A 72,089-nucleotide genomic window follows, 5' to 3' on the forward strand; every position below is an offset into this window, starting at 1 on the left:
ACTCTCTGTTGGTTTCTGCGGGTACCGTACCGGTGAATGCCTGGGTCAGCTATCCTGCTGATGGAACACCAAACAAACTGAGAACAGTGTGGCGGTACCTGTTATGCAAGACATGCTAATGAATATGTAAATGCAATGACATGTTTATCAATTCCAAAGGTATTCTACCCCTTGATTCCAGTCTCTCAATAGATAAACGATGTAAAAAAAAAGACTAAGCCGTTGATGAGAACCAAGAAAATTCCGACTAGAATCAAGTAGAAGATATACACCCCACAGAAATGGATAAACATGTGTGAATGATTATGAATGCAAAATGATGTGATGCAAAATGATGTGAATGCAGTGCAGTGGCATGGGAATCAGGATCGCTGTATTTGCTTGAACATCTGTCAGGTTGCACTGTCTGGAGAGAAATTAAGAGCACACCAAACAAAGGTCATGGGATGGATCATGTTATCCTTAATATCAACCACCCATTTTGGTGGATTATGGTTTACACCTTATCAACACCCAAGTTTCATTGATATTAAGGATACCTGATCGGATCAACCATGAATCAAGGGTTTGTTGCAAGTCACGAGCATGGAGTTTAGGTTAAGAACCACCCAAAAGGAGTGTACTAAGGTTTAAACCTGCCAAACATGTTCTACAAAAGGTTCCCATAGTCATAATCCCATCTTTCGGATATTATCGGAGGAACGACTACTCGTATTCCAAAAATATTCTCAAGAGAGACTCTTATGAGTGTAGTATCGCGTAACAATCGTATCAAATCTTACACTTGAACGACCTTCGCACTACGTCCTACGAATAGGCCAAGATGGGTTTGGTAAACTAAGGTCCTCGGCTTCTAAGGTCTATATTGGAAAAAGTAATGTCTAACCACAACTTACTTGTGTGACATTATTGATCTCAACATGACCTCCACCAAGTGAATGGGCTTACAAGTCAACTTGCTAAGGAATAACTCCACACAAGTCGACAAGACTATGCCATTCTCCTATCCTAAGTGCACTCGAGTTCGGGTATAGAACTCATCTCACAAAGATCACCAAGCAGCCATAGCCAGCCAACAGATACAGCAATGATATGTACATAATGCAATAAGGTAAAGCAGGTAAATAAATAACTGTACAAAAGCATGAACACCCAATAAACAAACAAACTACAAAAGCTAGGAGGGACTCGCTTAGGGAAACCGGGTCCCCAGCAGAGTCGCCAGCTGTCGCAACCTGAAAAATACAGTGTGCGAAAAAAACAACCGGCAAAAGAAAATGACAGAAGAGTCGCCACCGTGCGTTATTTATCCCAAAGGAGGGAAAGGAAATGCTCGAAGTAAACCTGAAAAGAGGAAAGGAAAAGACAAGGTCTCGCAACCAAATCTTGGGTTCGGGAGTCGGTTATGCGAAGGGAAGGTATTAGCACCCCTACGCATCTGTAGTACTCTACGGGATCCACTTTTGTAGTTCTTGTCTAAAGGGTGTGAGTTTATCTTGTGCTGTTTACTAAAAAAGAGGTTAAATGAAAATGACTCGCGCGGATGTCGCATCCATTGCATACGTATCTCATCTGAATATGAGAATCAGAGTCTTCGTAGCTCGGCTGACCTATGGGTTAGGGGGATTTGTGCTCGCTAAGACATCACGTCTTATGCCTACGTATCTCATCTGGAATGAGAATCAGAGCAAGCCGTAGTTCGGCTAACTACGGGGTTATGGATTGGGTTTTGGACGAACGACGTTACTACGCAATCTACCGGATGCTCAACCTTTGGAGACTTACTCGCCTGTAGTAGAATGAGTAAACGTGTGTTTAGGAGAAGAAAAATCAATGAAGGGTTAGGGTTTGGGATGCTCATGCAAAAAGGCAGTCCTTGACGAAGGAACCGCGCTACCTGCGGGGATACGAACACATACAAAACAAACATGTAGAAAGTAAATGTGCCAACAAGGCAATCAGAATAAATCTCCCAAATGGTATCCCACAAGCGAAGTGGAATATCCAACGAGCTATCCCTGCAAAAGTCACGTGAGCCTTCACAAAAACTCAACAAAAGGGTTAGTGAAACACGATAAGCATTTTTTTTCATGGATAACAGTATGGTTTCAGAAACCTCAAAACCTGTGGCATACACTTCAGAAATTAAACGATTAAGCATTCAAGGCATAGATTTCACCCATTCATGCATGTGTGAAACCTAACGATATCCACACTTCCAAATTCAAACATAATACATCACACATTCAGAACATTCAAATTGAAGGCGTAAAATAATGGGAATAGGGCAAACCTGATTGGAGAGCTTGATTGGAATTGAGTTGCACCCGTGAGGTTTACAAAACAATCTTTAGGGTTTATGTGAGGTAGAGGTGATTCTGTGCAGTTGAGTTCCCTTCAGGGTTTGGAGGCTGCTTTGAACTCTGTTAGCTCTTCTCTCACTATCTTTTTCCCAGAGTTCTTCTCTCACTATCTTTTTCCCAGACAGGGTAATAGGAATAAAATGCCTTTTGTTTCACTGAAACTCTGAATTTATAACCTGATTTTTGTGGACTTGTGGGCTCAAATGAGAGAGGTCCAAGTCCAAGATTTTTTCTTTTATTTATTTATTTATTATTTTATTTTATTTTTCGTTTTCCTTTTTCCGTTTTTTTTTCGTTTTTTTTTTCGTGTTGTTTTTTTTTTCAAAACACGTGGGCTTCATCTAGCGAGCATGACAGCTCATGAACAACCTTCGCTCCTTCAAGATTAACGTTTTGACTGACGAATAGACCCCTGTTGGAAGTAACTCAAGTCTTTCCCTTGTGTTGACTTATCATCTAAATAGGACTCACAAAGTGTCTTGGATGATGTTCAAGCTTCTTGGATCCGATTCCGATTGCCATGATGAAATGCAAATGCTAAATGACCTAAAAATGAATGCATGCATGAGGTGTAAAGCGTATGCTTCCAGGAAAAATGAAGGGTAAATTTTGGGGTATTACAGATGTCAGGTATTCCGGCCATTGCTAGGAATCGTCACTTGAGATTTGTATTCTCCTCAGCAGAGTCGGGTATTCTAGTCGTTGCTAAGAATCATCACTGAACTATTTGATCTTTCCGGCGGATTTCAGGTATTCTAGTCGTCGCTAAGGATCATCATTGTACTGTCATGAAGTTGTATCTCTAGTCGAGTCGAGTATTCTAGCCGTTGCTAAGAATCACCATTGAATAACCCATTTTCCCTCAAGAGTCGGGTATTCCAATTGTCGCTAGGAATCGTCACCGTACATTGTCTTTTCTCCCCAACCGGTTTAAATGGTACAACCGTCGTCAGGCATCATCATTTGAAATCATTTATCATCCCCACTAAGTCGAGTATCCTAGCCATTGCTAAGAATCATCACTGAATTCGTTTGTTTGACCCCCAATACATGTTATGTGTTCCAGTTGTTGCTAAGAAACACCATGTTGTTTTTCCCCGACCATTGTTAGGAACGGTCACCAATGTTCTCATTCCCTAGTGAAGTTTTATTCCCTTAATTTTTTTCTTGGGATTTTCACATCAAAGTTCTCTCATTAAGAAGATACTTAGGATGCATACATCACATTGCATGCATAATCATCACAACCACACACAATCCCCAACAAATTCTAACATTCTCCGACAGGCAAATTTCTGGTTACTCCCATTAGTATTTAATTTTCTTACCTTAAACATACTGGAAGTCGTCGCTATCCGTATATTCAGGTCTGAGAAAATTAAATAGGGGCAACTGTCATACCCCAAAATTCACCCTACCCCGAAACAACTTTCATCAGATCTATGATCCTATTACACATACATTTATTCATTGCTCTGTCACCATAATTATATTAACATTCATAACCAAAGGCATATTGCATGGGCTCAAGGCATGAATTTAAAAAAATAAATTAAAAAATAGGGAAATCGATTTACCCAATTAGGTAAATCGATTTCCCTTGCGCAGACACCAAAAAGAAGCCTTTTTTTTGCACAAAGGGTATTTGGTTCCCCCCACTTTCCCACTTGCTTTTCCCTATAAATAAATGCACTATTCTCCCTCATTTTTCATGCTTTCTAGCCCCCAAAAATTATGAAAAAATATCATTCAACCCCTCTTCTCCAAACCTAAATAAAAAAAAACTTTCTCTCCCAAAAGTCACCACCACCAACTTTTTTCCATTTTCATATTTTTTCCCTTAAAATTTCTCACTCTCTAACACTCATAACTCAACCCCTTTACTAATCTTTCACCACAAATATTTTCATCCCAAACTCGTTGCTTCACATTCAAGCTCAACACCATTTCTACCTAGCTTTTTTCACATTTTGTGGATAATGATTTTAACTTAAACTTTTTAATTTTTTGGTTCTTTTTTTGATTAAAAATGGTTGCTTGTTCTTGGTTGGTCTTTTGAGATGATTTAGATTCAAGCTTGCAAAAAATGATTGACTTTGGTTTACTCACTTTTTTTTGAGATTTTTTTACTCTTACTATCTTTTTGTTCACCTTTTTGTGGTTGCTTTGTGTGTGTTATTATTTTCTTTTATTATGGACTTGTTGTTGTATTTGTTTGGTTGACGAGGTCTATTAGATCATGATCATGGTTGTTTAGAGTTGATTAAATCTTCAATATTTCAAACATATTAATGGTTTATCAATAAATCATTCATGATACTTTGAGGCATTGATAGATTGCCTCTATTTTAACCATATTTGGGTCATTTGATGCATAGATGAAACCATGCCTTTACATTAATTTGCTAATCCATTTGCTTATTGTTACTAACTACTAATTACTAACTCCTAACATTTATATTATGGCACTTTAATTCCTTACAATTTATTTTATTTTTCATTTTATTTCATTTACTTTATGTTTATGTTCACTAACTACTAACTTCTAACATTTATATTATTGCACTTTATTATTTTGCAATTTATTTTATTGTTCACTTTATTTCAAGTATTTTATATTTATGTTTATTGCTATCTAACTATATCATTTACATTATGCTAATTTATTTACTACCTTATTATCTTGTTAAATAAAAGAGGAATAAAAACAAAAGAAAGAGAACAAATCACTTTTTTTTAAATATTGTTTGTTGATAATTTTCTTTATTATAAATCTATTGTTAGTTGATTTTTTAATCATCTTCAATACTTTGCATAAATGATAAGCTATCCCTTAATGTGTCATATTTTAAGTCTTTTTGGCCTAAGAAAATAGTCTTAAAAAATATTCATTTTTGTACATGTTACTAACCACTAATTATACTTTATTAATTTTGTTTATCATTAACCTTTATTATTGTGATTTTGGTATTATTGATTTATATTTGTTTTATATCATTTATATTCACTAACAATTATTATTGTGATATTGTTTCTTTATCTTGTAATTTACTTTTATGTCATTACCTTGTAATTTACATTAAAGTACTCATCATCATCAACATTGTACAAATTCATCATGCATGTTTATGTACTTGTTATTTATTTTATTGTCATCAAACATTAAAAACAACAAAAACATGATAAAATGATAAGACAAAAATATTTATTCCACTCTTAATCAACTCGGACTTAGAGGATTTCATTTTAGGACCCTTGCTTGGAGGCATTTCCCTTATCTTTGTGATACTTTGTAAATGTTGGATTTTATTTGTAACTTACATTCATGTCGTAAGAATGGCATCATAGCACCATATTAGGGGGACATGTTTGTAAGACCATTATCCTTTGTTTAGCTTAGGTCACTTTTGCACACAAAAGGCTTTCTCTTGGGCTACCTTACAATGAGACTCTTTAATTTCTTGTTGGTTACTTTGCATTCATGTCGCATAAGCCAAATTTCATAATCAAAATAAAATAAACCCTTGATTCATTGTCAAGTGGCATTTTCTTATCCAAATTCAAAAATACTTAATAATTACGATTATTAGTGTGCGCCACGAGCCTTAAGTGGTGGAGAATGAGTGAGAATGGAACATTCCTACCCTTACTCTGATTATTTTGGACGCAAGACGCTTGGCTTTTTGTCTAGAATAATCACCTCCGCCCATAGACTTTAGTACAATATAATCACAAACACTCATTTCATAAAACCCTTATTCAAGGTAAAACTAATACAACTCATCAAACTCATTTTTGTGCCTTAGGGCATCATCCCGAAAACCCTTTTTTCAAAGGTAAAATCAACTAACACACAAACATTTTCTACTCCGAACTACGGAGCTCTGATTCCTCATCCCCGAATGAGTGATACGTAGGCACAAGGGCCCCAATCCTCGGCGAGCACTATAATAACAAAAACATCCCCTTTTTTCACACATTCTTTTGAAAATAAAACAATGATAGATAAATCCCATGTATGTAAAACAACCCAAATGGTTCCCATGGAGTACCATGGACGTAAGGGGTGTTAATACCTTCCCCTTACGTAACCGACTTCCGAACCCAAATCTCGGTTGCGAGACCGATTCCTTATTCTCTTTTAGCGCTTCTCGTGCGCGTCTCTTTTCTGAGGGTTTTCTCGACTATTTCCTCTCTCCTCTCCGAAAGAGGTAAACTAAATAAAATTATGTGGCAACTCTTCTGACTTTGCCTCTCTTTGACATCTCTTTAGTCCCGGTTTCGTTATCGTGAAATCCCGGTAGCGACAACAAGCACAATTGGTATTATATGATGTATGTTACTAATTTCCGAATTAAGCAAACAAATTTAAGCAGACGCGAATTAAGCAAATGCGACTTAATCAAACACGATAACGAAAAAGCTACGCTAACGTGATTATAGTTAATGATCATACAAACAATCAAATTTAATCAACTTTATCCTACAAGAAACAATCAAATTAAGCAAACGAAAGTAGTAGAATTAAGCAAACGAGTTTATAGGAAGAATTGAAAAGAAATCGAAATTAAACTGAAATTAAGAAAAACCTCAAAGTTGAATTCGAATACAGTAGATTAACTCTTGTGAATTTTAGTTCTCCACCAAATCTTCTCAGCAATATTGTATCATCAAAATTAAGAACTAGGATTACTATAGTAGTGAGAGACCTAATATAATAAAAGGAAAATTTGGGCCCTTACAGGATCCGGCCCGAAAATTACAAAAACTGACCCAAACTAATTATTTTAATTAAGTATGGAACTTCAATGAATTATTCGACCCTCCTTCACTTAGAATCAGCTTTTGACTTCAACATGAAACTTGTATCTATTTCTCTTATCTTTCCAACCCATATTAGAATGCATCAATCTAATTCTTGTAGCTCAAGTTATGATCTTCATAGTAATAAGGTATCAAATAACTATTTATGCTGAAAATAAAGTACGAAAATAAAATAAATGCAAAAATAAACTTAAATATTAAAATACACTAATATAGTAAAAATAATATAATAAACTATAGATTTGCCTAAGTACAATAGTAGAAGAAGGTGCATCAAAATGCACTGATCAAATTTCCCCACACATGAACTTTTGCACTCCGAGCAAAATTATAAATTCAAAACTCAAAACAGAAAAAACCAGAACAAATAAAACATGTAATTTCAAAGGTTTTCAAGATACATGGTACAAGCAGAATTCTAAGTCAAAGCTTAAGAATATGGTGTTAGTAAGCAACTTTTTATGATATTTAAAGCAGATACGAAAACAGATTACCAAAGAGTACATCAACAGCAATAAGATCCTCATAGGATATAATTCACTCAACTCTCAAGTGTTTCGATTAACTGTTTACACTCAAAGCACAACATGAAAGTTAGTACTACCATAAGATTGAAAAGACTCTAACATCCACAATTGAAATATATGCACACAAAGATCAAAAGGACTTTTATTTGGTTATAACGTGGCCAATGTAAGGGTGAGATAAATCTTAAGGGGTACTAGGCTAAAATTCAAAGAGACAAAAGAGACTTAAAAGAAATTGCGGGAGTTGAATTTACAAAATATTTCATTCACTTCAACAACTCTATATTAACTATTTTCATTCATATTTTTTCTCCTTTCTCTTTTTTATTCTTTTTTTTATTTCTTTTTCATAAGGAGTATGTATTGACATGTATACATCCTTCTATTTTTTTTCTTTCATTTTTTTTCTTCTCTGTTTTCTTTTTCCATTTTTCTTTTCTTTTTCTACCAATTTCTGAAATATTACAAACATAATTATTCAACCCCACACAACTCCAAACAAAACTCTTTCAACCCTTTTAATAGGGTGATAATATTGTGTTTCACTTCTCGGTTTGTAATGAGTTTTAAACAAAAAAGGGATAATAGGCTTAAGGGGGTTTCAAACAAGGGATGATATTATTTTAGGGTTGACTTTTTGGCTAACTGGCTAAAAAAAACTGTCTTTATCATATCAGTGTGCACAAGTAGACAACAACATCAACAAGAATCAATTCAAGTTCTAGAGACTAACAAACATGAGTAAATCACACAAGAAAGAAAGAGATGGATTTTTGTATGTTATCCATATAAGGCTCAAAATATCACAAGGTTAATTGATCTACCATAAATAATGTATAATTTAGAGTTTAGTCCTACCTATCATACTAAAAATAAACAGCAAATTTTTCACATCACACCACAAGACTTTAGTAAAGAGAACTAAGAAAAATACTCATAATTGTAACTCAAAAACCAAAGGAAAAAACATGCAATTTTTTTAAGAAAACAAACAAAAACCAAAATAGAGAAAAACTTAAAACAAAACAAATAAATGGTTTCCTCCCCCACACTTAAAATAAAATAAATAAATGGTTTCCTCCTCCACACTTAAAACATACATTGTCCTCAATGAAAGAGTATAAATGTAAAATAAGAGTGAGAGAAAAGAAAGAATACACCTGAGGAGTCAAGGCGGATAAATGATTGCATAAGCAGCTTTTCCCAAAGAGAACTCTTATACAGTCTCTTCTTCCAAAGTCGGGCTCTCATGAAGTAGCTTTGGGTAATGTCCATTGAACTTGAAATTTTGATTAGTGTCTTCGCCTTGTATTCCAGGATCAAAGAAGAATCTTCGATATGTAAAAGTGTTGAATGGGCACGTGAAAGTGATCTCCTTTTTCACAACATCAAGAATCAAAGAATTATGGGGTTTCCTCACTATTTTATTTCATCTTTAAGTGAGATCCTATGCATACATATGGATTGGCTAATATCACGAGTGTCAGCCAAAGTCCACCCAATTCTCTTCTTATGTTTCTGCTTAAGTTGAAGCTTTGATGAATAATATAAATCCTTGGGAAGTGGATTAGGCTCTATAGAATGTGGTTGTTCAATGGATGATATGTTTGGGGTAGCCAGAATGTCAAGAGCTTCAACTACATAAACAACTTCATTTACATTATCACCCTGTAAGGCAACATCAATCTCAACACAAACAACACAAAGGTTAATGTTAGTACAATCATCACGTGAGTAAATATCATCAAAACCAGATAAAGTTGGAAAGTCAACTGAAAACAAATCAGAATAAGCTTCATCAACAACTTCAGAAAGCAACTCTATTTGAAAAACAGAATACTCTTCCTCATCAATCTTCTTATTTTCAAGTACTCTTTGTGGTAAAGGGATTGGTGATACATATTTTTTTCCAACCTCAACAACAATAGAAGGTTCAGGTTTATTTTCAGGTGTTACACTAATAATTTTTTTATATTTTTTTGGGTCTGGTTATGTAACTTTTTCGGATCTCAAGGAAATTGCACTCACATTAGAGCCTTTTGGATTAGCTATTGTTTGAGCATGTAGTTGGTTTGATCCTTGAGCTTGTTGCATGGCACTTATTGAAGTGGCAAGTTGTCCAATTTGTGTTTGCAAAGTTTGAATACTATAATTTGTTTGCTGCTGAAATTGGAGACTGTTTACAACCATTTGCTTGACAAGTTCCTCTAGTGAAGGTTCAGAAGGTGAAGAGGTGGTTACTTATGGGGGGTTATATGGTGGTGGTGGTGGAAGGGGTAACATCAATTGTTTCACTAAAGAGGTAAGTTCATCAATTCTGGTTTCTAGAGCCTTGTTGGAAGAAGAAACCTGAATGTCATTCACACCTTTTGCTTGGACCATAAAATTACCCATTATTGTGAATTGTTGGGAGTTAAGGGACATGTTCCCAATCAAGGATTTGACAGCAACATGATATTCAATACACAAAGCATTATAATTAACATCAGGGGCAACAAGTTCTCTCATAGTTCTGTGGTCAACCACGTTAAACTCAATAGAAAAAAGTCAACAAACAATGAGAAACACATGACTAATTCAACAATGAAACAACAAATAGGAAAATACCGACAATGTCCCTATTAAGAAAACAATCAAAATACAGAAAAAAAATGATTAAAATAAAATACAAAAATACAAAAACACGAAAATTAATCTAATAACGTCAATTAGGAATTTTGAGAATTTTTTAGGAATTTTCTGAAACTACCAAAATAGAAAATAAATCATAAAAAATAGAAAAATAGGGAATTTCGATTTTTTAGGGCGACTTCCACTATTTAGTCCATAAATAGAGGTTTTCGATCCTTGATTTTTTCCTAATTAATCGACAATGAATCGGAATAATCTGAGAAGGTTTTCTTAAAAACATATTTTTTTATCCTAAACCGCAAAAGGACCATAATGCAAGAAAGTTAGGGCAAAAAAATGCTAAAAAAATAACACATATGACTATAATAATGGTTAGACTATAATAATGGTTAAAATCTATAAAAGTCCCCGGCAACGGCGCCAATTTGATTCGCTGTCGCACACGGGTCAAAAACGAGTTTAAAAGTGTAGTAAAATAGAAGCGACACTCGAATGTCGTATCACAAGGACTCTTGAATGTTATAACCAAACAAATAAAAAGAAGGGGGATTTTAAGGTTCAAAACTTAAATCGAATATTATTAAAGGTAAAAGCAAAATTGATAAATAAGTTAATTTATTGTATCGATTTCCGACTTATCATCGATTCTTATAATTTCAATTCCCTAGCGGATTCAATCCCATTCGATTACAATACCCACTGACAACCGCAATTGGTATCATATGATGTATGTTCCTAATTTCTGAATTAAGCAAACGGATTTAAGTAGACGCGAATTAAGCAAACACGACTTAATCAAACACGATAACGAAAAAGCTACGCTAACGTGATTATAGTTAAGAATCATACAAACAATCAAATTTAATCAACTCTATCCTACAAGAAACAATCAAATTAAGCAAACGAAAGTAATCGAATCAAGCAAACGAGTTTATAGGAAGAATTGAAAAGAAATCAAAATTAAACTGAAATTAATAAAAACCTCAAAGTGGAATTCGAATACAGCAGATCAACTCTTGTGAATTTTAGTTCTCCATCAAATCTCCTCAGCAATATTGTATCATCAAAATTCATAACTATGATTACTATAGTAGTGAAAGACCTAATATAATAAAAGGCAAATTTGAGCCCTTATAGGATTCGACCCGAAAATTATAAAAACTGCCCAAACTAATTATTTTAATTAAGTCTGAAACTTCAACGAATTATTCGACCCTCCTTCACTTAGAATCAACTTTTGACTTCAACATGAAACTTGTAGCTCTTTCTCTTAGCTTTCCAACTCATATTAGTTATGATCTGCATAGTGATAAGGTATCAAATAACTATTTATGCTGAAAATAAAGTACGCAAATAAAATAAATGCAAAAATAAACTTAAATATTAAAACACGCAAAAATAGTAAAAATAATATAATAAAATAAATATTTGCCTAAGTACAATATTAGAAGAAGGTGCATCAAAATGCACTGATCAATGTTACTGTAGATCAATTTGACCACATAGTTGCCAACATAACTTCTTGTAACAATTTGAGTTTTTATGATGAAGAGCTTCCCGAGGAAGGCAGAAATCACAATTTGGCATTACATATTTCAATGAACTGTAAGGAGGAAGCTCTGTCTAATATGTTGGTCGACATTGGTTCGTCGTTGAATGTGTTACCAAAATCAACTTTGTCAACACTCTCTTATCAAGGCACCCCAATGAGGTACATCGGCATAGTTGTCAAAGCGTTCGACGGTTCTCGTAAAATTGTCATTGGAGAAGTGGACCTTCCAGTGAAGATAGGTCTGAGTGATTTCCAAATTACTTTCCAGGTAATGGATATCCATCCAGCCTACAATTACTTGTTGGGAAGGCCATGGATTCACGAAACTGGAGCAGTGACGTATACTCTTCACCAGAAGCTAAAATTTATGAAAAACGACAAGCTTGTCGTTGTGGGTGGAGAGAAGGTATTATTGGTGAGCCATTTATCATCTTTCACGTATGTTGATGCTGAGGAGGAGGAGGTTGGAACGTCGTTCCAAGCCTTATCTATTACTGATTAATTGAAGAAAACTGAGGAACCCATGTCTTCTTTGAAAGATGCACAAGAGGTTATTCAGGCTGGCAGTATTGACAAGTGGGGCCGTGTTGTGGAGGTTGCCGAAAACAAGAACAGAGCCGGGCTAGGATTTCAACCAAGGCCATTCAATGCCAAAGTCAAAGTTATGTAACCAATTTTCTGCAGTGGAGGGTTCATTCATGGGAATGATCAACACTCAGCTGCTATTATTGAAGATAATGGTGATGAAGATGAAGCTTGCACCAATTTTGTGACACGTGGCCAGACTTGCAACAACTGGGTCGCTGTTGATGTTCCTGTTATCATTCATCGTTCTAAGTAATTTCTTTTTAAGAAAAATCCTTCTCCTATGCCTAAGGGAGAAGTGAATATTATTGGGCATTTTTATTATTATCACCAATAAAATATAATTTTATTCATCCACATCTATTATGTTTTATTTTACTTTTTTCTTTTTCTGAAAATGGTAATCACAAAAAAAAAACATAAATAAATAATCTTTCCATCTGCATAATATTTGTCTGCACTCTACTTCTCTAAAATCAAAATATCAAATCATTATGCAGGTTGGTTCTCAAACCCATTGAATACAATGATCCTACTCTATCTCCAAACTTTGATTTCCCTGTGTTTGAAGTTGGGAAAGAGATTGATAATGAAGAAGTATCTAATGAGTTATCCCGTTTACTTGAGCATGAGGAAAAAGCCATTCATCCGTTTGAAGTGCAGATTGAATTAGTCAACTTGGGTTCCGATGATGATGTGAAGGAAGTCAAGATTGGGTCTCAACTATGTCCAAAAGCTAAGAAGGGGTTGATTTATCTTCTTCGAGATTATTCTGATGTGTTTTCTTGGCCCTATCAAGATATGCCTGGGTTGGATTCTGAGATTGTGGAGCATAGATTGCCATTGAAGCCAGAATGTCCGTCGGTCAAGCAAAAATTGAGAAGAACTCATCCTGATATGGCAGTGAAGATCAAAGAGGAAGTACAAAAGCAGATGATGTTGGTTTTCTTGTTACCTCCGAGATTCCGCAATGGGTAGGCAACATTGTGCTTGTTCTAAAGAAAGGTGGAAAAGTATGCATGTGTATTGATTATAGAGATTTGAATAAAGCCAGTCCAAAAGATGATTTTCCTCTGCCACATATTGATATGTTGGTAGACAATACATCTAATTCAAAGTATTTTTGTTTATGGATGGATTTTCTGATTATAATCAGATCAAGATGGCACCTAAAGATATGGAAAAGACCATATTCATTACACTCTAGGGAACATTCTGTTATACAGTGATGTCTTTCGGTTTAAAGAATGCTGGTATAACATACCAGAGAGCTATGACCACTCTTTTTCATGATATGATGCATAAAGAGATTGAAGTTTATGTTGATGATATGATTGCCAAATCAAGTGATGAAGAAGAACATGTTGAGCATTTGTTGAAGTTATTATAGAGTTTGAGTAAGTATAAACTCCGCTTGAATCCCAATAAGTGTACTTTTGGTGTTTGTTCTGGTAAGTTATTGGGCTTCATTATCAATGAGAAGGATATTGAAGTTGATCCTACCAAGGTCAAAGTAATACAAGAAATGACTGCGCCCAAAACTGAGAAGTAGGTCAGAGGTTTTCTCAGCCGCTTGAACTATATCTCAAAATTTATATCGCATATGACAGCCACATGTGCGCCTATATTCAAGCTTCTTCGGAAAGATAAGTCTTGTGATTGGACCGAAGATTGCCAGAAATCTTTTGATAGTATCAAAGAGTATTTGCTCGAACCTCCGATTCTGTATCCACCTGTCGAAAGAAGACCGTTGATCATGTATTTAATTGTGCTTGAAGAGAGTATGGGTTGTTTTCTTGGTCAGCAAGATGAATCTGGAAAGAAAGAATATGCAATTTACTACCTCAGTAAGAAGTTCACCGACTGCAAGACTCGGTATTCTATGCTTGAGAAAACATGTTATGCATTGGCTTGGGCTGCTAAGCGTCTGCGCCAGTATATGTTCAATCATACTACTTGGTTGATATCCAAAATGGATCCAATCAAGTACATTTTTTAGAAGCATGCTTTAATTGAGAGGATTGCCCGTTGGCAAATATTGTTATCTGAATATGATATTGAATATCGATCCTAGAAAGCTGTTAAAGGTAGTGTCTTGGCCGACCATTTGGCTCACCAACCTATTGAAGATTATCAGTCAGTGCATTATGATTTCCTGACGAAGAGATTTTGTACTTGAAGATGAAAGATTGTGATAAACCATTGCTTGAAGAAGGGCCAAAACCTGGTTCCTGTTGGGGCATGGTATTTGATGGAGCTGTTAATTCATATGGTAATGACATTAGGGCAGTGATTATTACTCCTCAAGGCACTCATTTTCCGTTTACGGCTGTCGCATCACGCGAAAAAACCGGCGGGAAAACAAGAACAACAGAGCCGCCACCGTGCGTTATTTATCCCAAAAGAGGGAAAGGAAACGCTCGAAGTAAACCTAGGAAAGAACATGGTCTCGCGACCAAAGAGGATGGGTTCGGGAGTCGGTTATGCGAAGGGAAGGTATTAGCACCCCTACGCATTCGTAGTACTCTACGGGATCCACGCACAAAAGGAAGGAAAATGGTTGCTAAACACTGCTCACGCACACACACTGGCTGAAAGAGACACAAGAAAACAGACAAGACTGACTCGGCAGGATGTCGCATCCTGGGCCTACTTAGTCTATCAGGCATAGACATCAGAGTCGAAGTAGTTCGGACCGGGGAAACGACACATGCTCGCTAGGATATCACATCCTATGCATACGTATCTCCTCGGACGAGAGAAGAATCAGAGCATTCGTAGCTCGGCTGACACGCACACAAACAAACACAGGCAAAGGCAAACGTGGAGCCTGAATGCCAATCACTGGACTTACATCAGCATCCGAACCAACAAACCCACACTGGAACCCGAATGCCACTCGATGGACTTACATCAACTTCCAAGCACACAACAAGACAAAACAAAGACACAGGCGCCCGGAGAGATCTGCTCATCTCCTGCCTACGTACCTCATCTGGTATGAGGATCAGGGCGACGTAGTTCCCCTACAGAGGGATACAGGACTAGCCTAACCAGATAACAGAGGGAGACACAACTAGGGAGACTACGACTCGAGCCTAGATGTTATCATGCAAAATCATCCCTAAGTTAAGGTTTCTAACTAACTTGCACAGGAAGCAAGCCTATCCTAACCATGACTTGCACAGGAAGCAAGCCACACCCACACTTAACTTGCACAGGAAGCAAGCCAAGCAAAACCTAACTTGCACAGGAAGCAAGTCTAAACTAAACCTAACTTGCACAGGAAGCAAGTCAAACAAACATACAAGCACAGGTAGCACACACTATACACAAGCAAGGGGCTCAAACAAGGCTAGGTTCTAGTCGAGGGGTCATATCAACCTCAACAAACAAACCTCTGGAACTGGGTAAATGTTGCTCTTAACCTTGCCATTGAGAGACTAAGGTGAAGCAGATGAAAGGTGAGTGAAGATAAGACTTCACAACTCTTATCCCTGGCCTGGGAGAGCTTAAGACAAGAATGTGTGGGTTCAGAAAGTGGGAACCCTTCTACACATTTAAAACTGACTCAACTGTACAATTGTACAAGATCTTGGGTTTGTATCTGCAATGCATCAACACAGTGGTGTGAGCAAAACAGATGACACACTGAATAGCAGGGGATAGATTGCATATCCCTTGGGTTCTGCCAATTGCCTCTTCACTTAGGAGGTCTTTGACTCTATGCAAGGACAAAAGTAAACAGTCACAAACATTGCCTCTTAAGGAGGACTTCAGACAGTTGCCTGGCCAAGTAACAGGCCAGGTCTTCCAGACTACATGAAGATTAGAAGTATACCTCAATGCAAATTGCTTATACAAGCAAAGCAAAGCAAAAGTTCACAAGGAACTGAGCAACTAAAGGCACCTGAAATAGTCAAGCAGATGTTAGTATGCAACTTCAAAACAAAGCAAAAGGAAACAGACATCAATAGTCAGTCAGAAGCAAATGAATGTGCAAGGCACAAGGCTTAAGGCTTGAGAGCCAAGCCACCTATAAAACAAACAAGTTAGACAAAGATATTCAAGCAAACTCATATCAAAAGAATTGGCCTCATTGGTCATTTGTTGGTCAACCTGAAAACATGAGCTCAAAGGTGAGTAACAGGACCACTAGGGCGAGCCTAGGGTCAAAAGAGAATGAGAAAGTCAAAACAGCAAAGGGCAAACATCCAAAATCATGTTCAAACAATCAAGAAACAATACCAATTGGTTTCACATTCATATCAATCATCATCATCATTTCATGAACAAATTAGGTCAAAGCATGTCATTTAGAAACTCATAGAAGTCAACAGCAAGACTTAACTCAAAAGCAATCTCAAACATTTCCAAAAATCACCAAATAAATCATGGTCAATCACAACCCACAGCATGGTAAGCATGTCAAATTTCATCTCATTTGGACAAGTGGAAAGCAGTCAATGAAAATCATAAAGTCAAAGCAAATTTGAACATGCTCAAAGAAGTCAACCAAACATGCATCAACTTGAAAAATTCATAAATGAGAGATGTCATATGATAAATGAATGGGACTAAAACCATGGCAAAGCTTAAGATGTCTAGTAATCACATATGAAATTTCAAGTCCATCTAATAAAGTATGAGAATTTCACAAATGAAATGGGGACATGTGTCACAAAAAGTCAACATATGACTAAACAGGGGAGAAAATCTCAAACAATTAGGAAATGCCACAAATAATTCCAAGAAAATTCACATGTAAACTAGACATACAAGAGTAGGTTCATGCAAAAAATCAATTCATTTGGAGGTCAAGAAGCATGGTATCAAAAATCAACAAGTTGCACATCAATGGTGTGACACAAATTGTCACACCCTAATTCAAAAAATCATAACTCACAAACCAGCAATGATAAATTCACAAACTCTACACCAAAATCACCATGAGTGTGTCTAGTTTAAGCACAAAAAATTTGGGAGCCATTGGATAAAGTATCATCATTTCACAAATGTTTTGGCAAAGTGTACAAAATATGAGCACATGTCACAAACCCTAATACCAATTAAAATCTAGCCATCAAAAAAATCATCAAAAATAATGATAAAAAACTAGACATCAAACAGGACATGATGCAAAAAACCCCATGAAAATTGGATTTGAAATGAACAAGTTATGAATTTTCAAAGATTGATGATCAAATGAAATATTTATTGAAATAAAAATGAATTAAATTGGAATAATTAAATGACCGGGTGGCAAAGTTGTAATATTGGGACTCACTAACTTAAACGACCGCGTTTTAGGGACGGGAATGAAATGATTCTATTGGCCCGTGCCCATGCAACAGTAGCGCCTTCATGCACAAAAAACCCTAACCCAGAATCCGCAGGAAAAGTCATGGGAAACGCTATGAAGGTTGCAGGAGAATCCGCAGGAAATTCTCCAGCAACCAAGAACAGTATGATGTTCTTCATCACCTTCAACGTGATTTTTCCAGAAAATCCAAAAGGTCTCAGAAACACCATTTAAGCACATTTTCATGAAGATCCAACAACCCCTAACACAAATCAATATGCAATTTGTCTAAAAAACAACAACAACACCAAGAATCGATCAAATCTAAACATGAACAAGAAACTTCAAAACCCTCGTTCTCTCTCATTTTGGCACGATTCTACTTGACTCAAAGCTCACGATACTCACAAGCAAAAGATCTACAAGATGAATCACGCAATTTTAAGAATGGTTAAGGTCGGATTTTACCTGATCTTGAAGGGCAGTGATGTTTCCACGGTTTTCTGGCCAAGATTGCTTGAAACAGATGTGCTTCAAGCTCCCACATGATGAGTAAACGCATTCATAACGCCCAGATGCCTTGCTTTTAGCTTCCATTTTGAACTGCCATGCTTGATGCTCCTTTAAAACAGTAATGAAAACAAGCCTTACAGTTGTGGTATCTAACCTCCAAGGGGTTCAAAAACAGTAGTATATCATGAACGGACCAAGGTTGGCTCGAGGGTTTTGTCAAGAAAAATGCCAAAATGCAAAGAAATGGATTTTGAGAATATGAGTTTTTTTCTGTTTAGACCAAGTGGCTGCTAGGGTTTTCTTCAGCAAGAAAATGATGATTATATATGCTGTTTAATGGTACAAAGCAAGCTTCATGAAAATATGGAAAGGAGTTGGTAAAAGTGTACTTTTTCTTCCAATTTTCAAGCAAGTTGGCATGGGTGTATGTACTTGCACGAATTTGACTTTGTAACATGACCAAAACCAAATTTCTGAACTATTTCAATTGGCCAAATGGTTAAAAAAAGATTATTTTGAAAAGTCAAAATTCAACTCACTTGAAATTAATTAAGGCAAGTTCAAAAAGGCCATTTTGCATGGTGATGTTTTGGTGCATGAGGATGACATATTTGGAAAGAGGGGATCAAATGTGACTTGTAGGAAAAAACCCCACCCAAATTGGCCAAATGGTTTGAGAGATATGGCCTTTTGAAGTTCAAGAATTTTTGAAAATGAATTGATCATAACTTGCCAACCATACATGGGAATTGAGTGTTCTTGGACTTTTTGGAAATGGGAGAACAAGATCTTCAACTTTCATGTTGGGCAAAAATTCATTTGAAGCTTGTATCATGATGTAAGTTTGAGGATCAAGACTTTCCATTTTTGGTAAGTTTCAATTACAGGTCCAGTTTCCATTTTTGGAAATTTCTGATCTGGCTTCAAATTCTTCCATGATGGTGTTTGACATGATACATGAGGCCTATTGGGACATGAATAAGCTCTCTCAAACCAAATCCCATCATCAAATCACTGATTAAATGGACAGTTGACCAACAGTTGACTTTTAGGGTTTCTGACTGATTGTGCATTGACTGATGACTTCTGAACATCCAATCCTTGACCAAAACACTTCAAATGGATCCCCAAGTCATGTGGACATGTTGGACCAACCCTAGGGCCTTGGCTCAATGAAAATTGCACTTGCTTGCTTGACTGACTGATCTCCTGACCAGTTTGACCTAATTTCTTGATTGGCTTGCACTTGAGGCAAATGGGACAATGCAATGCTATGCAGTGGACCATGTTATGCTATGACCTAATATGAGAATGTATGTACAATGATAGGTGCAAATTTGAGGTGCTACAACGGCTAGATTGACCTTCAAACATTCAAACAACATGGCTGAGTATGAAGCTTGTATTATGGGGCAGTAAGAGGCCATTGATCTCAGAATTAAATATCTTGACATCTATGGAAATTCGGCTTTGGTTGTGAATCAGATCAAGAGTGGATGGGAGAAGAATTAACCCGGTTTAATACTATATAGAGATTATGTAAGGAGGATTTCAACTTTCTTTACAAAGGTTGAGTTTCGTCATATCTCTCGAGACAAAAACCAGATGGCAGATTCTCTTGCAACGTTGGCTTCAATGATTGTGGTAAAATTTGGGAATGAAGTTCCCAATTTGACTGTGATGCGTCTTGATAGGCCAACTCATGTATTTGTTGTTGAAGAAGCCAAAGATGAAAAACCTTGGTATTTTGATATCAAATGTTTCCTCCAAATTCATATTTACCCGCCTGGGGCATCTTTGAAAGATAAGAAGACTTTGAGGAGATTAACTGGCAACTTCTACCTGAATGGTGAGGTGCTTTACAAGAGAAATTTTGATATATTTTTGCTCAGATGCGTGGATAGACATGAAGCAAACTTGTTGATGACCGAAGTCCACGAAGGTTCCTTTGGTACCCATTCCAACGGATATGCTATGACAAAAAAGATGTTGAGAGTAGGCTACTATTTGCTGACAATAGAATATGACTGTTGCAAGTTTGTGAAGAAATGCCACAAGTGTCAAATTTATGCAGATAAGATTCATGTTCCTCTGACACTATTGAATGTCATTTCCTCTCCATGACCCTTCTCCATGTGGGGAATTGATATGATTGGTATGATTGATCCCAAAGCTTCGAATGGACATTGTTTCATTCTGGTGGCTATTGATTACTTCACAAAGTGGGTTGAAGTGGCCTCGTATGCAAATGTGATAAAGCAAGTTGTTTTAAGGTTTATCAAGAATTAGATTATATACCGTTATGGTGTGCCAAGTAAGATCATTACTGATAATGGATCAAACTTGAACAATAACATGGTGGAAGCTCTTTGCAAAGGCTTCAAGATTGTACATCATAATTATTTTCCCTACAGACCTAAGATGAATGGGGATGTTGAAACTGTGAATAAGAACATTAAGAAGATCATTCAGAATATCATTCAGAAGATGGTTGTGACATATAAAGATTGGCATGATATACTCCCATTTGCTTTGCATGGGTACATACATCCATTCGTACTTCAACAAGGGCAACCCCTTTCTCTCTTGTTTATGGAATGGAAGTTATGCTCCTAGTAGAGGTGGAGATCTCGTCACTGCGTGTGCTAATGGGAGCCAAGTTGACAGAAGTTGAATGGTGTCAGACCAGATATGATCATTTGAATTTGATTGAAGAGAAAATATTGACTGCCATGTGTCATGGTCAATTGTATCAGTAGAGAATGAAGAAAGCATTTGATAAGAAGGTCAAGCCTCGTGTGTTTCGAGAAGGTGACCTTGTGCTCAAGAAGATTTTATATTTCAAACCTGATGCTAGGGGAAAATGGACTACTAATTGTGAAGGCTCATATGTTGTCAAGAGAGCCTTTTCAGGCGGTGCATTGATTCTTACAACTATGGATAGTGAAGAGTTCGCGTATCCTGTGAATGCTGATGCAGTCAAGAAATACTTCGCCTAAAAAGAAAAGAACAACTCGCTAATTTGAAAACGCGAAAGGGCGGCTTAGGCAAAAATGAGCGTCTCGGTGGATTGAAAACCCGAAAGGGCGATCCAGGCAAAAATTAGAGACATAAAATAGAAAATTTATCCCAGTAGATTGAGTACTCCACCTTGAGTAAATCTAGGCAAAAATTAGAGATTATGGCAAGTAACTGCACCCAACCGGTTTTGAGCAAGTCATTTGGTTCTGATTCGTCATTTTCAACCGAAGACAAGTGCAATGGATGTTGAAGCTGGTAGGGAGATTAATGATCATTGTATTCAATGTATCCCTTTTCCATGTAAATTACCATTTTCAAACTTTGTAAAGATCTATGGAGTCTCGTCATTTATGGACTATCATTCTATTAAATAAAGTTGAGCTTTTATCCAATTATTTCTATTCTTACTTACTTATGCTAAATAAAATTGAATTTTTATGATGATAACTTTGAAATAAATAAATGGATAATTATTTTTCCTAAAATAATAAAAACATTCACTTTGAGAATAATCCATTTCAGCAAGGAATGTCAACAGTAATTTGAGAACAGGTAAGTCTGAAGTGTGAAGCATTTTTGGTCTTCCATAAGCAATGGGTTTGGTAACTCTTTTCCTCCCCAATAGTTCGTCATTTACCCCCAGCTTGGTCGATGAGTTAATCCCTGATTAATCTCCTCTCCCTAGTAGAGTTGATGGGTCTCATCTCCAATTGAGTCGATGATTGCTCCCCTTTGCAAATCCATATTCCCCAGTTGTGGTGCTCATGTTTTGTATCCCCCTATTAGTGATTTGTGATTGGACCCTGGAGATCCGGAACCTTTATTTGGTTTCCATTTTGCATTTGATTGTTTATCTTTGCCTTGGAATTGGTCTATTTCGCAAATTCCAAGAAGAATTCAATGATTATTGAGGAATGTGACGGTCTCTATCACAACATCACCAACAATTGGCTTATTTCCTCATTCAGAGTTTTATCTTTTATTCCCCGACGGAGTTCATCTTCAGGTAAAAGTTCCCTCTTTCCCGGCAATGTTTGATTCTGAGTGGTATTTTGATTTTGTCCCTTGCAAGATTGTCTCCCTATTCAATAAGGCGTTGACTTAAAATTCCCCGCAATATTGACAATTTGGATCCTCAGCAGATCCTTCTATATCCCTGGCATGCTAGAATAGTCATCCTTCAGTTCTCCAGTTGGTGTTTCCATCTTGTTGAGATTAGCCGAGTGTTTTAGTGATGATTTAAATCTTTGTTATTTGTATCCTTTATGTTGTTTTGTCAACATAATCATAATCATATACATGCATATTCATGCATAAAACACAACATCAGATATTTCATTATGCATTTTATCACATTTGATTTTTCTTCTAATCATCTGCTTCGGTAATATTATTTACCTGTGCAGATTTGGTGTCTGTCCTCCTTCAATTAGAGAGTGTCAACCCTTTAAGCAGAAAGAGTTTAACATTTCTCATTCCCCGCTAAGTTATTTCCTCGTGGATGATTATTATTTTAGTTTCCTCCCTAGTTAATTATCTAGATGAAACCACCCCCATTGAATTATATCCTCACTTGTTGAGTCTTTATTTGATCGTTTCTTTCTAGTTATTACCTAGATAGATATTTTGGTCCCCTGAGAGTTTATTACCCAGTAACTGGTAATATTCTTCTCAATGATTGAGTACATTACTTTTGCCCAATACCCGGTAAAAATTAATATACTTCTCTTGCTTTCCCCAGGGGATTCATTTTCACGTTTCCCCAACGAGTTTATCCTTGATATGTTCATCCTAACCGATGATGAATATTCTTCCTTTTTTATTTTCTACCCAATAAAAGGTAGTTGTAATCCCTATTGTATTCCCTAGAGAGTCTATCCTTGATATGTTCACTTTGATCGGTGACAGATTTTCTCTCTTTTTTGGTATTCTACCCAGTAACTAGTAGTTGTAATTCCTACGTTCCCCTACTGAGTCTATCCTTGATATATTCACTTTGATCGGTGACATATTTTCTCTCCTTTTTGGTATTCTATCCAGTAACTGGTAGATATAATTCTTATTTCTCCCTGGAAGTCTATCTTTAATATGTTTACCCTAACCGGTAACGGATATTCTTCCTCTTTCCCAAGTGGTCTATCCTTGATAAGTTCATTCTAACCGATAACAGATATTCTTCCTTTGAGTTTATCCTTGATATGTTCACTTCAATCAGGTGACAGATACTCTCTCTCTGGTTTTCTGCCTAGTAACCGGTAGTTGTAAATCCTATTTGATCTTATCTTTCCAGTAGGTTATTCTTACCCAGTAACCGGTAACGAATACACCTCTTTTTCTCAACGAGTCATCTTTGATATGTTTACTGATCAGTCATCATTTTCACTATATTTTCGTTGCTTATCCGACAAAAAACCAAGGATTTTGAGACACTGTGTATACATTATGGTATCTTTAAAATTAATATTCATTCATGTAAGTTATTTAAGTAATTTTATTAATTGTCAGATTTATGTTGTGTTTTCGGGATTTACGCTTCAGTTGTCGTGTTTATGCCCTCCAGATCCACGGAGAAGATCCAATGGACTTAATACGAGAAAGTGGAAAGTTTTGGCGTTCGAAAAAAGAAGATTTCCCAGTTCAGGGGGCCTGACATGGGCCGTGTCAGGAGGAAGGCCAAGAAAGTACAAGAAATGCCTAAAACAGTGGCCTGACATGGCCGCCCGTGTCAGCCTGACACGACCGTGTCAGGTCACTTGGGGCGTGTCAGTAAAGTAATGTCCAAAATAGTAGCCTGACACGGCCACCCGTGTCAGCCCAAAACACTAATTTTCCAATTTTCGGGCTTTTTCACCGGGCTTAAGTTGCAGGGACGTTTTGGAGATTTTCACCTTCTGTCAAGGGATTTTCACTATATTATGAGAGTTTCTAAAATAGAAAAGGGGGGATCTTGGAACGAGGCGAACATAGTATTGTCAGACAAGCAAGGATTACAAAGATCAAGGAATTCGAAGAGCGAAAGGTTTTCATGAGTGGAAGCGATTGATGATCCACATCATCCAATTACTTGTAATGTGTATTTTTTATCTTGAATTTGTTTTGAACAATATGAGTAGCTAAACCCCCTAATGTTAGGTGGGTGTCCCTGATTTAGAATTGTAATGACTATGAGTTTACAATTGCATTTATAATATTGTTTTTACGGTAATCTTTTGATGTGCTTAATGCTTTCTCTTTCGGACCAATCGAGATTGTTGTGTGGTTATCGATTAGGATGGACCGCCATTGGTAAGGTTTTCATTAGATTACTCTGCAGTAGATATCACCTAGGACTAGGGATACCCTGTATGAATCAGAGCATTCTTGATATAATAAAGCTTAACTTCACCCTAATTGCCTATGAACATAGAAATTAGGGTAGAATGATTAAAGGTTTTTTCACCAAGGACTTGGGAGAAAATACCCTTGAGAACTGGTGGTAATTGATATTTGATGATGCAATAGTGACTCAGAGTTGTTACAGGGATAAATCATACACCTTTCTTGACATTGTTCCCATACCTCGCAAACCCTTATTTTTTATTATTATTTTTCTTTGCCTTTATTTTTATAATTTTGAATTTAAAACCCCCAATTATAATTTTTGTTTAATTGAACGATGAACTGAACTCAATATTAACTTCCAGTCCTTGAGATCGACATTCGGGGAATTTCCCCGTTATTACTATAATAGGCAAAATAGTACACTTGCTATTTTTTCGATCATGTTTTTGGCGTCGTTGCCGGAGACTACCAAAATATAGAGTTTAATTTTAAGTTCAATTAAAATTTTGTTGCTCTGAAATAAAATTATTTTTCTGTCATTTATATATTCTCATTCACTAATTTGTGTATGCGAGGAGAGTCCTTAGCAAAAATTTTTTTGAGGCGGAAATCGAGAGAAACCTTCACCGGAGACGCAGAAACGCTAGATTGGATTCCCAAGAAGAAGTTCCCTATGATCCCTCAGATCTAGAAAAAGAAATTATGGTTGAAATCCCTCAATAACAAGGGAAAATGAATCGTTGAGCCATGTGACGTTAAACGAAGCGCTTCATGGGAGGCAACCCACACATGTTATTTATAATTACAATTTATGTTTGTTTGTCATTTTAGGTCTACACAGTGCCTTGCATAAAAGGGCAAAAGTACTCACATGGAAAAAGTTGAAAAAGTGAGCATAACAGCAGCCTGACACGGCCCGTGTCAGGCCTGTGGATTTGAAATTTGTTTGGAAATTTTGAATTTCGTGTGGGCATGTCGCACTTTCCACCCCATCCCCCTCAGTAGGGCATTGGGAGTCACATTCCTTCTATCATGTTCTAAAACATTGAGGCTAATATTTAGTTCAAGTGTGGGGGAGGGTTTACTATGCTGTTTTCTTTTATTTTTGTTTTGTTTTATGTTTTATTTGATTAGTTCCCAATTTTTACCGTTCACATTTGGTTTATTTTTACTGTCGGGTATCAAGTGTTGCATGTATTTCAGGTTCTTGGTATTATAGTTGGATGAGGTAATGATCAATAGCGGTAGTGGATGAAATGATCACTCCATTTACTATTGCTTGTTGTGAAGGATCTTCCTAGAAAGTCGATACTGCTGAAGAAAACATCGGACGCAATTTCTAAAGCTCAACTAACGTAGGTTCCCTGTGCATTCCGAGTTGAGTAACAAGTCGCACCATACTCGAAGTACTATGGATGCTGTCAAGCTTTACCTAACATGGTGAGTGCATAAAAAGCCAAACACATTTGTCATCATGAGTGATATTCAGGTATGTCTTTATCACTCTAACTTTGCGTAGGTTCTCTGGGAGTTTCACTTCATGTATACACACATTGAGGCACGTTGTTTAATTATAGCCATGAGCCTTTCTAGCCATCTCGTTAATGTTATCCTTTGTTAACCCCATTTGAGCTTGTACCCTTTGTTTGTCTAACCACATAATGTAACCCGCGACTCAAAACACTTCCTTACCCTGTTCAGAGTCAATGTAATGTCATTAAGCTGTGTTAAATTCTAAGTTTGGGGTAAACCCACCCCATAAGTATCAAAACCCAAGGTGAGTACAAAAAAAAAATAAAAAAATAAGAAGAAGAAAAACGACCATCAAAAATTTGAGAAAACGAAATATAGTCGATGGTTCGAAAGAAGCACTCACCGAAAGAAGAGCATGCAATTGAAAAAAAAAGAGAATATCAAAGGAAAAATTGAGCAATTAAAAAAGAAAAGAATAAAACACAGTGAAAAGAACATTAACATTGACTCTGAACCCAAAACCACTTGTTTTCCTTTTTGTTTGTATTTACCACACCATAACCCAAGCCCCGTTACAACCCAAAAGACCTCAAAAAATGTGTGTTGTGTGTAGTTGATATGAAAGGAAAAACTATTCAAACTTCTGAGTTGATATTGCATATTATGAATTAGGAGTGAAAACACTTTAACCCCGAGAGACTTGGTGAGAGTGTGATATAAGCTGATAGGTGAAGCGGTACCTCGATGAGGAAGTACGTTAGAAAACTCATTAGGAAAAGCAAGAACTATAAAAGGGAGAGTGAAGGCGTCGACGAAAGATCTCAGCAGTATCATGGTAAGAATACAAATTTTGGGAAGTGTCACTTTGTCGTATAGGATATTACTTGAGGACAAGCAATGAGCTAAGTTTGGGGTTGTGATTAGTCACCATTTTCATTATATTTTCGTTGCTTATCCGACAAGAAACCAAGGATTTTGAGACATTGTGTACACATTATGGTACCTTTAAAGTTAATTTTCATTCCTGTAAGTTATTTAAGCAATTTTATTAATTGTCAGTTTTATTTTGTGTTTTCGTGATTTTACGCTTCGGTTGTCGTGTTTATGCCCCCCAGGTCCACGGAGAAGATCCAATGGACTCAATGCGAGAAAGTGGAAAGTTCTGGCATTCGAAAAAAAATAAGATTTCCCAGTTCAGGAGGCCTGACACGACCACCTGTGTCACCTGACACGGGCCGTGTCAGGAGGAAGGCCAAGAAAGTACAAGAAATGCCCAAAACAGTGGCCTGACACGGCCGCCCGTGTGAGCTGACACGGCCCGTGTCATCCTGACACTGCCAATGTCAGCCAAAAACGCTATTTTTCCAGTTTTTGGGTTTTTTCACCGGGCTTAAGTTGCAGGGACGTTTTGGAGATTTTCACCTTTTGCCAAGGGATTTTCACTATATTAGGAGAGTTTCTAAAATAGAAAAGGGGGGATCTTGGAACAAGGCGAACACAGTATTGTTAGACAAGCAAGAATTACAGAGATCAAGGAATTCAGAGAGCGGAAGGTTTTCATGAACGGAAGCGATTGAAGATCCACGTCATCCAATTACTTGTAATGTGTATTTTTCATCTTGAATTTGTTTTGAACAATATGAGTAACTAAATCCCCCAATGCTAGGGGGTGTCCGTGATTTAGAATTGTAATGACTATGAGTTTACGATTGCATTTATAATATTGTTTTTACGATCATCTTTTTATGTGTTTAATGCTTTCTCTTTCAGACCAATAAAGATTGTTGTGTGGTTATCGATTAGGCTGGACCGCCATTGGTAAGGTTTTCATTAGATTACTCTGCAGTAGATATCACATAGGACTAGGGATACCCTGTATGAATCAGAGCATTCTTGATATAATAAAGCTTAACTTCACCTTAATTGCCTATGGACATAGAAATTAGGGTAGAATGATTAAAGGTTTTCTCACCAAGGAATTGGAAGAAAATACCCTTGAGAACTGGTGGTAATTGATATTTGTTGATGCAATAGTGACTCAAAATTGTTACAGGGATAAATCATACACCTTCCCTGACATTGTTCCTCATACCTTGCAAACCCTTATTTTTATTATTATTTTCCTTTGCCTTTATTTTTATAATTTTGAATTTAAAAACCCCAATTATAATTTTGTTTAATTGAACGATGAACTGAACTCAATATTAACTTGCAGTCCTTGAGATCGACATTCGGGGAATTTTCCCTTTATTACTATAACAGGCAAAATAGTACACTTGCTATTTTTTCGATCATTTACCCTAACCGGTAAAGGATGTCCCTCTATCAGAGTGTATTATCTTTCTACCTAATAACTGGTAACAGATAATATATCTCTTGTACTCCTGTGTTGAAGTCCATTCTTCCCCAGTTGAGTTTGAGTGCGTATTTCCTCAGTGGAATCACCTTTTCCTGTTTGGTTCGAGTATTTCAACTTTGTTCTGATCTACCAGTTTCCCCTGCAGATTTCCTTGGATCCCCAACCGAGTCTTTCCATTGATTTATTTTCATGGGAAATTCCCCTTGTGTCTCTAGCAGTTTTAAGTCGTAGCCTGGCCTACGCATAACTTTTATCCTTAGAGTCTCTATCTCCCTAGTGAGTTTTTCCTTACGAAATACGTTTTACTCCTGTAGACCTTCAGTCTCTTCCGGATTTTTTTTCCTTTGTGGCAATATATTCCACACAAAGATTGGTTTAACATTCATATCATATGCATCATGAGGTCTCTTAGGGACCAAACTTTGTTTCTAGATGTTGTTATTTAAGTCCATTCTACTGAGTTGATACGAAGATTTTAACCTTCACATCCACAGTTAGAATGTCCTTAAATAGGGGCAGCTATAAGACCCAATTTTTGACCCTAAGATCCCTCATGCTATCTCATCATATGCATTGGGTTTGGGATCTCCCCTTGGCATCCTCCTTACCCCCCATTCATTGGGTTTACATTGGGAGAGATCACCAAGCACATTTGATTGTATCATACTTTTTTTTTCATTATTTACTAACAAAATGCCAAAAACATGTCTATGTATAGCTTTGTTTCTTTTGTAGGTAGTGTGTGCATCCACCAATGCCTCATCAAGCTCACAATTAGGGGTTGAGACCCCCAGTGCAAGGAGTTTAATTAAGAGATGGTTCTCATTGTTTATAGACATCATTTATGGATCCACATGATCTTCATTTATCATTTTGATCAAGAAATCATCAAGAGTTTGAAGCTTGTTTGCCTTGGAAGCCTTAATTCATCTAGGTATCTTGTGTGACTTCCTCAGCAAATTTCTTCAACAATTGATCAAATTTATAAATAGATACTTCATATTACATCATATTATGCATATATGATTATCTATGAGTCCCAAAGATCAATATAACTTAAAGTTTGCAAGATGGTTCAAAGAGGTTGACCAAAGAAAGTCAACTAGTCAAAACTAGGGTTCCCTAGACCCCATCTCCTACAGTTTTTGTCATATGAAAATTATTCCAAGATAAAATGTACTCTTTATGACATTCCAAAAAACTTTTATGTTGAGGTTAAGAGCTAGTTTTGCTTGGAAATTCATTTTTTATGGAGAAAGATTATAGGTCATTTTGTTTGTGCCCTAGTTAGAAGGTTAACTTCTAAGGACCATAACTTTCTCATTTTTTTATGATATGAAGTCCATACAAGTTTCATGATCAATTTCAATATGTCCTATCGAACTTTGATTCTTTGAGAAACTTCAAATTCAACTTGCAAGGGCATGTGCCAAGAGGAAACATTATAGGTCATTTTGGGTCATTACCATTGAGTAAGCAATTTTCCTCAACTTCTAAAATGCATAACTCCTTCATGATAAATTCAAATGATGTTAAATTTGTGACCAAATTGAATAGGATTGAAATAGATACAAATTTTATGAAGGAACTTTTTCCATTTGAAGCTCATTGCAAACGTTATTCAAGGTGGAAAGAGTGAATATTTGACTTGGTACTTAGAAACTTTTCAATTATGTTTACTTCCCAAACTTCAACCTCAAAATTCATCATGATCCAAACTTCAAATTGAAAAGTGTTCAGCATGAAAGTTATTCCCCTTGATCTCACCTTTCCAAAAAGTCCAAAATCACTTCATTTGTACAAGTTTTAAATGACTTGCACATGGCTACTCTTCATGATTCCATTTGGATGAATCTCATGACCACTTCTCAATTCCAAATGCATGGCTTCATGTTACACTTTCAGCATCACTCATGATCATTTTTGGATCTGATTACATCATTTCATGGGCCTATCACACGCCCATGCAAGCTTGCACGTGAGAATTGGTATTTTTGGACAAATTATAGAAGTGTGTGAAAATCAATTGCTCAGCTTATAAATACAACCCCTTCTGCTCAGAATTAGGGACACTTTTCTCTCTTCGATTCTCTCTCAATTCTTCACCATTCCATTTGATTTTTGGTTGGTTGAAGTTCTACCAATGTAGGCAACAAGATTGAGTTGCTTTGAGGTCAAATCGAAGCAACTCACATCATGAACCTCAAATTTCAAATCCATGTATCTTTCAATATACTTGGAATTGGAAGAAATGGAGGTCAGATCCGTGCTCCTGAGCATTTTTCCTTTAAAATCATGTTGTTACTTTTTATTTTGGTGGTGGTTTATGGTGGACCAGTCCAGTGAGGTCCACCGGAGAAGATGACCGGAGCTAGGGCTCCGGTGATGTGCTGACATTGCCCAGACCATCTGATCATGAATCCGCGTTCTAATCCTGACCCTTGCTTATGAATATCACGCATGTACACGCGTTGACTGAGGTGTTTGATGGAAGCGCGCACGTGACCATCAGATTTGTCACCTCAATTAATGAGGGAGATCTGATGGCCCTTGTTTTTTTGAATTTAATTTTATTTTCTGATTTTTTCATTTAATCCCCTTATTTTATTTAATTCATAGAAATTTCATTTTTAATTCAAAAATATGGGACTTTCACCAAAAATCTTTAAATATTTTTCTCTTCCATATTCTGAATTAAAATTATTTTTTGGATTAATTTTGGTATTTTTCATGAATTTAATGTTTTTGTGTATATTTTTAATTGTTTAAAAATACATCTGACTTTTTTAAAATAGTGAATTTTTTTGTCTAAGGTCCTTTGACCTTGTTTGACCTAGGATAAATCCCTTGGCCATTTATTTTGTATTTTGAAGAGATTTTATGTTTTGACCAAATTTAAATGCATTTTAATCCATTTTTAAATTGATTTTTTATTGATTAACTGTATAAAAATGTTGTTGAGCCATTTTTACGGTCTTGTGATGTTTGACTTTCTGTTTGGGCTTAGTCATGATTGATTTGACTTTTTTTGGATCAAAACCATTGGATTTAGGGAATTGATGAAATGTACATTTCATCTCCCAAAATGAATGGATGGTTTTAATTTGAAGAAATTCCTCTCATGATCAATTTGTGTTTCTATCTTCCCCCCTCCCCCTCTTCATCTTCATCCCTATTCTTTCCCATTCCTTCATTGGACCAATGAAATCTCTAATGTCTAAAGGCTAATTGATTCATCAATGACCTTGTGTCAGATGAATCAATACAAGTATGACTGAGATATGTCCTCCTCTTTTGATTTTTCTTTTAGTGTGTGGTATGTTTTAGGAGTTTGGTTCTTCATACCAAATCTCTAACATGCATTAACACCTATATTATTATTGTCCGAACTCAGATAGTTGTGACTTCTACATAAGTCCAATTACGATTGCTTAACATAGATCTAAATTTGACCCTCAAAGCATATCATTCTAGTAAGTGAGATTGTAAGTCTCCCATTCTTCATGGCATTGTGTGGAGACTTGACCTTTTTTTCCTTTCATGAGAGCTAGTGACATACTTGTTGAATTATCCAAGTTGGAGCCCTTCTCATGGAAGATGTCTTGGTTTAAGGATTCATACATGTGAATGAATGGTTGAGTGTTCTCCAAAGAATGACTTAATCAATTAAAAATCACCTCTAACACCACTAACTTTTGACTAACATTTGACTAACTCTTACTCCTTATGCTTTTACTTTTAAGTCATCTACTTTATGCAGTTTAAATTTCAGTCATTCATCATTCATTGCCATTTACATTTCATATAACTTGTTTATGTTTACGTCCTTTTCTTTTTTGCTCATTTCAGCCATATCTTGTGATTGTATATACTTGCTTATGTGTTTTGATTTTGTTTGTGGTCTTAGGATCCTAAAATACCCAATAACAAAAAAAACTCTAAAAAACACCTGGTGGACTGTTGAACTTGATCTGAGCTTCTGGACTTAGAATTAGGCAATGTTCGATGTGCTAAAGGACTTGTCCAATGCCAATATTTGAGACTGAACTATCTTTGATAGTGACTTTCATCTGATGCAAGATTTTAGACCTCTTTGATTCATCTGCTACTTTGTCTTTGTGCTTAATTGTTATTTTGATCTTGTGTCTGATGTTTTGTTATGAGTTGATCAATGAATATTTCATCTGATACATGGAAAGACAATGAAGACTGTTATCTATTGGAGTGCTTGCTTGTATGTGTTCATCTTTATTTGATGCCTTGATCTTCATGATGTCTGGATATTGCTCATTGTTTATTGATCATGGCTTGATTAAAGTCCAAAGGAAAATGAGTTTCTATATGACATTATTGTCTGTTGGATTGCATCCCATTAGTCAGATCTTTTCGACTCTTAACTTTTAAATTTGTGCTTAGGATAACCTCTTCATCTCCTCCCACTTCTTAAATTTCAAAATCTCTCCCTCTTTTCAAAAACATTTCTTTGCCTGTGATTTCAAATTTAGACATTGTTTTAATGATTAGAAACTCTGGCCTTATACCATTGAATTTTTGAAACTCTTTCTTAAAACAAATTTGTAAATAAACTTAATCATATCGACTTAAAATTTCAAAAGACAAAAAGAACTAACAACCTCATTCAAACTTTTGACCCTTTGTGCCTTTTCTTATTAAACTTTTGTTAAAAACGCGGTGGCGACTCTGGTTTTATTGACGTTAAGCTTATTCATAGCTTGATGATCATGAATTTACCAGTACAATCCTCTAATACAAGCGCCAACTTAAGCTCCTCAAACTTAAGCTCCTCATTCTATACCTGAGTATCTGCACCACACGTGTAAGGAACAACACAGAAATAAACAGAAATGGGGTGAGAAATACAATCCATATATCATCGGTATATAAACAACAAAGGTAATATATTATCACAATTAAATCAATCATACAACGCCAACAACATAATAATTAATCAACATATGCAATTATGTATGCTATGTATTCATCTCATCTACTCCAATGAATGATACCAAAATTCAGATATTTAGAGGTGTGTTACTGAAGCATACAACTCGTCGCTTGGACCAAATTCCTACTCGTCATTGGACCGAAGTCCTACTTATCTCCGATATACATGATGCATGAATGCAACAAACTATACAAATCATCATCAACAATCCTCTAACTCCAATCCTCATCATTGGACATAAGTCCTACACGTCACCGGTTCCTTTGAACCTAAAACTCAATATAAATCATCGCCAAAACAAAACCAAATCACTGATTCCACTGAACCGATACATCTCAAGATATAGTCAACATTATTTTCCATACTTTTCTATTCCTTACTTTTTCTTTTAAACGAGTAAATTAGAAATTTAAATTCTAAAATAAAAATTATATTTTTAAACTTTAAAAAAAAAATGGTTGAATGGTACAAAAGTAAGAGATCTAGTATATCATCACGTTGTGAAAAAACACGTGCACCAAGTTTCCAAAAACAACCATTCCCTAAAATAAAGTTTCCAAAACAACGCGATAGTACTGAAGCCGCTACATCACTTAAGTTACTTTCTTTTCATCCCAATCCGCGTATAGACCTCACCTTTATCCCTATGGCCACCTTCGAACCACCTCAAAACGGCACCGCCACCACCACAAACCCACTCCCACCGGACAATTCCTCCGCCGCACAACCACTCACCACCGACGCCGACGCTGACGCAACTGCCGTTATTAACTCGTCCTCAATCGTCAACGAATCGGCTCAAGAGCCGGAGACGGGAACCGAAACCGGAACAGAACCCACCGTCACTCCGCCGGAGAAGAGATGGTCAGGTTGGCCGGGGGACTGCGTGTTCCGTCTCATAGTTCCTGTTGGTAAGGTTGGTAGCATCATTGGCCGTAAGGGAGAACTCATCAAAAAGCTGTGTGAAGAAACTAAAGCTCGTGTTCGTGTTCTTGATGCCGATCTTGGTACTCCTGATCGAGTTGTAAGTCGCAATTTTTGTTTGGAATTTGGTTTGGAATTCATCTCATTTCTCTCTAGGTTTTTTTTTAATTTTTATTTATTTATATTTCCACTTTTATTTAATGGGTTTCTAATTTGACAAATGTTGCTTTAAATTGGTTTTTATTTTTGTTATTTCTGTAGTTTTATCTTTAATTTATGCGTTACTTAGGATAAATGTTTGTGTTTTACAACTTACAATTGAAACTGTGTTTAGGTTTTGTGTTTTTTCCCAATGTAAATAGTGTTGTATGCTTAGAAAGTCGTTTTGTTTCCTTAGAAGGGTTTAAAATAGGACCATTCCATTTCTATTGTGCATAAGTCGCTTAGGTGGTGCACCATGCAACATTATAAAGTTCCATAAAATGTAACAGCACAGCCTCCGCAGTATTTCTTCTCCCTCTGTCTTTCCCTTTCATCACCCTCTCCGCGCACTTACCACCACGGGGATAGTTTCCTTCTATGTAGCGTAGACACCTCTGAAAAAAGGCGTGTTCGTGTCGGACACCGGCACCGACACTTGTGATTATGTTTAAGTTATTAATCTTTTCAAATTATTACCAGTGTCGCCGTGTTAGTTTCGATGTCATGTTCGGGGTGTCCGTGCTTCATAGGTTTTCGTTGTGGTTATGATCTCTGACACACCACCTCTGATTTCTCTCTGATCCTAAGGAGGGTAGAGAAAGGGTGGGGAAGGAGAAGAAGAGGTAGATTTTGTGTGGAGGGTGCACAATTTTATTTGGTGGGAATTTGTGATCTAATAGTTAAAATCGTTATTGCACGATGCACCACTTAAATGAGTTGTGCACATTAGAAAGAGCCTTAATAGAATGGAAGATGGTTGACTCTCTAGAGGTGGGTTGCTATATGTGCGCTACTGTTTAGGTAGTAAATGTATTCATTGTGTCACACTTGCTCTTTCTGATGTTTTACATGGACTAGGACCCCTTATGTAGGTTATGCTTGGGTGGAGGGTAAAATTTTCATTTTCTGAATAAATATTTCTAGTTCAATTATTGTTTTTGGATGGAAGTAATAAGGTGATAGTTATCATGTAATTTAATGTCTATTCCCTTTTTATTATTGTTATTATTATAAACATTATATAACAATTATTATTATCGGAGCTATAGTGGCAAAGAGGCTGATCGTTGTTATTGGAAGTTTTTAGCAGCTTGGTTTACTGTTGTGGCTGTAGTGCGTACTTAAACTTTGGATGCTTAAACTGTTTTCTTTTACCTTTTGGTATTTACTTCTATGTTTTACGACATATGACATTCTATTGTTATTTATGAGTGTTTAATGAATTGAGTATTATATTATTTCCCCTCCACTTACATACCTAATATGAATTATTTAATATGTATAAATAAAGTTAGAATAACAGTCATCCTGCTATTTGCTATCCCACTAGTGTGTTTTCCGAAATCCTCCATTGGAACATGTGTCTATCTGTTTCCTTTTTATGCTTAATGTGGTAATTTTTTTCATAGATACTCATATCAGGGAAGGAAGAGCTAGAAGCAGCTATTTCCCCTGCAATGGATGCTGCAATAAGGATATTCAAACGCGTCTCTGGATTATCTGAAATTGACAGTGAAATTAAAGGATCTGCTGGGGTTACATTTTGTTCCATTCGATTATTGGTCGCATCAACACAGGCTATCAGTTTGATAGGAAAACAAGGGTCACTAATCAGATCCATACAGGAGAGTTCTGGTGCCGCTGTTAGAGTACTGTCAGTAGGTATGCTTCCTGTCCTGTTTTCCAATTATACATCTACTATGGTTCCTGTAATTCTTAGTGGCAATTATTGATTTTTGTGGATTCTCCTAAATTGATTAATCATACGCGAAGCATAGTAATTAGTCATGGATACATGTCGGTTGATGACCTCAAAAATGCTATAGCTGTGTAATAGATTTTAAGTGCTAGCTGCACTGGAATAGTAGATACAACACAAGCTCTCTTTAATAAAAGTTTAACATGCTAAATTAAGGAACATATATCATTATCACTACTCAAGAATCATGGTGACAAGACACTGTTATCAGTAAATTATTAATTATGCACAACTAATAACAATAAACATCATTTATCTAAGGCTGTGAGGCAATAGATACTATGATAGCATGCCAGCAGTTTAATCTTGAATACATTAATTTAATGCCAATGCCAAATTATTTTCATGAAGATGAGGTGCAATATTTTGCTACTGCGGAAGAGAGGATTGTAGACCTGCAGGGAGAAGCCTTGAAGGTCCTTAAAGCTCTGGAAGCCGTGATTGGCCATCTGAGGAAGTTTTTGGTTGATCACAGCATTCTCCCCCTATTTGAGAAAACTGTAAGATCATTATTAATTTTCCTAATATCGAGTTAGCTAAAAAATATATTTTAGGCTGTCTCCTTATACCTCATAGGATAATGTTAACTAACTCTCATTTGATGTTCTGATGACCCGACTTTCAAGGGAGTGTCCATTTAGGATATGCATTGAGATTGAGTAGCTTCTCTGCAAGACTATAATTCTTGTTCTTTTTCTTTTAGTCGCGAAGTAATCAAGACTTATAAACCTTCAAAGTTATGATAGATAACAAATCAAAATAACTCGTGATAAAACAACAAAGATGCATAAAATTCTATCATATCCATTCCAGCATTATGAATCACAGGAAGCACATTATTCACCAAAAACTTTCTTAATTAACACTTTCAAGAAACTATAAATGGGGAAAATTTATATTACAATCATGTGGGTTTTGCTTCCCCCTTAGTCTTCACCTTGTCCCTATGCTTCTCTAGAACTATAGCATCCTATAGGCGGCGATGACGATGATGTTAATGCATCTGCTTCCCTTTGAACTATATATTTTGGCTTTTATGTTTTGGTAGTCGTAGAACATAAATCATATGTTGTCCTAACCCAATCTATCTACCAAACACTAAATTTGTGTGTAGGACCACTACTTTGTTTTGTTAATGAGATGATATCACCTGAGAAAATGAAAATTAGGTTATCTTCTGATTTTTGCTTTATATTTACACTATTATACGTGTTTTCTCTTTGTTGTTTTAGTACAATGCATCTATCCCACAACAAGACCGTCAAGCAGAGACCTGGTCTGACAAGCCGTCACAGCATACCATTTCACAAACTAGCATGTTTTCTGATATTCCGCTTCCATCGAAAAGGGATTCTGTATTCGCTGATCGTGAAAGTCATTTGGACTCACTACTCTCATCCTCCACTATGTCTCTCTATGGGCAAGATTCTTCTCTTTCTGGTGTCCGTTCTTCAAGTCTTAGTCGTGTTGGGGCTCCTATTGTTACAACGGTAAGTTATTTTAATCACATGCATGTTTTCTATGTAATGCTCTACATGAAATTTCCTTTAAAATGAGGGTTATATCATTTATCTTTCAAATTTTACCAGTTATTGCGAAAAAAACCTATATATTAGTTTATATATAATAGTATTCGCGAGCTAAGACTTAATATTTTGGGATACAATTTGATTTAAGCCCAAATAGGTGGGCTGAAATGTTTCTTGTGAAAGAAGGGTGTGTTAGATGTGATACTAGTACCAGTTTTCACATAACAGTTGATTTTTTTGGGGCAATTGGTTTTTGACAATTGTTATTGTCTTCTAGGCTCTTGTGAGACATTATTTTAAACAATTTACCCGTCTGAATTTGGGACTCCAAATGAAATGAATTTGTGGGTTTTTTCTACCTTTTCTGACGGGACTCTTATTCACATGATGATCTGGCTCAAGGCCAAGTTATTGTCCATGTATTTTCAAATTGCTATAGCCTATACTGTATGTTGTCAACTTATGCAGTGAGCTAAAAGCATTCAAATATGTTTTCTCATACTGCGTTAAGTATTATTTTTTTATATCTTTTGTTGATATTCATCGTGCTGTACTGTTTTCTTCCCTAAATGTTTCATTTATTAGGTAATACAAACAATGCAAATACCACTATCCTATGCGGAGGACATCATTGGCATTCAAGGGACTAATATAGATTATATTCGCCGCACTAGTGGAGCCATATTGACTGTGCAGGAGAGCAGGGTGCCTGATGAAATTGTTGTGGAAATAAAAGGAACATCATCTCAGGTTCAAACGGCTCAGCAATTGATTCAGGTAGGAGACTTCAGATGGTCATTTCCTCTGTATAATTATTTGTTTTACATATGTATGTTGAATACTTGGACAAAGTTATCACTTTTTAAAATGAATGAAGTTATAATTAGTATTAATGCATGGGAATAATTTTTCTTCACATGTTTCTTTCCCAGTCTCTCATTTTGTGGCTAACTGATGCTTCGTTTGCTAGGCCTAGAATGCTTTATTTGCATTAACTGTTTACTTGATTTCTTTATCCTCATCCTCTTGAATACAAACCTTTACCACTTAAATTTTTAATGAGTGAACTAAAGTTGTTCCTTCAAAGTGAAAAATTTTAGTCCTTCAGAACAATATTCCACCAAATCAAACTCCTCAAAGACAAAATATTGTTGGCAAATTGATCCATAATTTTGAGGGACTAATTTGGTGACAGAACTTTTCGAAAATTTATGTAATGAAATTTTAGATATCTAAAGAGTTAGTTTTGGGGGACTAACTTCCGTGTTAGTTTACTCAAATTTCAAATGATGGTACACTATAAGGGTTGTAAGGTATGCCATCCATCATGTGTTCATCTAAGAAATGAAATATGATTTCAAGAGTCCTGTTTGCTCTTTGTATAAATGCAATAGGATAGTCCTTTGGGTGTTTATTTTTGGCATTAGCAGATGGGAGAGGGCTAACTTTTGAGCGTTAAATGTAAAATTTTCAGACACGTGACAGTTAACACTTGATTTGGCTACTTCCCGTTATGGTATAATTTATATTGAAACAATTGATTAATTTTTGCTTTTGCTTGGGGAAATTTATTTGTGTTGCAGGAAGTTATAAGCAGTCGCAGAGAACCTGTCACCAACAGCTATGGGAGGTTGGATGCGAGCAGAATGGATGTGGGTCCAAGGTCATATTCTCAGTCTTCTTACTCTCAGTTGGGCAATTCGTCGCGCATCCCATCTTCTTCATTGTCCTCACAGCCATACTCAAGTTATGGAGCATCTGGTTTAGGAGACTACAGTACTTTCAGACTTTAAGTCGATCTCTCTATAGTCAAGGCCTAAAAGACACTCCATTTGGACTTGTTACTTTCTAACTGGGTCTTGGAAAGAGGGAAGGAGGGCTAGCAACACTCATTCTCTTATTATTTTTTAAATTCATGTAGGTCCTACTATTTTGGAAATGGGTTCCGCTAACCTTAGCGGTTTGACTTGCATAAATTATACATGTGATAAAAGAAAGAATATTGAAAAGAGAATGTTAAAAGTGATTGTTGCTAGCACTTGTTTAACAAAGTTAACGCATGAATGTAATATGAAGCCTCACTAGAAGTACATTTGTGTTATCCGATATCATCTATGGTGGATAATTTTGAGGTAGCAAATAGTTGAGAATTGTAGCAGAAAATGTAATGAAATATTAGCAAATAGTTGGACTATCATGTTATTTGCAATACCAATTATTGATACGTTGGTTCTATTGCATGGATCGTCTGACTTGACAAATGCACGTTGGAACTTCTTGATTTCTTATTTGTAGATGTGTTAATTTTGAGATGAAGTCATCGGTTGTTTTTTGTGACACGTCATCCTGTTTTGTCAATGTGAGGGCTTTGAATTTCTATGCCTTAGTATGTTGATGATATTCTTCTCATAATCTTTTAAAAGCATTATATAGTAGCACGATGAAGTGTCTAAGTTAAATATTGTGGCATAACACATACAACATCCGAGTTTCTCTGACTTGCGTCCCTACTCATTGAATTACATAATTCCTTTATGCCTTCCACAATTTTTTATGATAACTTGAGTCATGTCTTACTCTCTCTCAATTCAGTTCTTTAGGATCAAATATGTGTTTGATATTTAGTCCGTCAATAAACATGTTGTGTTAAAGAAGATAAATATTAAGCATGTTCCTTCCTCTGCATAATTTGTATTAAAATATCATCCAGATAATTAAAAGAAGACTCATGTCTAACTACACAATCTATTTTTTCGACATTATCTCTAATGAAATGGTGCCTAACCTCAATGCGTTAGTCTGAAAGTGAAGTATCAAATTTTTCGCGAAGTTTATGGAACTAAGTGTTCTCGCATTTTATAAGGACAACTATGAGATCATATATGTAACAACTTAGCTGATGTTACAACTAGATAATTTGTGCACAATATCTATCCACATCAACGTATTCTGTCACAGCTGTGGATACCAATATACTTGTTTGTTTTTTGATATGCAATGAAACAAGCGAGTTACCAAGTAAGATACATGTACCACTAGTACTTTTTCGATCTAATTTTAATCTAACAAAATCAGGGTATCCAATAAAGAGACAATCCCTCCCTTTGGGTACCACAAATCCATTAGTAGTTTGCCAATGATATATCTCATAATACGTTTTACCACAATAAGAAGTGATTATTTGAGTTTTACTTGAAAACGGGCACAAAGACACCCATTAAACATATCAGGACGAGAAACAGTAAGATAAAGGAGAGAATCAATTATACCTTAGTACCTTGTTTCTTTGACAATCTTTAATTCCTCATTTTTATCCAAGTTGTATGAAGTACTCTTTGGAGAGGAGATAACCTTTGGCTTATCCATGCATAATCTCTTGAGTAATTCCATGCATGAAGTACTCATAAGAGAGGAGATAACCTTTGGTTTATGTAATTCCATGCATGAAATACTCATCTTTTCTTGATTAATGAATGTACCTTTTTTATATTGATGAATTTGAAGGCGGAGTAAGTATCGAAGCTCCACCATCATTGACATCTCGAACTAATTCCACATCATCTTAGAAAATCCATTACACGAGGATTCGTTAGTAACACCGAAAATGATATCATCTACATAAATTTGAACTAATAAGATGTCATGCTCATATTTCTTAATGAAAAGGGTTTTGCCAACCTTCCTTATTTAAAATTTATTTTCAAGCACAAACTTGCTTAAACGATCATACCAAGTTCTAGAAGTTTGTTTCAGTCACTACAAAGCCTTTTTTTTAGTTTGAAAACATATGACCTAGAAAAGAAAAATTTATAAAATTTGGAGGTTAATCAACAAACACTTCCCTTTGAATATAAAATAAGTATTTTTTTATTCTCCATAGCCGCTGCAAAAAAATAAAATCATTCGATTCAAAAGCTCCACCACATGGAAACAAGAATGACAACTCACAATAATTTCTCAGCAACACCTTCTTCCATTTTCCCCCAAAATTTTCTTATCTTTGCTTAACAACTTTAACTTTAATTGATTTTCAGATTCAGTTTTATTGTTCAATAAATTTTCCGTTTTCATTAACTTCAGGTATTTCTACAGGCTTCTTCAGTAATTTCTTTTCCATTTTTAAAATTTTCGCTCCTTCATTCACTATTTTTTTTTCTCTTCATCTTCGACTAATCAATTCAGATCCAGATCTAGAAATTTCACAGAATAAATGGATTCAGATCTACAAATATATAAATATAAATATATATATATATATATATATATATATATATATATATATATATATATATATATATATATATATATATATATATATATATATATATATATATATATATATATATATATATATATATATATATATTCTTTTTTGTTCTCCTTGCAAAGCAGCCCAACCATGTGTAAAATAGACATTGTCCTTAACCCATTCAACTAAGACTTCAAACTCGTTGTGTTTTGAATCAATTAAAGTAGCATATCAATAAACTTCATTCTTGAAATCCTTCTTAAACCGTCCCGGAAAAATTACAGCTACATACATAAATTCACATATTATTATCAATATACATATATATATATATATATATATATATATATATATATATATATATATATATATATATATATATATATATATATATATATATATATATATATAAACTTTAGTATATAATTTGATAAATCGATAGAAGAATATACTCACATCGATATTATTGTATTCAAGATGATAGGTGCGATATTTTATTCACAAATCATTTACACGCTTATCTTCATCATTAATTGAAACATGGTTTAATGGAGCTATAACAATTAAAAAATATATATTAGTATGTGTATTGGTTTATAAAATACGAGATTATAAAAGTAAATAATACCATAATATAGCTAATAAATCGTCCAAATAATATATTCCAAATTAATATGTATATTGGTTGACAAAATACAAATATTACAAATTATAAAAATAAAATAATACCATAATATAGCTAATAATCGTTCAAATAATATTTTATGTATAATGCTTTAAATTTTGTTCCAACATTACTTTCTGACGGACGTGCAACAAAAATTGTTCACAATGATCAATGTATTTATTAAATGCATTGAAAGAAGAGTTTTTCTATTTCAACATCAATAAAGTTTAAAGTTTTGTACATGTAAATGATGATCTAGCGTGGTTAATTTTCTTGCATTTAATTAAAAAATTATATCAACATCATCCCCACGTGACTCCAAGTAATGTAAACCCAACCATCACACTAAAACATTATTTGTTTAAATAGATAGTAAGACATATAATATTAACTCAATCAAATAAATTTTTTATTGTAATTAATATTTTTGTTGATGTTGATTTTGATTAAATTTATGAAGTTTTTAATTTAAAGACATAATGACCGTTAGTGCATGATACATTTTTGTGAGGAGAGAAAAGAGAGAATATGAAAATAAGGATTATTATTATTGAATAATGATTATGATACAAACTGATTTACATATGCACACATCTATATACAAAGTTACTTACTACTAAGGAATAAACCCTAAACCCTAATTAACTTTGGGTTTGGACCACACACAACTTGGATTATACCTTATATCTCAACATATCCCCCATATAATTTAAGTTGTCGAACATATATTAATCATAGTCGATCTGAACTATTTCTATTTTTCTCAAATTCAGGAATATGTCAATCTTCAATCCTTTGGAGAAAATATTGGCCAATTGCGCTTCACTTGAGCAATGTCTTACTTCAATTTCACCTCAATTTACCTTCTCCCTAAGGAAATAAAATCTAGCTTCAATGTACTTACTCCTTTCATGCCAACTGGATTCTTCGCGAGATTTATGGCTGACTTGTTGTCGATCTGCATCACCAGAGGTTTCTTCACTTCGACCTCCATTTCTTCAAGCACACATCAGATCCAAATTGCTTGACACGTAATATAGGATTATGCTATATATTCAGCCTCACACGATGTCAATGCCATTGCACATTCCTTTATCGAGCACCATGAGATTATGGCATCAAATACTTGAAAGAAATAACCAGTTGTGCTTCTTCGATCTTCTTTATCTCCACACCAATCAACATCTGAATACCAAGTAATCATAACTTTTTTGCTTTCAAAATCCTGTCGAAATAGAATTAGTTTATCGATCCTTTTAAGTATCTCGGGATTCTTCTTGCAACCTTCATGTGTTACGCCCTTGGTTCACTCATGTATCTGCTCACTAATCTGACTGAGAAACCTATATCAGGTTTTCTGTTTCACACAGAGATCCAACAATTTGTTTGAACAAATTTGCATTGACTTTGTCTTCCTCCACATGCTTCCCCAACTTCAAGTTTAGTTCGACATGCGAAGATGCAGGAGTCGAATAATCCATACAGAATCTCTTGAGTATATCTTTGACATACTTTCTTTGATATATCACTATACCTTGCTTCGATATTTGAAATTCCATGCCTAGGAAATAAGACAATTTTCTCAGATCCGACATTTCAAGTTCCTTCTTATTAGCTATTTGAACTTCGACAAGTTCTCCAAGCTACTTCCAATTACTAACAAGTCATTGACATATAAGGAGATGACTCTTATATATTATGTTACAATCTAAACATAAACACCATACTCATATTTGCATTTGATGAATCCCAATTCGGCTAAGTATAAGTCGATCTTCTTGTTCTATACCTTAGGTGCCTGCTTGAGACCATAAAGCATTTTGTGCAACTTATACATTTTCCTTGCTTCCTCCTAAATCACTAAACCAAAAGGTTGTGTGACAAATAACTCTTCATCTAGAGGACCATTCAAAAATGCTGATTTTACATCTAAGTGAAATATCGACCAACCTTGATTGCATGCCAAGGTGACGACTAGACGAACAATCTCCAATCTTGCTACCAGTGCGTATACTTAAGATTAGTCGAATCATTCTCTCTGAAGAAAACCTCGAGCTACCAGTATCTCCTTATGTCTTGCTATCGACCCATTAACATTATGGTTTAACTTGAGCACCCATTTCACTTCAATAGCTTTTGTATGTGCTGGAAATTCGACTAACTCCCATGTGTTGTTTATTTCGATTTCTTGTAACTCTTCGACCATATATGACTTCCACTTTTTACAGTTTAAGGCTTCGCTATAGTTGATTGATTCAACACCTGCAAGTAAGGTGAAATGAACTAATTCTCCATCTGGTGTGACTTCATCATCCCCAGTCACTTCATAGTCTTGAAGTCTTGCTGGACGAACTCTAGCTCTTTGAGGTATTTGACTAGTACTAGCTAAACCAACTTTGACTTCGATTAGAATACCGACTGTCGCACCTCGAAAAATGGGGATACGACTTCAAAGCGAAGCGCGATCGCACGCTCGCAATGATGGACTGAACAGAGTCGCCACCGAACTTTATTTATTCCTAAAAAGGAAAGGGGAAATATCGATAAAACCCAAGACAAAGAAAGGATAAGATATGGTCATCGCAACCAATATCAGGGTTCGGGAGTCGATTACGCAAGGGGAAGGTATTAGCACCCCTTACGTCCGTTGTACTCAACGGGAACCATTAGGTCAGTTGTGTGCATTAGTGTTAGTTTGAAATGATAGGCTTTTCAGTTATTTAGTGGGAAAAGAAAGAATATAAGAGAGAAGAAATGTTTTTGGATTTTTTTTGACGAAGGACTAAACCTAAGTTTTTTATTAATGGGCCTGACAAGATTTACAAATCCTGCTCCTACGTATCTCAAAAGAGAAATCAAGGCTTACGTAGTTCTGGGTAGAAAAATGTTTGTTTGTTGGTCGATTTTAGCGAAAGCTATATTGTATTAATCGACGAAAATATTGTTTTACCCAAAACAGATGAGGAGTGGACGCATACCACACATCGAACGGATTTATAGATCTACATTCGGAAAAGCGTCGTTTATCTCTACTCAACAATCGTGGCCGAAACATTGTTTTGTATCACTTAAGACAATATATCTTTCATTTATGAAAAAGGTTTTTGATTAGTCGCACGGCGGCGAGAAAAGAGTTTGATCGGTTGGAGGTATTTTGAGTGATGGCGAGAACTTGGATGAGCGAGATATACATCTCGAATCCTAGCCTCAGGAGTGCATGGTATACACCATGTTCCATTTCCATCTTATTTGTAAAAGTATTTAATAAAAATTAAGTGTTTTGAATTTGATTGCGAAAGGGTTTGAAGAAACCGCATTGACAATTTTAGGCGATGGCGAGAGTTGAGATTGGCGAGGCATACGTCTCGAATCTTAACCTCAGGAGTGCATGATATACATCATGTTCCATTTCCACCTTTATTGAGAAAAGTGTTTAAATAAGAATTAGGTATTTTAGAATTTGATTGAGAAAGGGTTTGACGAAACCGCATTAACAATTTTTAGACGATGGCGAGAGTTGAGATTGGCGAGGCATACGTCTCGAATCTTAACCTCAGGAGTGCATGGTATACACCATGTTCCATTTCCACCTTTATTGAAAGAGTCTTAAATAAGATTTAAGTATCTTAGATTTGATTGAGAAAAAGGTTTGACGAAACCACATTGACGATTTTAGATGATGGCGAGAGTTAAGATTGGCGAGGCATACGTCTCGAATCTTAACCTCAGGAGTGCATGGTATACACCATGTTCCATTTCCACCTTTATTGAAAAAGTGTTTAAGTAAGAATTAGGTGTTTTGAGTTTTGTTGTGAAAATGACTTGACCTAGATCAAGTATTGATGGACGTTTGAGAAAGATTTGAATGAATGTTCGAGAGAACAAAGTGGATAAATTTGGATGATGGCGAGAGCTAGGATTGGCGAGATATACATCTCGAATCCTAGTCTCAGGAGTGCGTGGTATACACCACGTTCCATTTCCATCTTTATTGAAAAGGTTTTGAATATGAATTAATATTTTTTGAGTTTTTATTATGAAAATGGCTTGACGTTGAATCAAGCATTTGATGAAAGTTTGAAAAAGATGGGATGGAATAGGATGGAGAAATGAGTTGATTTGTTTATTGAGAAAGCACTCGACGTTGGATCGAGTCATATTTTTTTGTATTTTTGAAATTGTTGATTTTATTCTTATATTAGTAGCTAATTAAACAACCAAACAATAAAAGAAAGAAAAAGCACAAAATTATTACACATTGGGGGGTGGGGTACATTTGTCAAATGGGGATTAAAAAATCACGAAATAATTAAATCGGAACCAACAAATAATGCATGAGTGTCAGTGCAAGAGAACCGGCTCATTGTAAGAAAGCCCAAGAGTAAGCTATGTGAGGTCGATGGCGATGCTTAAAAAGCAATCGACTTACAAGGGTGTGAAAAAAGGGGCTCGATATTAAATCGAGAAAATATGATTTTTATAAGTTAAAAAAATGGTTTCAAATGCATGATGCAATTAAAAGACAAATCAAATTATTAAACAACAATAAATAAATAAAAAGAAATAAATATGAATAATAAAGCCTAAATATAATAAAAGAAAGAAAAACTACACCTAGGAGTATCGAACCCACTACCCTAAAGATCTAGAAGTCACTCCTCTCCACCAGGCCACTTACCAACTAATTGTTATTTTAATACTAATTTAAATATATAAACTAAAATAAATTAAAAAGGATTAAAACAAAAAAACTAAATAGAAAGAGGACTGTTAGTCTACTGGTAATTAAACCCAGCCGCATGGCTGTTGGGTTTACCAAGAGGAATAAATTGGAAACCTAAAACCTTTATTAACTAACTAACCTAGGAAAATTAAAGGAAATTTTTTCATAATGTTTTTTTTTTAAATTAATTACTCTATTTAATTAAAAAAATGAAAAAAGAAAATAAAGAAAGAAAAACAAAAACGGATCTGTCTCTCTCACAAAGCTCGCTCTTCTCTCTCTCGCGATGCTCTCCATCACTCTCGATGTCTCTCTCAATCTCCAACCTCACTCAATCACTCACTCTCCCAACGAGTCTCTCTCAACCGCGTCACTCTCAATTTCAATCACACCAAACCCTCTTTCAATCGCATGTTCTCAAGCTCTCGTTTCTCTCACAAAACCCGCTCAAACATCGTCTCTCAAACAAGGCACAAAGCGCGACAAGTCAAAATCCATGGTTCCCAAAAGAAAATTGGACAGGACGGCTAACCTTCGACGGCGGCGGCGAGCTCAGGTAATGCTTTTTTATCCCTTCCTCTCTTCAAGCGCTGGTTTTCTTCTTTTTTAGGATTATGGTTTTAGTTTGGCCGCCTCTCCCTCGTTTTCCAACCTCCACTACTGATCTCTGCCTTTCTATTTATCCTTGCAAATTAGGGTTTCGAAAGTGTAATTGGTGTTCAAAGGAGAAAGCTTTCAGAAGCACTTTTTGCTGCTCAGAAACGAGTTGTCTTGTTCGATGCTATCTTCCGGAAAGGTAATCTGCACTTTAGCTTTTTCTAATCTCTTTTTGTCCCAATTCCAATTTGGGAACTTTTTGGAATTTCACTGCTTGGTAATAATTAACCGTGCTTTACTGCAGTGACTTAAATGGAGCATTGATTTTTAACCGCCTTCGACCATGTGAAGGAATTTGTAGACATCCATCTAAGTGAAGCAGTACCAATAACACCTCCAGCCGGTAGACCATCAACGAAGGGCGTCTTGAAGATGTTGATCGTCTATGATGATGCTTCACCTCTTAAGAACTCGAAATGGGAAAAACAGGTGAAATATTCAGAATATCAGTTAAGAAGTTTGCATTTGAGGCATCTGTATTAACTTTACTATGTGCGAACTTCAACAGGTACAGGAGGAATGGCCGCACGGCATCCTTGAAATTGAGAAGGCAAACAAGGACTCTCCTGGGATTTGCTTTCTAATGGATGGTTAATCGTGTTCAAATCATCCCCATCAACTGCTATATCTGAATCACTTTGATCATCTTCCTCGGAACCGGATAAATTTCCATATGCTATAGCCAACAGCGCAAAAGTCGTGTTTCCCTTTTCAGTATTTGAAGCTTCCATATAACTTTGATCAGCAATTTGTGCCTGTTGTTCAGAAGACTCAATAGGAACATCATTTCCGGCAATTCTGTTTTGTTCATCCTTTGCCGAGTGCATGCAGCAGATCACTATTCTGTAACACATCCTGTGCAAATAGTTCTTTAATTACGGTTTGTCCTACACCCTTCTTCTTATCTTTAAGTCGAGAACTCCTTGGTCTGACACTAATGTCTTCAGGGATTCTAGAACACATAGCAAGGCCAAGGTCATAAAGCAACTGGAAATGTGAAACCATTGGAGGATAATTAATTGAAGCCCTCCTAATAGCAGCATCTTTAGCAACCGTCAACCATTCAGGTGTTGCAATGTCAAACATCATTAGAGGTTTCAAAGAATTGCCATTATGAGGCAAAGCAGGCATTGACATAGCATCTCCAGGAGTATGAGTTGAGGGTGTTGAGGGTGCTGAACTTGGGGAAGGACCCGTTGTATTTGCTGTTCCTGAACTATTTGCAGGACCTGAAGAAGATACAGTCTGCTTTCTCTTTCTTCCAATCTGTTTTTTTTTGTAACCTGATCATTTCCTCTATATGAGTTTGGAAGTCATTTGTGGTTGAAATTGAATTCTAATGAAATGATGGTTTATATGTTGAATGATGGTTTATATGGGTCTGTTAAAACATGATGCAGGTGGAACTCCATTGAGCTATTGCAAGTAAATCTCATCTGATTTTCTGTCAATTTCGTTTCAGGTTGAAATGCATTTTGCAGATGAATGCCGTTTCAGGCTGGCTAGGAATGTTTACATGTTATATGCAGCATCAACATGAGTATTGCATCTGGCTGTTGTTGATGTGCTGCCAACACTTACCTTGCTGCAATGGCATGTTTAATGCATGACCGCATTATGGACACGCATGAGTTGTTACTGTTACATGTCATGTTGCAGATTGTGCCATTTCTGCAAGCCTGATCCAATTGTTATGCATTGTAGTTTGTGGATTAAGCCTGCTTTAAGTTGCAGTTTTTGTTGATTGGCTTCCGTTGTTGCAGGTGCATTTTCTGGAGTGCCATAACTGACCCGTCTGCCTTCACTTTCAAATTGATCAATCGAAAGCTGTCTAACCATGCCACCTAATGCTTCACCAGTCTCTGCAGCAACAACTACAGCTCTATGATGCAGCCGAACTCCACCAGAAACATTGTTATTTGACCCTGAAGGATTCGATTAAAGATGAACCAGGAGGTGTTTGAGCTTGGCGGATTGAAGAACTTTACAAGAAAGTTCATGCTGTTATTCATCTTGCAGGTTTGATGGCTGCATCTGAGAGGCTTTGGCTAGGTTGGTAATGCTGCAGTTATGTATTACTGGAAATGTAAGGTTAGTGAAATTGGTGTATGTCGGCATTGTATTGGTTAATATGTGACTGTTTGCTGTTGGACAAGGCCGACACTCACTTACGGCAATTTGAATGATTCCAAATGGCTTGCTGCTGTCATGCTATGTTTTTTTTCTGTCATGGAATTTTTTGCAGGTAGTTTTGATAGCAGCTTGTTGTGGTTAACAGGTTTTATTGAAGAAATGAAAGGTTTGCTTGTTTAGAGTTAGGTTGGGAGCTTGGGATGAGGTTGTGTATGTTGTAGTTGAGGGGATAGAAATGTAATGAAACATTTATGGCATTTTATTTTGTATGGTACGTGATGAATTGACTTTGTATGGCGTTTTGAATTTAAATGGAAGGTTTATTGGATATTGTATGGAAATGGCTCTTTATTGATTTTCATGGAAAGTTATGAATGAGAATGTAGTTGAATGTATGGAATGTTATGAATGAAAATGTAGTTGACTGCATGAAATGTTATGAATGAAAATATATGAGTTTTGGATATTTGATTATAAAATGGATAATTGAGAAGTTGGTTTATAAAATGGAAAGGACTTTTAGGCCTAATCCCAAAACTAACTTAAATATCTATTTAAATAATAATAACAAATCAGTAAAAAACCAAATTAAAAATCAAATTAATTTATAATTCATTTAAAATTACTTGGATATCAACTCTAACATTCATTTTGGAAATAAAATCGATTAGAGTTTTAATCATTAGTAAAAATAAACAATTAAGATTAAATTGACAATTGGACTTAAACTTAATTTGAAATTAAAATCAAATTAAAAAGAGTCAAGATATTAGAATCCATTTTATACTGATGAATGTATGCAAAAATGCAAAAATAAAAGAAAAAATGGAAAAATTTCAGGATCAAAATCGGGGTATGACAGTTGCCCCTATTTAAGTATCTTCTACTTGAGAATATGAAGGAGGACGTTCTTCATATGATCAAAGTGGGAGATGGTTAAATACTAAAAAGACCCAGATTTTGATCCTGAATCCCTATGACGTGATGTGATATGATATGATATGATATGCATGGATGCATGATTTTTTTTGTAATTTTTTATCTGATAGGGATATGGTGGACCCTTGATAGGATATGCTAATAGGCAAACCAAACTGTGGGGAATACCAATGATCCACAGGGAGACAGACAATATGGGGTAGAAAAAACTTGCTGGGAAAACAGTCCTGCTGGAGAATCAGACACACACTGGGAAGTATTCAAAGTGAGATTTGATAATCGATACTTAGAATACAAGGGATTTCGGTGGTAAGTTCACACATGACTTACTAAACCCGAATAAAGGAAAAGACGCTACAACAGGTTCATGTATGACCTGACAACGCTGGGGGATAATCAAGGAGAAAACTCTTCAGAACAGGTTCATGTATGACCTGATACCGGAATAGGGGTTCAACAAACAGGTTCATACATGACCTGAATGAGTATTGAACAAAGAATCTTCAGAGCAGGTTCAAGTATGACCTGACCCCGGAACAAAAAGGTTCAATGACAGGTTCATACATGACCTGAATAGGATTGAACAAAGAATCTTCAGAGTAGGTTCGAGCATGACCGGACCCCGGAATAAAGGGTTCAATGACAGGTTCAAGATGACCTGAATAGGATTGAACAAAGAATCTTCAGAGTAGGTTCAAGCATGACCGGACCCCGGAATAAAAAGGTTCAATGGCAGGTTCGTACATGACCTGCATAGGATTGAACAAAGAATCTTCAGAGTAGGTTCAAGCATGAACGGACCCCAGAATAAAAAGGTTCAATGACAGGTTCGTACATGACCTGAATAGGATTGAACAAAGAATCTTCAGAGTAGGTTCAAGCATGACCGGTCCCCGGAATAAAAAGGTTCAATGACAGGTTCGTACATGACCTGAATAGGATTGAACAAAGAATCTTCAGAGTAGGTTCAAGCATGACCGGACCCCGGAATAAAAAGGTTCAATGACAGGTTCGTACATGACCTGAATAGGATTGAACAAAGAATCTTCAGAGTAGGTTCAAGCATGAACGGACCCCGGAATAAAAAGGTTCAATGACAGGTTCGTACATGACCTGAATAGGATTGAACAAAGAATCTTCAGAGTAGGTTCAAGCATGAGCGGACCCCGGAATAAAAAGGTTCAATGACAGGTTCGTACATGACCTGAATAGGATTGAACAAAGAATCTTCAGAGTAGGTTCAAGCATGAACGGACCCCAGAATAAAAAGGTTCAATGACAGGTTCGTACATGACCTGAATAGGATTGAACAAAGAATCTTCAAAGTAGGTTCAAGCATGACCGGTCCCCGGAATAAAAAGGTTCAATGACAGGTTCGTACATGACCTGAATAGGATTGAACAAAGAATCTTCAGAGTAGGTTCAAGCATGACCGGACCCCGGAATAAAAAGGTTCAATGACAGGTTCGTACATGACCTGCATAGGATTGAACAAAGGATCTTCAGAGCAGGTTCAAGCATGACCGGACCCCGAAATAAAAAGGTTCAATGACAGGTTCGTACATGACCTGAATAGGATTGAACAAAGAATGGAAAAACTCTTCAGAGCAGGTTCAAGGATGACCTGACCCCGGAATAAAAAGGTTCAATGACAGGTTCATACATGACCTGAATAGGATTGAACAAAGAATCTTCAGAGTAGGTTCAAGCATGACCGGACCCCGGAATAAAAAGGTTCAATACAGGTTCGTACATGACCTGAATAGGATTGAACAAAGGATCTTCAGAGCAGGTTCAAGCATGACCGGACCCCGGAATAAAAGGGTTCAATGACAGGTTCGTACATGACCTGAATAGGATTGAACAAAGAATCTTCAGAGTAGGTTCAAGCATGACCGGACCCCGGAATAAAAAGGTTCAATGACAGGTTCGTACATGACCTGAATAGGATTGAACAAAGAATGGAAAAACTCTTCAGAGCAGGTTCAAGGATGACCTGACCCCGGAATAACAACAATTGGACTCTGACCGTAAGCAATGGACTACAAACAGCTTTTAACGGATTTTGCCAACTACAATTGGACTTGAAAATGACCGGGAAAACCGGATGTTGGTTTAGGGATACCAAAGACAAGCTGGAATTAGAGGTTCAAGGATCTAGGATCGACAACAAGACCTGGGTCAATGCAAAATGAGCACGAAGTACATTTCGGCTATGCATGATTTGCATTTCCTTTTATGCATGATATATGAATGATCATGGTTATGAGAATGCTGACACTGGGCAGACTGGGAGTTTGTAAAGGCTCTTTATGGAAGCTCATGATTCCTCAACACCGAGAACTCAACCAAATATTTTATGATAGATGTTGTCAAAGGAGGATTCTATCCAGTTTGATGGCCACAACTTAGCCAATGGGATCCTTTTGGAGGATTAATGAATCGTGTTAGCATAATTTTCGGGCACTCGTCTTGAACTCAATAGTTGTTGACGCATGGCAGAATTTGTTTGAGCAGTTTGAAGGCACGAAGAAAGAGGTTATGCCCCTCTGTGGCCCATCTTGCCCCAGTTTGTTGAGTCTTTGAAAATGTTCACCTTGAAAGTGAGTTTAGAAACAACTTGCCATGAGACTACCTCGAGATAGCTTGCCCCAAGTGTTTGTAACTTGCAGTAGTCTGATCTTGACTAACCAAATGCTGGAATGGTAGACTCTTGATTGACTGTCCTTTGGATAGTTGGACTTACCGAGCTCTGAGGTGGTTTGCCCCGGTCTAAGTCTTGAAGCAAATTACTCTTGGCTAACTGAGCCTTGGAGTGATTGGACTTACTGAGCTCTGAGGTGGCTTGCCCCATTCTGATTCTTGAAGCAAATTACTCTTGGCTAGATGACCCTTAGGGTGACTAGCTCGAATTAACTGATGCTCAAAGTGATTTGCCCTTGACTAGACTTCTTTCACTCCATCAAGTTCTTCAACTGTATATTGTTGGAATTTCTTTGACGCTAAGCGTTGACTTGCAAATAAGATTGTGCATTCAAAAAAATGGTAATTTTAATGCAATGTTTATGCAAAAATTTGAAATCAAAGTTTATTGATATAAATGGGTGAAATACAGTGAACGAGTCATTGATAAGAACACAATGGTGATCAAGTCATTCACAGTATGCAAGTTGGTGCTATCAAATGATTAACAAAAATCGTTTGGAGTCAGGTCAACACAACCTTGTTATAGTATGCTTTCAAAATAAACCCTGCCTCAATTAGGTCTTTTAAGGGTTGTAACGTGGTCTGGTTCACGGTTTTTTGAAACAAAAGGATATAAGGCTCAAAATTTGTTTTTACCCACCCCTTCTTCTTGATGATCTCCAGTTCCTACGTTCAGTTAATTCGATATACGCATTCGACTTCCAAGAGGGTTCGAAGGTGTGATGAGGATTCAAGACGAATTTTCTTGAAATGGCAGTCACCTTATTTTTTTGTTTTGTTGAGGACTTTGATGACCTCTTTTGATTGATTTTCTTTATCCCTAATTTTGCCTGGACCGCTTCTTCGAAGCTTTCGGTCCATCGGGATGCCCTGACTTTTGCCTAAGTCATTTCGTGGTATTTGATTTAGCGGGCTTTTTTTTTTATTATTTTTTTTAAAGGTGTTGACTGCCACATTATTGGTGGATGAGGATCAACCAACATTAATTTTATCTTTTCTCAACTTCTTCGACACTTCAACATGTGCGCGAAGGATAACATGTGGTTGAACCTAATTGGAGGGTGTTCATATGGACGATTTTTTTTGAAAGATCGAATGCATGATCAAACTATCTGAACACAACTATCCTGCCCCAGGTTAAGATTAAGGGTTTTAGATCCGAAATAAACACCAACTTCTAGGCTCAAAGTGGTTGACTAGGGATTAACTCCTTATCTCTTCAGTGTTTGGGGATTTGAAACAATGCCTTACATCATCGACAAGGTTTTACTCAAAAGCATACCACAACAATTTTAGGTGTTTCGTTTTCATCATCCTCCCTCCAATCTTTGTTAACACAACAGTTTGATAAACAAAAGTGAATGAGAGGAGAATTTTTGTTTTTTAACATAAATGAAAAATGAGTGAATACGAATGGATTAATTCAAACGATGCATAAACATTTCATTAATCCTACCAATTCAAAGAAAACAACAATGCTTAAAAGCAAATAACAGTCAACATGCAAAGAAACTACAAAAGAAATGCTGAAACAGCCAAATGATTGCCAGCTTTAGGGAATGACTTCTTCAATCTTGATCCATTAACTTAGGGGGACACCCCTTGAGATCTTCGCATTTATCCGGTCGATGGGTTAACATTTACCACCAAGCTTCCTTCTTGAAAGGCTATGTACCTTTTGTCAATCAGCTGCTGTACTTTGGCTTTGAAGGCGTCACAGTCTTCAGTTGAGTGCCCTTCTGATCCGGCATGATATCCACATTTCTCATTTGGGTTATACCCGGGTGGGTAAGGTTGTGGAACCGACTTAAGAGACTTGGGAACCACCAACGAGTTTTGAATCAGAGGTTGTAGGAGTTGGCTATATGTCATGAGGACTGGGTGTCGAGGATCATTTTTCCTTTCCAAGTTACTTTGAGGCCTATGCTGATTTGGATGAGGAGCAAACCAGGATTGTTGGTAATGAAGACCAGAAGGTGGTGGTTGTTGGTACAACACTTTGGGCATTGTTAACTGCTCATTTTCAGCCACTTGAAGGTTGGGATCAACAAGCTTTTTGACATTGGCAGGATGATTTTCAAATTCTTTTCCTTCAATCTCATCGTTGCACGCAACTCTCTTGGATCCACTACTCACTTCTCCTTTTCTTTCATTGGTATGGGTCGTGACATTGGAAATCCAAGATGGTATCTCAATGCTCTTACCAGGAAACAATGATAGCTCACTAGCCATATCCCTTACATATTCCTTGTGGTACAAAACCTTGAGGGGTATCAAGGGTCCTTTCCCTTTATCATTACTTGGCCCAGAGATCAAGGTATATGTACTTGAGACTTCCTCCTTGAGTGTTGGTGACCTTATGTCAATCAATCTTTGCAGCTTGAGCTTAAAACTCACGCATTCCTCGATGGAGTGCCCCATTGTTCCAGTATGGTATTCACACTTGATCTTCGGGTGATCTTCTTCAAAGACTAAGCTCTTCTTGTTAATCAGTCCTCGTACCAAATATTTTAGCGCACAGCAAGAATCTAGGTCATGTCCCAATGCCCCTTTATGGAATTCACATGTTGCATTTGGATTGTACCATGGTAGGTATGGTGACACAGGCGTGAGAGCTCGAGGTGTCACCAAAGCATTTTGGATCAGTTGCGGATAGAGCTTGCTATATGGTACCAGAATCGAGTCATTGTGATCCTGGTTCTTCTTGCTCTGATTCTGATTTTTGTTTTGAACCTGACTTCGGTGATTTTGAGGAGGAATAGCCAGAGGATGTTGATGATGACGTCTTGAGGGAGGTCCATATACTGGTAAATGAGGAGTTCCCACATAGAATTCCCCTCGACTTGAGGTAACACTGGATGGATGTGGAGTAGTAGCTTTCTTTGTTGTAGCATCGTATATTGGGTGACCCTCTTTTCTCAACAAGACTTGCAGGGTTTCCAAGACCCATCTCATTTGGCTCTTCAAAAGATTAAGTTCCTCCTTCAATACTTCTTGACTTTTCCTTAGCTCGTCCATCATCTCCTGAGACATGGTTCTTTGTTCTAAACGCGTGTTGAGAATCACTTTGCTTCACGGACAAAGGATGGATGAGTTTTTTTTTATTTTGTCTGGAAAGTGACATGCGTTATGATGAGATGCAAATGCAATGAAATGTGAATGCAATGCAATGCAAGCCATGCACATTTGTTTTTTCTTTAATACACGGGTTCAAAAGTCCGAGGTACTGATAAATCTGATTGTTTTCCAAGAATAGGTTCTCACCGGGTAAGATCTAAGGTTTTGTTACAAAGGATTCCCAGAGTCATTGATTCACAAGAATGTTTGACGCTTACAGGAAATACTTCCCGGTCGTCAACTCCATCGAGGGAATCTATTCTGGGTGAGGTTCTCGTACCGACCCTTACGAAGTATACACCTCGCGAGTCCGTACTACGCAACCATCGACTGGGTTCTAGACAGGGTACTCAGAGTCATGGATTCAAAAGACTGTTTGACGCTTACGGAAAATACTTTCCGGTCATCAACTCCATCTAGGGAATCTATTCTGAGCGAGGTTCTCGTATCGATCCTTACGAGGTATCCACCTCGGGAATCCATACTACGCAACCATCATTTCTAGTTGGCCAAAGGTTTAATGTTCTAAAAGGTCCTTAGAGTCATGGACCCCTTTGAAACATCGGCGCTTACGAGGTATACACCTCGGGCGACAATATTTGCAAAAGGATCTACTCTAAGTGAGGTTCTCGTACCGACCCTTACGAAGTATTCACCTCGGGAGTCCGTACTACTCAACCATCGTCCTATCTTATGTGTTTTTTTCACTCTAGACTCGGGTGTAGAGTCTTTCCCACATGGTTTGCAATCAAGATCCAAGTACCAACAATCACAATAGAACCAATATACAACAGATATCAATATAATAATAAAGATATTAAAAGCAATAAATAAGGGAAAAGCCATAAAATTAAACAAACAAAAGCACACAAACGTCCTAACTAGGCTTGACTCGCTTAGGATTTTATCGTCCCCAGCAGAGTCGCCATCTGTCGCACCTCGAAAAATGGGGATACGACTTCAAAGCGAAGCGCGATCGCACGCTCGCAATGATGGACTGAACAGAGTCGCCACCGAACTTTATTTATTCCTAAAAAGGAAAGGGGAAATATCGATAAAACCCAAGACAAAGAAAGGATAAGATATGGTCATCGCAACCAATATCAGGGTTCGGGAGTCGATTACGCAAGGGGAAGGTATTAACACCCCTTACGTCCGTTGTACTCAACGGGAACCATTAGGTCAGTTGTGTGCATTAGTGTTAGTTTGAAATGATAGGCTTTTCAGTTATTTAGTGGGAAAAGAAAGAATATAAGAGAGAAGAAATGTTTTTGGATTTTTTTTGACGAAGGACTAAACCTAAGTTTTTTATTAATGGGCCTGACAAGATTTACAAATCCTGCTCCTACGTATCTCAAAAGAGAAATCAAGGCTTACGTAGTTCTGGGTAGAAAAATGTTTGTTTGTTGGTCGATTTTAGCGAAAGCTATATTGTATTAATCGACGAAAACATTGTTTTACCCAAAACAGATGAGGAGTGGACGCATACCACACATCGAACGGATTTATAGATCTACATTCGGAAAAGCGTCGTTTATCTCTACTCAACAATCGTGGCCGAAACATTGTTTTGTATCACTTAAGACAATATATCTTTAATTTATGAAAAAGGTTTTTGATTAGTCGCACGGCGGCGAGAAAAGAGTTTGATCGGTTGGAGGTATTTTGAGTGATGGCGAGAACTTGGATGAGCGAGATATACATCTCGAATCCTAGCCTCAGGAGTGCATGGTATACACCATGTTCCATTTCCATCTTATTTGTAAAAGTATTTAATAAAAATTAAGTGTTTTGAATTTGATTGCGAAAGGGTTTGAAGAAACCGCATTGACAATTTTAGGCGATGGCGAGAGTTGAGATTGGCGAGGCATACGTCTCGAATCTTAACCTCAGGAGTGCATGATATACATCATGTTCCATTTCCACCTTTATTGAGAAAAGTGTTTAAATAAGAATTAGGTATTTTAGAATTTGATTGAGAAAGGGTTTGACGAAACCGCATTAACAATTTTTAGACGATGGCGAGAGTTGAGATTGGCGAGGCATACGTCTCGAATCTTAACCTCAGGAGTGCATGGTATACACCATGTTCCATTTCCACCTTTATTGAAAGAGTCTTAAATAAGATTTAAGTATCTTAGATTTGATTGAGAAAAAGGTTTGACGAAACCACATTGACGATTTTAGATGATGGCGAGAGTTAAGATTGGCGAGGCATACGTCTCGAATCTTAACCTCAGGAGTGCATGGTATACACCATGTTCCATTTCCACCTTTATTGAAAAAGTGTTTAAGTAAGAATTAGGTGTTTTGAGTTTTGTTGTGAAAATGACTTGACCTAGATCAAGTATTGATGGACGTTTGAGAAAGATTTGAATGAATGTTCGAGAGAACAAAGTGGATAAATTTGGATGATGGCGAGAGCTAGGATTGGCGAGATATACATCTCGAATCCTAGTCTCAGGAGTGCGTGGTATACACCACGTTCCATTTCCATCTTTATTGAAAAGGTTTTGAATATGAATTAATATTTTTTGAGTTTTTATTATGAAAATGGCTTGACGTTGAATCAAGCATTTGATGAAAGTTTGAAAAAGATGGGATGGAATAGGATGGAGAAATGAGTTGATTTGTTTATTGAGAAAGCACTCGACGTTGGATCGAGTCATATTTTTTTGTATTTTTGAAATTGTTGATTTTATTCTTATATTAGTAGCTAATTAAACAACCAAACAATAAAAGAAAGAAAAAGCACAAAATTATTACACATTGGGGGGTGGGGTACATTTGTCAAATGGGGATTAAAAAATCACGAAATAATTAAATCGGAACCAACAAATAATGCATGAGTGTCAGTGCAAGAGAACCGGCTCATTGTAAGAAAGCCCAAGAGTAAGCTATGTGAGGTCGATGGCGATGCTTAAAAAGCAATCGACTTACAAGGGTGTGAAAAAAGGGGCTCGATATTAAATCGAGAAAATATGATTTTTATAAGTTAAAAAAATGGTTTCAAATGCATGATGCAATTAAAAGACAAATCAAATTATTAAACAACAATAAATAAATAAAAAGAAATAAATATGAATAATAAAGCCTAAATATAATAAAAGAAAGAAAAACTACACCTAGGAGTATCGAACCCACTACCCTAAAGATCTAGAAGTCACTCCTCTCCACCAGGCCACTTACCAACTAATTGTTATTTTAATACTAATTTAAATATATAAACTAAAATAAATTAAAAAGGATTAAAAAAAAAAACTAAATAGAAAGAGGACTGTTAGTCTACTGGTAATTAAACCCAGCCGCATGGCTGTTGGGTTTACCAAGAGGAATAAATTGGAAACCTAAAACCTTTATTAACTAACTAACCTAAGAAAATTAAAGGAAATTTTTTCATAATGTTTTTTTTTTAAATTAATTACTCTATTTAATTAAAAAATGAAAAAAGAAAATAAAGAAAGAAAAACAAAAACGGATCTGTCTCTCTCACAAAGCTCGCTCTTCTCTCTCTCGCGATGCTCTCCATCACTCTCGATGTCTCTCTCAATCTCCAACCTCACTCAATCACTCACTCTCCCAACGAGTCTCTCTCAACCGCGTCACTCTCAATTTCAATCACACCAAACCCTCTTTCAATCGCATGTTCTCAAGCTCTCGTTTCTCTCACAAAACCCGCTCAAACATCGTCTCTCAAACAAGGCACAAAGCGCGACAAGTCAAAATCCATGGTTCCCAAAAGAAAATTGGACAGGACGGCTAACCTTCGACGGCGGCGGCGAGCTCAGGTAATGCTTTTTTATCCCTTCCTCTCTTCAAGCGCTGGTTTTCTTCTTTTTTAGGATTATGGTTTTAGTTTGGCCGCCTCTCCCTCGTTTTCCAACCTCCACTACTGATCTCTGCCTTTCTATTTATCCTTGCAAATTAGGGTTTCGAAAGTGTAATTGGTGTTCAAAGGAGAAAGCTTTCAGAAGCACTTTTTGCTGCTCAGAAACGAGTTGTCTTGTTCGATGCTATCTTCCGGAAAGGTAATCTGCACTTTAGCTTTTTCTAATCTCTTTTTGTCCCAATTCCAATTTGGGAACTTTTTGGAATTTCACTGCTTGGTAATAATTAACCGTGCTTTACTGCAGTGACTTAAATGGAGCATTGATTTTTAACCGCCTTCGACCATGTGAAGGAATTTGTAGACATCCATCTAAGTGAAGCAGTACCAATAACACCTCCAGCCGGTAGACCATCAACGAAGGGCGTCTTGAAGATGTTGATCGTCTATGATGATGCTTCACCTCTTAAGAACTCGAAATGGGAAAAACAGGTGAAATATTCAGAATATCAGTTAAGAAGTTTGCATTTGAGGCATCTGTATTAACTTTACTATGTGCGAACTTCAACAGGTACAGGAGGAATGGCCGCACGGCATCCTTGAAATTGAGAAGGCAAACAAGGACTCTCCTGGGATTTGCTTTCTAATGGATGGTTAATCGTGTTCAAATCATCCCCATCAACTGCTATATCTGAATCACTTTGATCATCTTCCTCGGAACCGGATAAATTTCCATATGCTATAGCCAACAGCGCAAAAGTCGTGTTTCCCTTTTCAGTATTTGAAGCTTCCATATAACTTTGATCAGCAATTTGTGCCTGTTGTTCAGAATACTCAATAGGAACATCATTTCCGGCAATTCTGTTTTGTTCATCCTTTGCCGAGTGCATGCAGCAGATCACTATTCTGTAACACATCCTGTGCAAATAGTTCTTTAATTACGGTTTGTCCTACACCCTTCTTCTTATCTTTAAGTCGAGAACTCCTTGGTCTGACACTAATGTCTTCAGGGATTCTAGAACACATAGCAAGGCCAAGGTCATAAAGCAACTGGAAATGTGAAACCATTGGAGGATAATTAATTGAAGCCCTCCTAATAGCAGCATCTTTAGCAACCGTCAACCATTCAGGTGTTGCAATGTCAAACATCATTAGAGGTTTCAAAGAATTGCCATTATGAGGCAAAGCAGGCATTGACATAGCATCTCCAGGAGTATGAGTTGAGGGTGTTGAGGGTGCTGAACTTGGGGAAGGACCCGTTGTATTTGCTGTTCCTGAACTATTTGCAGGACCTGAAGAAGATACAGTCTGCTTTCTCTTTCTTCCAATCTGTTTTTTTTTGTAACCTGATCATTTCCTCTATATGAGTTTGGAAGTCATTTGTGGTTGAAATTGAATTCTAATGAAATGATGGTTTATATGTTGAATGATGGTTTATATGGGTCTGTTAAAACATGATGCAGGTGGAACTCCATTGAGCTATTGCAAGTAAATCTCATCTGATTTTCTGTCAATTTCGTTTCAGGTTGAAATGCATTTTGCAGATGAATGCCGTTTCAGGCTGGCTAGGAATGTTTACATGTTATATGCAGCATCAACATGAGTATTGCATCTGGCTGTTGTTGATGTGCTGCCAACACTTACCTTGCTGCAATGGCATGTTTAATGCATGACCGCATTATGGACACGCATGAGTTGTTACTGTTACATGTCATGTTGCAGATTGTGCCATTTCTGCAAGCCTGATCCAATTGTTATGCATTGTAGTTTGTGGATTAAGCCTGCTTTAAGTTGCAGTTTTTGTTGATTGGCTTCCGTTGTTGCAGGTGCATTTTCTGGAGTGCCATAACTGACCCGTCTGCCTTCACTTTCAAATTGATCAATCGAAAGCTGTCTAACCATGCCACCTAATGCTTCACCAGTCTCTGCAGCAACAACTACAGCTCTATGATGCAGCCGAACTCCACCAGAAACATTGTTATTTGACCCTGAAGGATTCGATTAAAGATGAACCAGGAGGTGTTTGAGCTTGGCGGATTGAAGAACTTTACAAGAAAGTTCATGCTGTTATTCATCTTGCAGGTTTGATGGCTGCATCTGAGAGGCTTTGGCTAGGTTGGTAATGCTGCAGTTATGTATTACTGGAAATGTAAGGTTAGTGAAATTGGTGTATGTCGGCATTGTATTGGTTAATATGTGACTGTTTGCTGTTGGACAAGGCCGACACTCACTTACGGCAATTTGAATGATTCCAAATGGCTTGCTGCTGTCATGCTATGTTTTTTTTCTGTCATGGAATTTTTTGCAGGTAGTTTTGATAGCAGCTTGTTGTGGTTAACAGGTTTTATTGAAGAAATGAAAGGTTTGCTTGTTTAGAGTTAGGTTGGGAGCTTGGGATGAGGTTGTGTATGTTGTAGTTGAGGGGATAGAAATGTAATGAAACATTTATGGCATTTTATTTTGTATGGTACGTGATGAATTGACTTTGTATGGCGTTTTGAATTTAAATGGAAGGTTTATTGGATATTGTATGGAAATGGCTCTTTATTGATTTTCATGGAAAGTTATGAATGAGAATGTAGTTGAATGTATGGAATGTTATGAATGAAAATGTAGTTGACTGCATGAAATGTTATGAATGAAAATATATGAGTTTTGGATATTTGATTATAAAATGGATAATTGAGAAGTTGGTTTATAAAATGGAAAGGACTTTTAGGCCTAATCCCAAAACTAACTTAAATATCTATTTAAATAATAATAACAAATCAGTAAAAAACCAAATTAAAAATCAAATTAATTTATAATTCATTTAAAATTACTTGGATATCAACTCTAACATTCATTTTGGAAATAAAATCGATTAGAGTTTTAATCATTAGTAAAAATAAACAATTAAGATTAAATTGACAATTGGACTTAAACTTAATTTGAAATTAAAATCAAATTAAAAAGAGTCAAGATATTAGAATCCATTTTATACTGATGAATGTATGCAAAAATGCAAAAATAAAAGAAAAAATGGAAAAATTTCAGGATCAAAATCGGGGTATGACACCGACAATATCTTCGACTTTGACATCATTACTTGCTCCGTCGAAATCACAGCCCATCAATGGCTTGTAAGTTGCATCACTATTCCAATCCCAGGAATAATTTTCATCAATTATAATATCTCGACTCATTAAGATCTTCTTATTAATTGGATTGAACAACATGTATGCACCGATTTTATGATATCCTACAATAATCATAGGTTCACTCTTGTCATCAAGCTTCCTTCTTCTAGCATCAGGAACATGCTTGTAACAAATAAAGCCAAACACCTTTAGATGACTCACTGATTTCCATTTGCCACTCCAAATTTCTTCAAGAACCTTGCTCTCCAACTTTTTGGTATGGCCCTTGTTCAGAATATAAACAACAATGGAAACAACTTCTTCCCATAAGGATTTTGGCAAATTCTTCTACTTCAACATACATCTTGCCATGTCCAACATGGATCTATTTTTTCTTTCTGCTATTCCATTATGTTGAGGCGTGTAAGGAGAAATTATCTCATAATCAATACACTATTTTGCATAGAATTCTTCAAACATATTTGATGTATATTCACCACCTCCATTTGTTCGTAGAAATTTGATCTTCTTCTCACTCTGGTTTTTGACAAGCATCTTGAATCTCTTAAAGATTTCAAATACTTTGTTCTTTCGCTTGATCACATAGATCCGTAGCTTTCGACTAAACTCATCGACAAATGAAACAAAATACTTATTTCCACCAATAATATGCTCTTAAAAAAGTCTACATACATCTGAATGTATAACTTCGAGTATGCAGGAGGATCTCATTGACATAGTCAAAATAAAAGACTTTCTGGATTGCTTTCCAACTAGACAACCTTCACAGATTTTTTCGGGCATCTCAAGACTTGGTATGCCAGTTACCATATCTTGAGTGATAAGTTGATTTAGTGATTGAAAATTCAAATGTACAAACCTCAAATGCCACAACGAACTATGCTTGTGGTCAACAATAATTTTTAGACATTGTACTTCAATCGAACTGATCATGGTCTTAAATTTCATGTTCTTCGACAAAGGGGATTTCAAAACCAAATCATTCTAAGTGTCGAACAATTCCAAGGCTTTACCTTTCATAATCATTGAGAATAATTTTTCGACCAGTTGTCCAACACTTAGTAGGTTGCACTTTATTCCAGGTACATAAAGTACATATTTGATCATAGCCTTTCCTCCATTGCTCATTTGAATAACTATGTTGCAAGTACCTTCTGCTTGCAACGAGATATTATTGACAAGTTTGATCTTGCTCTTCTACGACAAATCGAAATATGCTAACCACACTCTTCAATCAGTCATGTAATTCGAGCAGCCCGAGTCGAGGAACCAAATCTTGGATTCGACACGGTCATCTGCAACTGCAACTATAACCACCATATCTTCATAATCATCTGAATCCTGGCGTGTAAGGTTCACACATTCTTCCTTACCTTTTGTTGCTCCCTTATCTTTATTGTACCAACAATTCTTGGCCACGTGATCCCACTTTTCACAGTTATAATACTGCATATTTTTTCTTTGTCTTTCTGGTAGGAGTTTCCTCCTCCTCTTTTCGAGGATTCATAAGCCTTATCATCGACCTTGTGCTTTTGAGGGTTCGACCAAGACTTCTTTCTATGAGTCCTGTCTCCTTTTCCTTTGAACTTGTCGGAACCACCATGCTTCTTCCAAGCCTGAGCCTACAGTGCTTGTATCGAATCTTGAACCCTTTTCCTTTCGACAATTCTAATCTCACGCGCCTCCAGCAAACCAACCAAATCTTCCAGTTTCATGGTTTCAATATTGTTGGATTCTTAAAATATCTATGATAACATAATCAAAGTGAGAGGTCAACGTACACATTACCTTTTCAACTATCATCTTATCAGTTAGAGTTTCACCACAACCCTTCATGAGATGGACGAAGTTCTGCACCTTTGACACATAACTTACAATCTTCTCATCTTCTCCCATCTGCAACAATTCATACTACTGTCGCAATGTGAACAATTTGACAACTTTGACTTTCTCACCTCTTTCATAATACTTGACAAGAATATCCCATGCCTCCTTCTTCATTTCATCATGAGAGATTCTGTCAAAATTCACCGAATCTACCACCTATTGAAGAAAAATGCAACCTTGCAATCTTTCTTCTTAGCCTCATTGTTTGCGACTCTCTGAGCATCAGTTGCATTCCCAGCAAACCCAGGGACACCATTAGTAACCACTTCAAGGGTTTCATGTTAGCCAAATAAAGACTACATTTGTTTTATCCATCGAATCCAATTCTTGACGTAAAAAAATTGATGAGAATTTGGAATACGGTTGGTGTCATTCATCTTTGCAGAAAATTTGATTAACAACCCACGATCCCGGAAGTACGACCACTAACGTGTGATTATTGAAAACACGATCAAGAATCTAACTAGAGCTCTAGATGCAAATTTGTTAGTGTGTGAGACACTTTTGTGAGGAGAGAAAAGAGAATATGGAAATAAGGATTACTATTATTGAATAATGATTATGATACAAAATGATTTATATATGCATGTATTTATATACAAAGTTACTTATCTACTAAGTAACAAACCCTAAATCTTAATTAACTTTGGGTTTGGGCTACACACAAATTATATTATATCTTATATTTCAACAATGACATGATGCGAGAAAAATAAAAAAACTTAATTCTTTCTAATATGAATGTGATATTTTAAATTAAAATAGACTTATTATGAATGTGAGATCTTAAATAAATATTTTTATACAATTTAATGCATTTTTTTTCTTCTGAACTTAGTTAAAATTTTAAAAATTAAAATACACTTATTATTATTTTTATTTGATGTTTTATTATTTTAAAATATAATATATCAATTGCAATTATATATTAAAATATAATTAATATTATTAAATTTCAAAATTTGATATATGTATCTTTAATTTCTATTTTAAAAAAAGTAAAAAGTAATTTTAAGGGTGTATAATTTATTTTAATGTGTTTTATTATTTTTTAAATTATATTTTTGACTATATCTTAAAAAAAAGGCATTTAAATTAAAATTTAAATACGAGAACAAGTTATTATTGATTTAAATAATTTTAAAAATAATGTCAAATAAAAAATTATATTTATATACAGGAAAAAATAAATTGTTAATTAAAATATTTTAATATAAATAAATAATTATAAGCACAGACTTATTATCTCTTTTAAAAATAATAAATTCTTTTGGATAAACAATTTTGTCTTTCTTTTATAATAAACGTTCAATAATTTAATGTAATATAAAATTGGATTTTCATGGTTATTTAAATGATTATTATTTTCAAATTTTAATTACTTAATATATGATTTTTATTGTTATTAATATTTTTGGTGATGTTGATAAACTATAGAAAACAAATTTTGAACAAATCGTACCTAATCATTTTTTAAAACACCTAATTAAAACAATTATAAGAGAAACATAAAGTTACATATCAAAATATTAAATAATAATGGGAACAAATTTATTATTGAATTCAATTTTTTTTTTTTGTAAATAATGCCAAAACAAAAATAATATTTATATATGAAAAAGTATATTATTGATTCAAATATTTATATATACGAAGAAAACTATAGGCATCAATTTATTATCTCTTTTAAAAATAGTAAATTTTTTTGGTTAGATAATTTTGTATTTCTTTCATTTCATTTTTGTTATATTTTGAAAACAAATACGCGTACCATACATGTTCCTGTGCATAGGCGCAAGTATTTTGCTAGTTTGAATCTGAAGACATCTAAGTGAGGAATATTCAGATACCTTCCTTTATGCCACTCATCGGGCGTCAACTTTAGAATTATTTTTATCAAGACACTATTCATTACATAGTTAGCGGTGCTTACTACTTCGATCCAAAAGTACTTAGAAAAATTAGTCTCATTAACCATCATCCTCACTAGCTCTTCTAGAGCTATATTTTTCTCTCCACTACCAAATTCTAGAATTCTCTACCATGATCACTTCAAAACGATGCAATACTTAATCCTTTTTCATTTCGAATATCCCTGACAAGTTTTTAAAAGGCAACAAAAATGTCTCTTTTCTAAGATAGGGATAATGTCCATGTATAGAGAGAGTAGTTATCCAAATGCAAAAATTGTAAGGGCGGGTTTGTAGAAACAATATTTTTATCTTTATAAGAGGTTCTCACTTGTTTAGCTTTTTGGAACGCATCACATAATCTACCTTTCTCAAAACGTAAGTTTGGAAAAACAATTACTAAATTCTTGCTGACTAACTTTTTAAGTGATCCATGTGGATATGAGTTATTCTCCTATGCTGTAGGCAAGATTCATCATCGTTACTCAAAAGATAAATATCATGGGAATGAATCTTGTTTAGATTCACGGTGTAGGTGTTTCTACTTCTAAAGTTGATGAAAATGATTTGATCACACTTTGATTTGATAATCCTTCATCTAGAAGAGTTACATATTACATTGTTACCTTTGTCGCATGCTTGACTAATGCTTCAAATCATTAATTAAAAAATCTCCCCAATTGTTGGATTTGGGAACTTATCAATGATACCAATATCAATGCTTTTTCCCTTATTGTTTTCAACATAAGAGACACAATGCCCCTTCCTGGGAGTGAAAGAAAACAACAGAGTTATATTTCCGATCATGTGCTTTGAACAATTGCTATCAAGATATCAACTCAATATTTGATACCGTAAATCACTCATGCACTAAAAAACTTAGGTCTTAACGTTAGGTGTCCAAATTATTTTGAATCCTTTAATGTTAGTTTTACAAGTAATCCCACTAAAATTTTCATGAGGATTATAATGGTAGAAATATGTAGTAGACATGTATTCCCACTAATTTTTTCACAACGATCATAATGGTAGAAATATGTAGTAGACAAGTTTTTTTTATTTTGTGTTCAATATGCCTTTTATAAAAATATGAAGGAGGATTACCATCTTTTCTTTCATGACTTTTCTTAATAAAAGATAAAAGAGCAACATGACTATTTTTATTACAATAGTTGCATTTAAGATTTTTGTATTTAGAATTTTGATGAGCATGACATATTTTATCAAACTTCTTAACATTATTATTAGGTTCATAACTTATGCCAACTTTATTATAAGATGGTCTTTAATTTCCAAGAAGGAGATTCAAGTTATCTCTTCCTTTAATGAATTTTTTCAAGCGTGTTTTGTAAATCCTTGTTTTTCCTTTTTAAAATATTACATTGATCATACATAATAGATTCATCTAATACTTTATGAGAAGAATATATTTTAGCTAAAACACTTTCTCTTTCTTTAAGATTTTCTATTTCTTCCAAGAGATTTTTTATTTTCAAATTCAAGAAAAAGTAGTTTCTTTAGATAAGAAGACAAGTTGTTATAACTTACATGTTTCCTTATTTAAATTCTTGTAAATATGAAACAAGTCATTATAAAAAATTTGTTGGCTTCTTCGTTATCTGAAAAATCCATGTCATTGTCGTTCCAAGAAATGTAAGCTTTCTTATCTTTCTTTTGGAATTTCTTGGACTTCTTTTGATTTTGGTTCCTTTTCTGATTATGAGGGAAATTTGGTATTATATGCTATTTCTTTCCACATTGGAGGTATATTGGGTTGAAGGATGATCTTTCTTCGTTCTTTTGTTGATCCTCTTGTTGTTTTTTGCGTTTCATGAAACTTATGAAGTTCTAACTGATCAACGTTATTTCTTCATCGTTGAAATCATAATCTTTTTCTTCGATTTTGATTGATAATGTTTTCTTCTTCTTGTCACCTTCCTTATCATGTGCAAGTCTCTTCATCTCCATCTCATGTTCCTACAATTTTCCAAAGAGAGTAGCAAAGTCTTTGGATGATAAATACCTATACTCATAAACCATAATGAGTTTGGATTGCCAACCGTGGTTTAAGGATCTACAGATTTTTACAACCTAGTCCTCATTTTGAAAAACTTTTTGAAGGTTCTCATGCGATTAACGACGTTGATAAATTATTTTTGCATATCATAAATATTTTCTCCAGGTTCCATTATGATGAGTTCATATTCATGAGTCAATGTGTTCATGGGTAACTTATAGGGTGTCACACGTTTCTTTAGCAATTTTTCAGTGAGAAATATGCAAAAATTCATTAAGACCAATAGCGATAGTGATGATGGTTTTAACTTTCAGGCTATACTGCACTTTTTCTCTTTCCTCTTTAGCCTAATCATCTTCCTTTTTGTTTACCAAACATTATTGATTTCATGTATGAGAACAAATGTACCATTTTTCACAGTCTTCCACATTTTCAGGTGATTTTATGAAATAAAAAGGCTTCAAAAACATTTTAGTATGCGTATGTGTGAGATTTGTCTTAGTATCTTAGGAGATCCTCTTATACTTTTACAATATACTGATCACTTAGACATAAGACCATGTGAAATTTTCACAACCTTGAAGCTTCAAGATCCCTTGCTAATTCATCATTTTATTTAGTACTTAACTTCTTCTCTCTTATGAGACTTGATAAAACTTTTTTGGTAGACAACATCATTAGAGGTTGCTTGATTAGAGGTCCTCGAGGACTCCATCCAACGCTGCTTGACATTAGGTGTTGTCAGCATCAAAACCACCAAAATCATTTGTTACTTAGACCATGTACAAATAATTGTACCTGTAAGCACATAACTCCACACAAAGTACTAGAACCTTTTTTCATGGACACCTTTTCCATGAGTTGACGTTGACATGTTCAAGTATTTGTCTGATCTAACGATGCTTCAGTGCTTAGTCGACCGCGATATCGTATGATGCTCTTGTTGGGTTTGGACTCCCTTTCTATGTGGAGAAAGACTCAAATATGATTAATCCATTTGTCTCACTTATTTAAGTGGAGATGATCAATTTAGGATAGAGAGAGAGAGGATAAGGATTCAAAAGAGAGAAAAGAGAAGAAAAACCTATTCCTGTTTTTCTACAACCAGTCTCTCTAAATCGATGATCTCTGATTCGTTAACCGTCAGATCGAGTTCAAATTTGGAGAGCAGATTCTCGACACCTGTATCTAATTTTTGTCTGTTCAGAATTTTAAAATAAGGTCTAAGGTAAGAGATATCTGCTTCACACTCAAGCTGCAGATTTGAGAAATATTTTAGTTTTTTGACTTTTATCTGTAAGTTAGTTTGCTTTGTGATTTGCGTATTAGTTTGTGTATCGCTTTATGACTCTTTAGTACCCTTAATTGATTATAGTGAAGTTGTTTCTTTAGTCTGAATGACTCATGATTTTTACTCTCATATTAATGAGTTTTCCATATTAAAATGTCGCCGTTCTTTTATGACTTTATTTATTCGATTTGCCATTTTATATTTGTTGTTGATCCTTAATATTCCTACAAGTACAAAATTTTTTAGATCCGCTACATATTGATTTGTTATTGTCTTAATTTCCCATCAGAGTAATATCAAACATGAATATTTAATGAACCCAAGATCCTTGAGCCGTTCTTAAGGCATGAATATTTAATGAACCCAAGATCTTTGAGCCGTTCTTAAGGCGTGGATGTCTCCTATTGTACCATAAGATTCTTGAATAAATCTGATTGCATGGGCATTGGCCGTTACCGGGTGTTAAATATATTTAAGTTAGATGGATTAGGCTTTGTCCGAAACTGGAACGCTTCCAAAATTTCCTTTTGATTCAATCTTGAACAAATGCATGAAAAAATACTCACAAAAATAAATACAATAAAATGATGCAACATGACTATTCAACTAGAACACAGAGCTCTGCAACATGTTTCTCAATCACTTTCCATCTATATGAAGACCTCGTTCAAAACCTCCATAAGATGAGTCAATTTCCCGCTAAAAATGCACTAATAGATATGATTAGTTCATATGTTTTCTTAATTGCTTCTTGTTATAACCAATGTGAAGTCTATCACATATCCAATTATCCAAATAATCAAGTTAATTTAACTTGATTGGCGCTATTTTCTAAAGTAGCCTTTAAGAAATAAAATTAATTTTCTAATGCATTTGAAACTTTCAGTATAGTTCATATGCATTAGACGGTGCTAAGCCTTCTGCAATCACACTTGAAACTTCTCAAGCAAAATTTGGACAGTAATGTAGATAAGGAT

At 35.8% G+C, this 72,089-nt stretch overlaps 1 protein-coding gene across 1 annotated transcript; it reads left to right on the forward strand.

The window, feature by feature from the left end:
• Positions 1–33,959: 33,959 nt before the first annotated feature.
• LOC127136978 (RNA-binding KH domain-containing protein PEPPER) lies at positions 33,960–40,085 on the forward strand. Its single transcript, XM_051063481.1, has 6 exons — positions 33,960–34,461; positions 35,972–36,224; positions 36,673–36,821; positions 37,554–37,811; positions 38,436–38,627; positions 39,434–40,085. The coding sequence occupies exons 1-6, from the start codon at positions 34,084–34,086 to the stop codon at positions 39,641–39,643; spliced, it is 1,440 nt and encodes a 479-aa protein (XP_050919438.1). The 5' UTR covers positions 33,960–34,083; the 3' UTR covers positions 39,644–40,085.
• The last annotated feature ends 32,004 nt before the right edge of the window (positions 40,086–72,089 follow it).

The sequence above is a fragment of the Lathyrus oleraceus genome, chromosome 1, assembly GCF_024323335.1.
Source record: "Lathyrus oleraceus cultivar Zhongwan6 chromosome 1, CAAS_Psat_ZW6_1.0, whole genome shotgun sequence".
In the NCBI taxonomy this organism is placed as follows: Eukaryota; Viridiplantae; Streptophyta; class Magnoliopsida; order Fabales; family Fabaceae; genus Lathyrus; species Lathyrus oleraceus.

Bases quoted from the DNA above. Each gene is read 5' to 3' on its own strand.
- LOC127136978 (XM_051063481.1), top strand. From the start codon at position 34,084: ATGGCCACCTTCGAACCACCTCAAAACGGCACCGCCACCACCACAAAC. The intron at 37,812-38,435 runs GTAAGTTATTTT...TTCATTTATTAG, and splicing joins GGGCTCCTATTGTTACAACG to GTAATACAAACAATGCAAAT. The intron at 38,628-39,433 runs GTAGGAGACTTC...TTTGTGTTGCAG, and splicing joins CGGCTCAGCAATTGATTCAG to GAAGTTATAAGCAGTCGCAG.